This window comes from Protomyctophum parallelum (genome assembly GCF_964188405.1).
Source record: "Protomyctophum parallelum genome assembly, chromosome: 19".
NCBI classification, from domain to species: Eukaryota; Metazoa; Chordata; class Actinopteri; order Myctophiformes; family Myctophidae; genus Protomyctophum; species Protomyctophum parallelum.
Window position 1 is genome coordinate 4,612,765 of NC_139717.1, and position 65,772 is coordinate 4,678,536.

The 65,772-nt window shown below is 43.9% G+C and overlaps 2 protein-coding genes across 2 annotated transcripts; one reads left to right on the forward strand and one right to left on the reverse strand.

Moving 5' to 3' along the window:
- Positions 1-34,792: 34,792 nt before the first annotated feature.
- LOC310877306 (transmembrane emp24 domain-containing protein 10) lies at positions 34,793-46,975 on the forward strand. Its single transcript, XM_083791121.1, has 5 exons — positions 34,793-35,037; positions 36,937-37,057; positions 37,425-37,498; positions 44,219-44,345; positions 45,422-46,975. Exons 1-5 carry the CDS (start codon positions 34,861-34,863, stop codon positions 45,541-45,543), a joined length of 621 nt encoding a protein of 206 aa, XP_083647247.1. The 5' UTR covers positions 34,793-34,860; the 3' UTR covers positions 45,544-46,975.
- Positions 46,976-50,683: 3,708 nt separating this feature from the next.
- On the reverse strand, positions 50,684-56,571 carry dnajc15 (DnaJ (Hsp40) homolog, subfamily C, member 15). The gene is made up of 6 exons (XM_083790431.1): positions 56,434-56,571; positions 55,389-55,440; positions 53,171-53,244; positions 52,643-52,719; positions 52,153-52,223; positions 50,684-51,415 (listed from the first exon to the last, which is right to left on the reverse strand). Exons 1-6 carry the CDS (start codon positions 56,536-56,538, stop codon positions 51,345-51,347), a joined length of 450 nt encoding a protein of 149 aa, XP_083646557.1. The 5' UTR covers positions 56,539-56,571; the 3' UTR covers positions 50,684-51,344.
- Positions 56,572-65,772: the final 9,201 nt, after the last annotated feature.

Genomic DNA, 65,772 nt, shown 5'->3' on the forward strand with positions numbered 1-65,772 from the left:
TTAGTATGGGGGTCTAGGATTAGGGTTAGGGGATAGGGTTAGTATGGGGGACTAGGATTAGGGTTAGGGAATAGGGTTAGTATGGGGGTCTAGGATTAGGGTTAGGGGATAGGGTTAGTATGGGGGTCTAGGATTAGGGTTAGGGGATAGGGTTAGTATGGGGGTCTAGGATTAGGGTTAGGGGATAGGGTTAGTATGGGGGTCTAGGATTAGGGTTAGGGGATAGGGTTGGTATGGGGCTCTAGCATAGAGTTATATATCTATAGAGAAGACACCCGAGTTCTCCTTCCATCCACTTGCATTGAGTTGCTCAAAAGCGCATGAGGCGGATTCACTCCTCCTTCCTGGTAGGAACAGAGTGCATTCTGGGATGGATTGGCCCCAAACACATGAACGCGCTGCCGTTGACTATCATTGTGCCGTTTGTGCGCGTTCACGTATGAAACATTCGTTCACGTGTCATGGCCCCAATCACATGAACGTGCGCAATGATAGTCAACGGAGCAGCGCTGGGCTCGAGCTGCAATACCAAATCCGGCCACTATGTCCATTTCGCCTCAGGGTTTCCTCTGGGTGCCTTCTCTAGAAATATATACTCTAAGGGCTCTAGGATTAGGGTTAGGGGATAGGGTTAGTATGGGGGTCTAGGATTAGGGTTAGGGAATAGGGTTAGTATGGGGGTCTAGGATTAGGGTTAGGGGATAGGGTTAGTATGGGGGTCTAGGATTAGGGTTAGGGAATAGGGTTAGTATGGGGGACTAGGATTAGGGTTAGGGGATAGGGTTAGTATGGGGCTCTAGGATTAGGATTAGGGGATAGGGTAAGCACGGGGCTCTATGGTTATAGGGTTAGGGGATAGGGTTAGTATGGGGCTCCAGTGTCGGGTTAGGGTTTGGGGATAGGGTTAGTATGGGGGTCTAGGATTAGGGTTAGTATAGGGCTCCAGTGTCGGTTTAGGATTAGGGTTTGGGGATAGGGTTAGCACGGGGCTCTATGGTTATAGGGTTAGGGGATAGGGTTAGTATGGGGCTCCAGTGTCGGGTTAGGGTTAGGGTTTGGGGATAGGGTTAGCACGGGGCTCTATGGTTATAGGGTTAGGGGATAGGGTTAGTATGGGGCTCCAGTGTCGGGTTAGGGTTAGGGGATAGGGTAAGCACGGGGCTCTATGGTTATAGGGTTAGGGGATAGGGTTAGCACGGGGCTCTATGGTTGGAATATTGGGTTATAGCCAGATTTATGAGTGTCAGGTTATTGCAGGGACGTGCACACATAGACATCAAAGGGGGCTTCATTCAGCCTCTGCCCTTTTACCCGCCTGTAAAACAACTGCCCTTTTTCCAGACCACGAATGAACGCAGCATTTATACTACGACGGTGGAAGAAATGCAAAATGCCACTCCTTTCCTTTCCATGCCATGCCCGGATAAGGCAGCGTTCAGGAGAAAGAACTTGGAGCGCAGCATTTTGAGTTGAACAAATTTGTTTAGAAATCCATGTTGTAGCCAGGCCTACGCCACATCTCTTCTCCACTAACTGAAGAGAGCTGGTTCGCGCCCCGAAAATAGCTGATCTACAAGCTCTCCACGCGTCGCAGCGCGGCGCGTTGTGAGCTTGTAGATCCGCTATTTTCGCTATTTTCATACAAAAGTGCCCTCTTATGGGATTTCAGCCCCCATGCCTCTCTAACACTCTCCGCACGTCCCTGGGTTTGTCACGGTCCGTGACATGTTATGTTTTCTTGTGTACCTTTTATTTTGTAGTATTGTTTTGTGCCACCCTGTCTTCACCTGTAGTTCTGTACCTGCCTTGTCTAACCTGTGTTGTGATCAGTCTTTGTTTTCCACCTGTGTCCTCTTAGTCCCCCAGCCAATCCCTGTCTTGATTTTGAGTTTTGTTCACCTGTGTCTAGTTATCCCATGTCTATAAGTATGCCCCAGTTCTTTGTTGGTTCGTAAATTGTTGTCAGTGTATTCTAGCTCCTCGTGGTTCCTTGTATATTTCCTAGTCCCAGTGTTTTTCCTTGCTCCTAGTTAGTGTGGTTGCCCGAATGGGCAACCAGACTCTTGTAACTGTGACACTTTATTATTTCACTGGAGTAGTCTTTATTTTGACGCTTTATACCTCCCACACTGTACGCTGTACGCACTTGAGCCATATGTCAAATTGACCGGAAAAATCGGGAATCGTGTGCTTGTATTTTGTTAAGAGAAATGTTGTATAGTTTAATTGATATGAATTTATTAGTGAATTAAATTTCCCCATTGACATGAATGGGAAAAGGCAAAAATTCACATTCAAGTATTTGTTCCTCGGAGACTGTAATCACTATAGTTACAAAACTTTTAGGGATAATTCCACATTATCCCTAAAATTATTTAACCTTAAAATTTTATCGGTCGGCCTCATGGTGGCGCTATAACAGCCCACTTTACCTTTTGGCTTATAACTCTTGAACCATAGGTCGTAAAATAAAAAATATTTTTTCCCTGGATTCCTTGGGTCATGACGCATCTCCCCATATAGGCCACGCCCATTTCCGCCATGATAGATTTTCCGCCATTTTGAATTTTGTCCAAAACACACTTTTTGCTTTTCCTCCTACAGATTTTGTCCAAATCTCACAGAAATCGGCACACGTGATCTCTGCACCCATCCAATTAAAACTGAACTGCAGAATTTTGAAAGTGCGTATCGTTCGGCCGTAATCGTCTTCCGAAGTTAGTAGGAGGGGCCTATATCACAAAAAATGCCATAAATCACGAACGGAATGTCCAATCCATCCCACATTTCAATCACATGTCAAAGCAATTCCATTTTCATCCATAGGGGGCGCCGCAAATGCGAGAAATGTAACCGTTTGTCGCAAAAACATGAATTTCGGGGGTTAAATCCCCTCCGAATTACTTACGCATGATCTAAGGCGTGACTTGAAATTGTAATTGGCTGGCAATACTAGTGGGAGGGGCATATGTAAGCCACTGCGGCAACCACACTCTGCAATTTTTTTAAATTTGTGATGCCTTTGACAGATGTTTGTAGAAGTCGTTCAGTTATTGTTACATCATTTTGTAATTAACCTCTTAAGTCCTACATAATATATACACTTAGTCGCACAACAATGTTCAATTGTAAAAATGGCTGATCTACAAACTCACACCACAGCATTGTGAGGCTGTTTTTTAACATTTGTAAAGGATAATTTCACATGTTTCAAGTGATTAAAGGATGGATGGCTTTGCTGGCATTTAATGTGAATCACCACCAGCCCAGGTGAAATGTATATATGCATAGTTCTTGTGAGGCTGGAATCTATTTTACAGTATGGCTCTAGATGCGGAACATAGAAATGTTATGTCAGATTTTCACATTCAGAACCGTGTTAATCAGACCAGTGTGTGTCCATGTGGAAACCTCGTATGAATCTGATCTCAGGTCAGAATGGGTTAATCAGACCAGTGTGTGTCCATGTGGAAACCTCGTATGAATCTGATCTCAGGTCAGAATGGGTTAAATACTACTGAAGTTTCACTTGTAAGTTTGGGTAAGAAACTGTTTTTTTTTTTGCAGAGACTTTTTGTCTAATCACGTGGTCTGGTTCTTTATTTTCTTTACTTTATACGATAAAGCGTCCAGTACAGGAGTTATGTACAATTTGTCAATTTGCAGGTATTTAGAACAAAATTATAGACTCAAAATCTATACATGCTGCAAGTGCTCCGTCTTCCAATAAATAAGGTTTATCAAGTAGAAATACATGTTTGGTTATGGTGACATACATTTTGTGCGTTGTACATTTACATGACATTGGCAGTTATAAATAAAATTGATATAAATTAACATGTTTTGAGTACTGAGTTATTTCACCGAGCTGGTCAGTTCAGGTGAAGAAGTTTAAATGGTTTAATGTTTGAAATTATGTTAATTAATTTATTATTAGCCAAATTTGTTTGATACATATCAAGTAGTGTCTAATGGGGGTCTAATGGGGGCTCAACAAATGTGGATTTGGGAACAACTGCAGACTGCAGTACAGTATTACGTTATTAACAGATCCCTGATTGATCTAAAACGAATCCACAAATCACCAACAACACAGCAATAAGGCATTAAAACGTTTCCTTTGGAAAGTCAGAAAGTGACGTGCAAAATAAAAAATAAAATCTGCCAATTTATACACACTATGTTACACGTATACCGACGGTAGGATACCGTGTCTTTTAGGGGCGTTTCTGTGGTCAAGATAGGGCTTTTTTTTGGTAGGCCTACTGTAGCCTACCTGTCAGTTCTGCTGCTGGATTCGGGTCTTCATGTAGGCTATAGCCTATGTGGTCTTCAATGTATAGCCTATGTGGCGTGAACACTAAATCCAGGCTAAAATCGCGAGATAGTCAGCAAGTCATTAATTACAGAAGTATTTCACACACCTTTGATTCGCTGTAATAAAGGAACTAAAAGGTGATCATGAAGCAGAGGGAAACACAAAAGTCAGTTGGCAGCGCCACAGCCCAGCGACACCCACGTTGTGGCCAGAAATGTCACTCCGTTTGTAAGCTAAAGGATCCCACATAATGTAGGTTTGTAATAATGTTGTTTTTTGATGAATTGAACAATGTGGACTTTTGATGAATTGAACAATGTGGACCCTCTAAAACAAGTGTAATGCTTAATTGGGTCGTCCACTCACAGTTAACAGTCTTTGTATTGAGTTTGTGCTTGAAATGTACTGTAATTCTACAAACTATTAATAAAATATTTAAATCAATCAATCAAACCAGAGCTAGACTACACCATGATATATTATTAGGAGTACAATAACTTTGCATTGTGAATAAAAAGGTATAGCCACAGTGGGGTTGCAGTGTAATGTAATGCTGAAGGTTTAATCACAGGGCTGTCTGCTTTATGTACTATGATTAAACGTGCATTCTGGTATTGTGAATCAATGATTGAGAAAAACATCAGAGGGGTTTGAACCCGTGAAGTTATATAAAGTTTAATTCAAAGTCGGGTGTCTAAACCGCTAGACCACTGAGGATGCTGCCAGGAAGGGGACTCATGTCTGTATTGACTATTTATAAGCCGTGACGTAACCCGCTTCCGGTCTTACTCAAGAAAGCTCCACGTCCTCGCGGGCGTGGCCTCACGTCATACCCGGAAAGAAGTGCCGCCCCCCCTCAAATCAAGAAAGCTCCACGTCCTCGCGGGCGTGGCCTCACGTCATACCCGGAAGGAAGTGCCGCCCCCCCTCAAATCAAGAAAGCTCCACGTCCTCGCGGGCGTGGCCTCACGTCATACCCGGAAGGAAGTGCCGCCCCCCCTCAAATCAAGAAAGCTCCACGTCCTCGCGGGCGTGGCCTCACGTCATACCCGGAAGGAAGTGCCGCCCCCCCTCAAATACGGAAGAGACGCGTGGAGGGGGTTTTGCTCAGTGTTGTTTTGCCACGTCACCATGTCGGTCGTCGTCGTGTCCGCAGCAAGCAGGTACGTTCAATGTTATTTAATACTTAACGTTGTTGTTGTTCAAACATCTGTGATCACTTTATATGTTAACTTGTTGTGATGTTTATATATTATGTTCGTGCCACTCTGTAAAACCGTGTTCCAGTAGCCCAATGGTTACTCTCGGCGCCTAGTAGACAACAGGGCCCGGGTTCGAGTCCCCATCGAGGACTGAGAGTTGGCTTCATTCTTACCAAACTAGCACAATTGTTTTAGCTTTTCTCGTCGAGGTCCATTATTCATTCAGTATTTGAGCCTAAAAATGGTGGTCCCGTGGCTCAGATACGGAATGAATAAAGGACCTCGACTTGATGCAAACAAACAGTGTTGTGTTTGTTAAGAAGAAAATAAACTCGGTCATCGACTGGGAAGTGAACCCGGGCCCGGATGTTCACATACCATCGGCTTAACCATTCGGCTACTGGATCATGGCTTTATAAAGTAGTAGTAGTAACATATATGAACACAACACAGTAGGAACAAAGCATTCTGGGATGCACGCTAGTTCGTTAGCTAGCTAGCGTGCTGCCGTCGTGAACGTGCACAATGATAGTCAACGGACCAGCGCGTTCATGTGTTTGGGGCCAGGCTGCAATACCTTCATTCGGCCACTATGTCCATTTCGCCTCAGGGTTTCCTCTGGGTGCCTTCTCTATTCATAATATACTCTATGCTCACAATGGTGGTCCGTGGCTGAATAAATAATCGACTAGAGGTGAACAGAGTAGTGTTTAGATGGTTCTGTTATGACTGCATGCTGTAGTGTTTAGATGGTTCTGTTATGACTGAATGTTGTAGTATTTAGATGGTTCTGTTATGACTTCCCCTCTGCATGTTGTAGTGTTTAGATGGTTCTGTTATGACTTCTCCTCTGCATGCTGTAGTGTTTAGATGGTTCTGTTATGACTGCATGTCGTAGTATTACTATTTAGATGGTTCTGTTATGACTTCCCCTCTGCATGTTGTAGTATTTAGATGGTTCTGTTATGACTTCTCCTCTGCATGCTGTAGTATTTAGATGGTTCTGTTATGACTTCTCCTCTGCATGCTGTAGTATTTAGATGGTTCTGTTATGACTGCATGCTGTAGTGTTTAGATGGTTCTGTTATGACTGAATGTTGTAGTATTTAGATGGTTCTGTTATGACTTCCCCTCTGCATGTTGTAGTGTTTAGATGGTTCTGTTATGACTTCTCCTCTGCATGCTGTAGTGTTTAGATGGTTCTGTTATGACTGCATGTCGTAGTATTTAGATGGTTCTGTTATGACTTCCCCTCTGCATGTTGTAGTGTTTAGATGGTTCTGTTATGACTTCTCCTCTGCATGCTGTAGTATTTAGATGGTTCTGTTATGACTTCTCCTCTGCATGCTGTAGTATTTAGATGGTTCTGTTATGACTTCCCCTCTGCATGCTGTAGTGTTTAGATGGTTCTGTTATGACTTCTCCTCTGCATGCTGTAGTATTTAGATGGTTCTGTTATGACTTCTCTGCATGTTGTAGTATTTAGATGGTTCTGTTATGACTTCTCCTCTGCATGCTGTAGTGTTTAGATGGTTCTGTTATGACTTCTCCTCTGCATGCTGTAGTGTTTAGATGGTTCTGCTATGACTTCTCCTCTGCATGTTGTAGTGTTTAGATGGTTCTGTTATGACTTCTCCTCTGCATGCTGTAGTGTTTAGATGGTTCTGTTATGACTTCTCCTCTGCATGCTGTAGTGTTTAGATGGTTCTGTTATGACTTCTCCTCTGCATGTTGTAGTGTTTAGATGGTTCTGTTATGACTTCTCCTCTGCATGTTGTAGTGTTTAGATGGTTCTGTTATGACTTCTCCTCTGCATGCTGTAGTGTTTAGATGGTTCTGTTATGACTTCTCCTCTGCATGTTGTAGTGTTTAGAATGGGGGTGGGCAACTTTGACGATAGAGACTATATTTCCACAGTCCACTATATTTCCACTCTCACTCCAGAGGGCCACGTTGCATATTACTGTTGTAGCAAAAATAGCCGATGTACAAGCTCAAAACGCGTCGCAGTGCAACGCGTTTGGGGCTTATTGATCAGCTATTTTTTCCCCAAGACGGTGGATTGTGGCCCATGCCTTCCTGCTGTTATTTGTCATGTTGGTGTTCTCTATATCTTTTCGTCCTGGGCATGACGTTAAACTGTTCCGTTCGAGAGGACCGGCGACCCTCGAATGTAAACAGCCACGAAAGGAAACTATGTGTGTGTGAGGTGTTCTCTATCATTTCATTCCAGTACTACTACTTTGGGTAGTGGCTGGACGTTTGTGTAGATATTGAAAAGGAGGGGGCGAGCAGGCTACCTTGTGGTAGGCCGTTCTTTTGGGCTTTCCATTTACTCCTCTGGTCATTTAACTGGACATAGAAGCGCCTGTTGTTGAGGAGGCTTTTCCTGACCATTGTGCGGTGTTGGACAGTGTCGTAGGCAGCAGAGAGATCTCTGAATGCTGCTCCAGTTATTTGTTTTCCCTCAAACCCATCCTCAATGTGTTGGTTGAGGTTGAGCTCTGTCCAGCACAGGAGCGGCCAGGACGGAAACCACCTTGGTCTTTAGTCAGCTTGGTGTCTATGAGTGGCAAGAGGCGTTGGAGTAGCAGCCTCTCTTCTAGGTGATGCAGAGGAGGGAAATGGGTCGGTAGCTCTTTGTGGATAATGGGTCTTTGCCAGGTTTAAGGATTGCAACCACTTTGGCCTTTTCCCAGACAGAAGGGATGGTTTTCTGTGCTATGCATGTGTTCAGCATCCCCACAAGCCAGGTCTTTGCGTTGGGTCCCAGGTGCTGTAACATTTCTGCCAGTAGGTCATCAATCCCTGCTGCTTTTCCGGGTTTGAACTTTCCCATTGCAGTTTCAAGTTCTTCTAGGTCGAAGGGTTTGGTTTGAGGGCTGGCTGATTGTGCTTGGTCTGATACCACTGCGCAATGGTATTCTCCTGTGGGTCGGTGGCGGTCTTGGTCACAACTGGTGGCCAACAGTTGTAACCAACACCGCCACCGACTCACATAGAATACCATCGCACAGTGGTATCAGACCAACCACAATCAGCCAGCCCTCAAACCAAACCCTTCGACTTAGAAGAACGTGAAACTGCAATGGGAAAGTTGAAACCCGGAAAAGCAGCAGGGATTGATGGCATACTGGCAGAAATGATACAGCACCTGGGACCTAACGCAAGGACCTGGCTTGTGGGGATGCTGAACACATGCATAGCACAGAAAACCATCCCTTCTGTTTGGAAAAAGGCCGAAGTGGTTGCAATCCCTAAACCTGGCAAAGACCCATTATCCCCGAAGAGCTACCGACCCATTTCCCTCCTGCATCACCTACAAGCTCTATGAGAGGCACTAACATTTCTGAACAGACTATATTTACATCAATATGTCTGGGTCCCCACCTACTCACTCAGGGTTGACGTGTCACACCTGCAGTGATGGGAGGGGCACCAAAATGTGGTGTTTTGATTGGTTGATGGGGGCACTCCCTTAGTATAAAAGTGTATGTTTTGTGTACACATGACCTGATGAAGATCAAATAGATCGAAACGTTGTCAGTATTTCAATACAGAACGTTTTTTTTATACCTGTGAAGTGCGGGCTCCATCCAATACCTACACCAGTTGTGATGCAACAGAGTTTGCTGTGACCGTTGTGAATTATGGGTGGTGTGGTTTTTGCCAAGACGGTGGATTGGGGCTCATGCCTTCCTGCTGTTATTTGTCATGTTGGTGTTCTCTATATCTTTTCGTCCTGGGCATGACGTTAAACTGTTCCGTTCGAGAGTACCAGCGACCCTCGAATGTAAACAGCCACGAAAGGAAATTATGTGTGTGTGAGGTGTTCTCTATGGGTTGGGTTTCAGGTGGTTGTATTGTAGTAGCTTGACATTTCTTGGAGGGCACTTTCAAGGACAGACTCAATCTTCTGGAAGTCTGCTTGTTGGGTCGTAATGCAGAGGTTGTCGGCGTAGATGAAATGCTGGCATTAGGCATTGGGTAGTGGCTGGTCGTTTGTGTAGATATTGGAAAGGAGGGGGGCGAGCACGCTACCTTGTGGGAGGCCGTTCTTTTGGGCTTTCCATTTACTCCTCTGGTCATTTAACTGGACATAGAAGCGCCTGTTGTTGAGGAGGCTTTTCCTGACCATTGTGCGGTGTTGGACAGTGTCGTAGGCAGCAGAGAGATCTCTGAATGCTGCTCCAGTTATTTGTTTCCCCTCAAACCCATCCTCAATGTGTTGGGTGAGGTTGAGCTCTGTCCAGCACAGGAGCGGCTGGGACGGAAACCAGCTTGGTCTTTAGTCAGCTTGGTATCTATGAGTGGCAACGAGGCGTTGGAGTAGCAGCTTCTCATATAGCCTTGTAGGTGATGCAGAGGGAAATGGGTCGGTAGCTCTTTGTGGATAATGGGTCTTTGCCAGGTTTAAGGATTGCAACCACTTTGGCCTTTTCCCAGACAGAAGGGATGGTTTTCTGTGCTATGCATGTGTTCAGCATCCCCACAAGCCAGGTCTTTGTGTTGGGTCCCAGGTGCTGTAACATTTCTGCCAGTAGGTCATCAATCTCTGCTGCTTTTCCGGGTTTCAACTTTCCCATTGCAGTTTCAAGTTCTTCTAGGTCGAAGGGTTTGGTTTGAGGGCTGGCTGATTGTGCTTGGTCTGATACCACTGTGCAATGGTATTCTCCTGTGGGTCGGTGGCGGTCTTGGTCACAACTGGTGGCCAACAGTTGTAACCAACACCGCCACCGACTCACATAGAATACCATCGCACAGTGGTATCAGACCAACCACAATCAGCCAGCCCTCAAACCAAACCCTTCGACTTAGAAGAACGTGAAACTGCAATGGGAAAGTTGAAACCCGGAAAAGCAGCAGGGATTGATGGCATACTGGCAGAAATGATACAGCACCTGGGACCTAACGCAAGGACCTGGCTTGTGGGGATGCTGAACACATGCATAGCACAGAAAACCATCCCTTCTGTTTGGAAAAAGGCCGAAGTGGTTGCAATCCCTAAACCTGGCAAAGACCCATTATCCCCGAAGAGCTACCGACCCATTTCCCTCCTGCATCACCTACAAGCTCTATGAGAGGCACTAACATTTCTGAACAGACTATATTTACATCAATATGTCTGGGTCCCCACCTACTCACTCAGGGTTGACGTGTCACACCTGCAGTGATGGGAGGGGCACCAAAATGTGGTGTTTTGATTGGTTGATGGGGGCACTCCCTTAGTATAAAAGTGTATGTTTTGTGTACACATGACCTGATGAAGATCAAATAGATCGAAACGTTGTCAGTATTTCAATACAGAACGTTTTTTTTATACCTGTGATGTGCGGGCTCCATCCAATACCTACACCAGTTGTGATGCAACAGAGTTTGCTGTGACCGTTGTGAATTATGGGTGGTGTGGTCTTTGCCAAGACGGTGGATTGTGGCTCATGCCTTCCTGCTGTTATTTGTCATGTTGGTGTTCTCTATATCTTTTCGTCCTGGACATGACGTTAAACTGTTCCGTTCGAGAGGACCGGCGACCCTCGAATGTAAACAGGAGTAGCAGCCTCTCTTGTAGGTGATGCAGAGGAGGGAAATGGGTCGGTAGCTCTTTGAGGATGATGGGTCTTTGCCAGGTTTGGGGATTGCAACCACTTTGGCCTTTCTCCAGACAGAAGGGATGGTTTTCTGTGCCATGCATGTATTCAGCATCCTCACGAGCCAGGTCTTTGCGTTAGGTTCCAGGTGCTGTATAATTTCTGCCAGTATGTCATCAATCTCTGCTGCTTTTCCGGGTTTCAACTTTCCCATTGCAGTTTCGAGTTCTTCTAGGTCGAAGGGTTTTGTTTGAGGGCTGGCTGATTGTGGTTGGTCTGATACCACTGTGCGATGGTATTCTCCTGTGGGTCGGCGGCGGTGTTGGTTACGACTGTTGGCCACCAGTTGTGATGCAACAGAGTTCGCTGTGACCGTTGTGAATTATGGGTGGCTCCCTGAGGTCCTTGATCGCCATTGGGTCCAACAGTGGTCATTGAAGCGTGCGCACACATGCACCTACACACGCACAGGCACACATGCGTATGCACACCTGGACCTTTAAATGAACAACAACACAAAAACTAAGGCACTGGTGTCGGACTTCTGGTTTACCGGAACGGGGTTCAACTCCCTGCAGTGCCCTGCTCAATGTGTTGTATTTCATTCATTGGTCCATGGTCTCAGAGGTCATTGAGCGGCGCGCTATAGTGCGCGATTCTTCATCATTGTTGAGGATTTAAAAAAAAGGTGAAAATCAAGGAAAAGCAAAAGGCTATAGTCCATGGTCACGGACCACATACTGGTCAAGGTCATTTATACTGGTGAAGATCATTTACTAGTCTTATGAAGGTCATTTATACTGGTCAAGGTCATTTACTAGTCTCATGAAGGTAATTTATAATGCCTTCCTGCTGTTATTTGTCAAGTTGGTGTTCTCTATATCTTTTCGTCCTGGGCATGACGTTAAACTGTTCCGTTCGAGAGGACCGGCGACCCTCGAATGTAAACAGCCACGAAAGGAAACTATGTGTGTGTGAGGTGTTCTCTATCATTTCATTCCAGTACTACTACTTTGGGTAGTGGCTGGACGTTTGTGTAGATATTGAAAAGGAGGGGGCGAGCAGGCTACCTTGTGGTAGGCCGTTCTTTTGGGCTTTCCATTTACTCCTCTGGTCATTTAACTGGACATAGAAGCGCCTGTTGTTGAGGAGGCTTTTCCTGACCATTGTGCGGTGTTGGACAGTGTCGTAGGCAGCAGAGAGATCTCTGAATGCTGCTCCAGTTATTTGTTTTCCCTCAAACCCATCCTCAATGTGTTGGGTGAGGTTGAGCTCTGTCCAGCACAGGAGCGGCCAGGACGGAAATCAGCTTGGTCTTTAGTCAGCTTGGTGTCTATGAGTGGCAACGAGGCGTTGGAGTAGCAGCTTCTCATATAGCCTTGTAGGTGATGCAGAGGGAAATGAGTTGGTAGCTCTTTGTGGATAATGGGTCTTTGCCAGGTTTAAGGATTGCAACCACTTTGGCCTTTTCCCAGACAGAAGGGATGGTTTTCTGTGCTATGCATGTGTTCAGCATCCCCACAAGCCAGGTCTTTGTGTTGGGTCCCAGGTGCTGTAACATTTCTGCCAGTAGGTCATCAATCTCTGCTGCTTTTCCGGGTTTCAACTTTCCCATTGCAGTTTCAAGTTCTTCTAGGTCGAAGGGTTTGGTTTGAGGGCTGGCTGATTGTGCTTGGTCTGATACCACTGTGCAATGGTATTCTCCTGTGGGTCGGTGGCGGTCTTGGTCACAACTGGTGGCCAACAGTTGTAACCAACACCGCCACCGACTCACATAGAATACCATCGCACAGTGGTATCAGACCAACCACAATCAGCCAGCCCTCAAACCAAACCCTTCGACTTAGAAGAACGTGAAACTGCAATGGGAAAGTTGAAACCCGGAAAAGCAGCAGGGATTGATGGCATACTGGCAGAAATGATACAGCACCTGGGACCTAACGCAAGGACCTGGCTTGTGGGGATGCTGAACACATGCATAGCACAGAAAACCATCCCTTCTGTTTGGAAAAAGGCCGAAGTGGTTGCAATCCCTAAACCTGGCAAAGACCCATTATCCCCGAAGAGCTACCGACCCATTTCCCTCCTGCATCACCTACAAGCTCTATGAGAGGCACTAACATTTCTGAACAGACTATATTTACATCAATATGTCTGGGTCCCCACCTACTCACTCAGGGTTGACGTGTCACACCTGCAGTGATGGGAGGGGCACCAAAATGTGGTGTTTTGATTGGTTGATGGGGGCACTCCCTTAGTATAAAAGTGTATGTTTTGTGTACACATGACCTGATGAAGATCAAATAGATCGAAACGTTGTCAGTATTTCAATACAGAACGTTTTTTTTATACCTGTGATGTGCGGGCTCCATCCAATACCTACACCAGTTGTGATGCAACAGAGTTTGCTGTGACCGTTGTGAATTATGGGTGGTGTGGTCTTTGCCAAGACGGTGGATTGTGGCTCATGCCTTCCTGCTGTTATTTGTCATGTTGGTGTTCTCTATATCTTTTCGTCCTGGACATGACGTTAAACTGTTCCGTTCGAGAGGACCGGCGACCCTCGAATGTAAACAGGAGTAGCAGCCTCTCTTGTAGGTGATGCAGAGGAGGGAAATGGGTCGGTAGCTCTTTGAGGATGATGGGTCTTTGCCAGGTTTGGGGATTGCAACCACTTTGGCCTTTCTCCAGACAGAAGGGATGGTTTTCTGTGCCATGCATGTATTCAGCATCCTCACGAGCCAGGTCTTTGCGTTAGGTTCCAGGTGCTGTATAATTTCTGCCAGTATGTCATCAATCTCTGCTGCTTTTCCGGGTTTCAACTTTCCCATTGCAGTTTCGAGTTCTTCTAGGTCGAAGGGTTTTGTTTGAGGGCTGGCTGATTGTGGTTGGTCTGATACCACTGTGCGATGGTATTCTCCTGTGGGTCGGCGGCGGTGTTGGTTACGACTGTTGGCCACCAGTTGTGATGCAACAGAGTTCGCTGTGACCGTTGTGAATTATGGGTGGCTCCCTGAGGTCCTTGATCGCCATTGGGTCCAACAGTGGTCATTGAAGCGTGCGCACACATGCACCTACACACGCACAGGCACACATGCGTATGCACACCTGGACCTTTAAATGAACAACAACACAAAAACTAAGGCACTGGTGTCGGACTTCTGGTTTACCGGAACGGGGTTCAACTCCCTGCAGTGCCCTGCTCAATGTGTTGTATTTCATTCATTGGTCCATGGTCTCAGAGGTCATTGAGCGGCGCGCTATAGTGCGCGATTCTTCATCATTGTTGAGGATTTAAAAAAAAGGTGAAAATCAAGGAAAAGCAAAAGGCTATAGTCCATGGTCACGGACCACATACTGGTCAAGTCATTTATACTGGTGAAGATCATTTACTAGTCTTATGAAGGTCATTTATACTGGTCAAGGTCATTTACTAGTCTCATGAAGGTAATTTATAATGCCTTCCTGCTGTTATTTGTCAAGTTGGTGTTCTCTATATCTTTTCGTCCTGGGCATGACGTTAAACTGTTCCGTTCGAGAGGACCGGCGACCCTCGAATGTAAACAGCCACGAAAGGAAACTATGTGTGTGTGAGGTGTTCTCTATCATTTCATTCCAGTACTACTACTTTGGGTAGTGGCTGGACGTTTGTGTAGATATTGAAAAGGAGGGGGCGAGCAGGCTACCTTGTGGTAGGCCGTTCTTTTGGGCTTTCCATTTACTCCTCTGGTCATTTAACTGGACATAGAAGCGCCTGTTGTTGAGGAGGCTTTTCCTGACCATTGTGCGGTGTTGGACAGTGTCGTAGGCAGCAGAGAGATCTCTGAATGCTGCTCCAGTTATTTGTTTTCCCTCAAACCCATCCTCAATGTGTTGGGTGAGGTTGAGCTCTGTCCAGCACAGGAGCGGCCAGGACGGAAACCAGCTTGGTCTTTAGTCAGCTTGGTGTCTATGAGTGGCAACGAGGCGTTGGAGTAGCAGCTTCTCATATAGCCTTGTAGGTGATGCAGAGGGAAATGAGTTGGTAGCTCTTTGTGGATAATGGGTCTTTGCCAGGTTTAAGGATTGCAACCACTTTGGCCTTTTCCCAGACAGAAGGGATGGTTTTCTGTGCTATGCATGTGTTCAGCATCCCCACAAGCCAGGTCTTTGCGTTGGGTCCCAGGTGCTGTAACATTTCTGCCAGTAGGTCATCAATCCCTGCTGCTTTTCCGGGTTTCAACTTTCCCATTGCAGTTTCAAGTTCTTCTAGGTCAAAGGGTTTGGTTTGAGGGCTGGCTGATTGTGGTTGGTCTGATACCACTGTGCGATGGTATTCTCCTGTGGGTCGGTGGCGGTCTTGGTCACAACTGGTGGCCAACAGTTGTAACCAACACCGCCACCGACTCACATAGAATACCATCGCACAGTGGTATCAGACCAACCACAATCAGCCAGCCCTCAAACCAAACCCTTCGACTTAGAAGAACGTGAAACTGCAATGGGAAAGTTGAAACCCGGAAAAGCAGCAGGGATTGATGGCATACTGGCAGAAATGATACAGCACCTGGGACCTAACGCAAGGACCTGGCTTGTGGGGATGCTGAACACATGCATAGCACAGAAAACCATCCCTTCTGTTTGGAAAAAGGCCGAAGTGGTTGCAATCCCTAAACCTGGCAAAGACCCATTATCCCCGAAGAGCTACCGACCCATTTCCCTCCTGCATCACCTACAAGCTCTATGAGAGGCACTAACATTTCTGAACAGACTATATTTACATCAATATGTCTGGGTCCCCACCTACTCACTCAGGGTTGACGTGTCACACCTGCAGTGATGGGAGGGGCACCAAAATGTGGTGTTTTGATTGGTTGATGGGGGCACTCCCTTAGTATAAAAGTGTATGTTTTGTGTACACATGACATGATGAAGATCAAATAGATCGAAACGTTGTCAGTATTTCAATACAGAACTTTTTTTTTTATACCTGTGATGTGCGGGCTCCATCCAATACCTACACCAGTTGTGATGCAACAGAGTTTGCTGTGACTGTTGTGAATTATGGGTGGTGTGGTCTTTGCCAAGACGGTGGATTGTGGCTCATGCCTTCCTGCTGTTATTTATCATGTTGGTGTTCTCTATATCTTTTCGTCCTGGGCATGACGTTAAACTGTTCCGTTCGAGAGGACCGGCGACCCTCGAATGTAAACAGCCACGAAAGGAAACTATGTGTGTGTGTGAGGTGTTCTCTATCATTTCATTCCAGTACTACTACTTTGGGTAGTGGCTGGACATTTGTGTAGATATTGAAAAGGAGGGGGCGAGCAGGCTACCTTGTGGTAGGCCGTTCTTTTGGGCTTTCCATTTACTCCTCTGGTCATTTAACTGGACATAGAAGCGCCTGTTGTTGAGGAGGCTTTTCCTGACCATTGTGCGGTGTTGGACAGTGTCGTAGGCAGCAGAGAGATCTCTGAATGCTGCTCCAGTTATTTGTTTTCCCTCAAACCCATCCTCAATGTGTTGGGTGAGGTTGAGCTCTGTCCAGCACAGGAGCGGCCTGGACGGAAACCAGCTTGGTCTTTAGTCAGCTTGGTGTCTATGAGTGGTATGAGGCGTTGGAGTAGCAGCCTCTCTTGTAGGTGATGCAGAGGAGGGAAATGTGTCGGTAGCTCTTTGAGGATGATGGGTCTTTGCCAGGTTTGGGGATTGCAACCACTTTGGCCTTTCTCCAGACAGAAGGGATGGTTTTCTGTGCCATGCATTTATTCAGTATCCCCACGAGCCAGGTCTTTGTGCTAGGTCTCAGGTGCTGTATCATTTCTGCCAGTATGTCATCAATCCCTGCTGCTTTTCCGGGTTTCAACTTTCCCATTGCAGTTTCGAGTTCTTCTAGGTCGAAGGGTTTGGTTTGAGGGCTGGCTGATTGAGGTTGGTCTGATACCACTGTGTGATGGTATTCTCCTGTTGATCGTTGGCGGTCTTGGTCACAACTGGTGGCCAACAGTCGTAACCAACACCGCCACCGACCCACATAGAATACCATCGCACAGTGGTATCAGACCAACCACAATCAGCCAGTCCTCAAACCAAACCCTTCGACCTAGAAGAACTTGAAACTGCAATGGGAAAGTTGAAACCCGGAAAAGCAGCAGGGATTGATGACATGCTGGAAGAAATGATACAGCACCTGGGACCTAGCGCAAAGACCTGGCTTGTGGGGATGCTGAACAAGTGCATGGCACAGAAAACCATCCCTTCTGTCTGGAGAAAGGCCAAAGTGGTTGCAATCCATAAACCTGGCAAAGACCCATTATCCCCGAAGAGCTACCGACCCATTTCCTTCCTCTGCATCACCTACAAGCTCTATGAGAGGCACTAACATTTCTGAACAGACTATATTTACATCAATATGTCTGGGTCCCCACCTACTCACTCAGGGTTGACGTGTCACACCTGCAGTGATGGGAGGGGCACCAAAATGTGGTGTTTTGATTGGTTGATGGGGGCACTCCCTTAGTATAAAAGTGTATGTTTTGTGTACACATGACCTGATGAAGATCAAATAGATCGAAACGTTGTCAGTATTTCAATACAGAACGTTTTTTTTATACCTGTGATGTGCGGGCTCCATCCAATACCTACACCAGTTGTGTTGCAACATAGTTTGCTGTGACTGTTGTGAATTATGGGTGGTGTGGTCTTTGCCAAGACGGTGGATTGTGGCTCATGCCTTCCTGCTGTTATTTGTCATGTTGGTGTTCTCTATATCTTTTCGTCCTGGGCATGACGTTAAACTGTTCCGTTCGAGAGGACCGGCGACCCTCAAATGTAAACAGGAGTAGCAGCCTCTCTTGTAGGTGATGCAGAGGAGGGAAATGGGTCGGTAGCTCTTTGGGGATGATGGGTCTTTGCCAGGTTTGGGGATTGCAACCACTTTGGCCTTTCTCCAGACAGAAGGGATGGTTTTCTGTGCCATGCATGTATTCAGCATCCCTACGAGCCAGGTGTTTGCGTTAGGTTCCAGGTGCTGTATAATTTCTGCCAGTATGTCATCAATCCCTGCTGCTTTTCCGGGTTTCAACTTTCCCATTGCGGTTTCGAGTTCTTCTAGGTCGAAGGGTTTGGTTTGAGGGCTGGCTGATTGTGGTTGGTCTGATGCCACTGTGCAATGGTAATCTCCTGTGTGTCGGCGGCGGTGTTGGTTACGACTGTTGGCCACCAGTTGTGATGCAACAGAGTTCGCTGTGACCGTTGTGAATTATGGGTGGCTCCCTGAGGTCCTTGATCCCCATGGGGTCCAACAGTGGCCATTGAAGCGTGCACACACACATGCACACATGGACCTTTAAATGAACAACAACACAAAAACTAAGGCGCTGGTGTCGGACTTCTGGTTTACCGGAACGGGGTTCAACTCCCTGCAGTGCCCTGCTCAATGTGTTGTATTTCATTCATTGGTCCATGGTCTCAGGTCATTGAGCGGCGCGCTATAGTGCGCGATTCTTCATCTCCATCCAATAACTACACCAGTTGTGACGCAATAGAGTTTGCTGTGACCGTTGTGAATTATGGGTGGTGTGGTCTTTGCCAAGACGGTGGATTGTGGCCCATGCCTTCCTGCTGTTATTTGTCATGTTGGTGTTCTCTATATCTTTTCGTCCTGGGCATGACGTTAAACTGTTCCGTTCGAGAGGACCGGCGACCCTCGAATGTAAACAGCCACAAAAGGAAACTATGTGTGTGTGAGGTGTTCTCTATCATTTAATTCCAGACTTTCCTTCGTTCATTCCCAACTTCACTGTCTATCTCCTGTGTTCTCCATTCATCTTGAGCGATACACAGTCGTCTGATGTGCGGAGGGAGGTGCCGGCTAGCGCATAAAGGCACGGGACAGGTGTTGTCTTGACGCATCCCGTGTTGATGCGACAGGTGTCATTTAGGGCTGTGTCGACCAATTTGGTTTGACGTGATCGGCTCCAGCTTGAGCAGGCATACTCTGCTGTAGAGAAAGACAGGGCCATGGCAGTTGCACAGATTGTTTGTGGGTCTGCGCCCCTCTTGGATTTCACTAGTTTTCACAGGATGTTATTGTGGGTGTTGACCGTGGCTTTTGTGTTCTCCAGGTGTTTTTTGAAGAAGAGTGTCCTGTCCAGTGTAACTCCAAGATACATGGGGTGGGTATGGTTGGAGAGTTTGTGACCATCCCAAGTGACGCTCAGTTCTTTTTTCGCGTCTCGGTTCCTCAGGTGGAAGCTGCATAGTTGGGTTTGTGTGTCTTTCTTTTTCTGTCTTTCTTTCTTAGGACGGAGATCAAGGTAGACGCCGTTGGAAGGCTCAACACAAGCCGGTGCCCCTAGAGATCCATCCCAAAGCTTCCCTCAGGGAGCCCAGCATGCCAGCTAGCCAGCAAGCCTGCCCAGTCAGCGAACGCAGCCAGTCAGCTCCGCCAGTCAGCCAGTGTAGATAGTCAGGCTGCCAAGCCAGAGCATATCAGCCCTTGCAGTCAGCCACTGCAGCCATGCCAGCCTTGCTCAGTCAGCTCAGCCAGGCCTCTCTCGAGGCCTGGCTCTCTGTCTGCCTGGCCCGGTCTGCCCCGCCCTGCCTTGCAGCAACAGAACCAGCCTTTCTGGCAAGCCAGCCAGCTCAGAATGCGAGCTGAGCAAGCCAGTGCAGCAACAAGCCCAGACTAGGTTACCGCAGCCTTACTGTGCAGCCACAGCCACTCAGCGGAGATCAGCAGGAGCTGGCCAGGCTCCAACCCTTGCAGCGCAGCCTTAGGCCGGATAGTCCCCCTGCCTGCACTTTGTTGCCTTCCTGGCCTGTCTGCCTGCCTAGGCGCCTCGGTCTTCCTGTCTGTCTGCCTTGGCCTGCCTGTCTGAAACTGGTTAAGACTAACTGCGTGCTTGCCAGCTGCGCTGGCTTGCTGAGCTCGTATTCTGAGCTGGCTGGCTTGCTAGCAAGGCTGGTTCTGTTGCTGCAAGGCAGGGCAGGGCAGACCGGGCCAGGCAGACAGAGAGCCAGGCCTCGAGAGAGGCCTGGCTGAGCTGACTGAGCAAGGCTGGTATGGCTGCAATGGCGGACTGCAAGGGCTGATATGCTCTGGCTTGTCAGCCTGACTTTCTACACTGGCTGACTGGCGGAGCTGGCTGGCTGCGTTGGCTGACTGGGCGGGCTTGCTGGCTAGCTGGCTTGCTGGACTCCCTGAGGGAAGCTTTGGGATGGATCTCTAGGGGCATCGGCTTGTGTTGAGCCTTCCAACAGCGTCTACCTTGATCTTCATCCTAAGAAAGACAGACAGAAAAAGAAAGACACACACAAAGTCAACTATGCAGCTTCCACATGAGGAAGGCAGGCAGGAAGGCAGGCACGCAGGCACAAGCTGCCTGCGTGCTTGCTTCGCCCTCCAGTTGCTGCTCCAGTTATTTGTTTTCTCTCAAACCCATCCTCAATGTGTTGGGTGAGGTTGAGCTCTGTCCAGCACAGGACGGGACGGAAACCACCTTGGTCTTTAGTCAGCTTGGTGTCTATGAGTGGTATGAGGCGTTGGAGTAGCAGCCTCTCTTGTAGGTGATGCAGAGGAGGGAAATGGGTCGGTAGCTCTTTGAGGATGATGGGTCTTTGCCAGGTTTGGGGATTGCAACCACTTTGGCCTTTCTCCAGACAGAAGGGATGGTTTTCTGTGCCATGCATGTGTTCAGCATCCCCACGAGCCAGGTCTTTGCGTTAGGTTCCAGGTGATGTATCATTTCTGCCAGTATGTCATCAATCCCTGCTGCTTTTCCGGGTTTCAACTTTCCCATTGCAGTTTCGAGTTCTTCTAGGTCGAAGGGTTTGGTTTGAGAGCTGGCTGATTGTGGTTGGTCTGATACCACTGTGCGATTGTATTCTCCTTTGGGTCGGCGGCGGTGTTGGTTACGACTGTTGGCCACCAGTTGTGATGCAACAGAGTTCGCTGTGACCGTTGTGAATTATGGGTGGCTCCCTGAGGTCCTTGATCCCCATGGGGTCCAACAGTGGTGAAGCGTGCACACACACATGCACACATGCACCTACACACGCACAGGCGCACATGCGTATGCACACCTGGACCTTTAAATGAACAACAACACAAAAACTAAGGCACTGGTGTCGGACTTCTGGTTTACCGGAACGGGGTTCAACACCCTGCAGTGCCCTGCTCAAATGTGTTGTATTTCATTCATTGGTCCATGGTCTCAGGTCATTGAGCGGCGCGCTATTGTGCGCGATTCTTCATCATTGTTGAGGATTTTTTAAAGGTGAAAATCAAGGAAAAGCAAAAGGCTATAGTCCATGGTCACGGACCGCATACTGGTCAAGGTCATTTATACTGGGGAAGATCATTTACTAGTCTTGTAAAGGTCATTTACACTGGTCAAGGTCATTTACTAGTCTCATGAAGGTAATTTATACTGGTCACAGTCATATACTGGTCACGGTCATTTCTACTGGTGAAGGTCATTTATACTGGTCAAGGTCATTTGTACTTGTCAAGGTCATTTATACTGGTCAAGGTCATTTACTAGCCTTATTGAAGGTAATTTATACTGCTCAAGGTCATTGATATTGGTCAAGGTCATTAAGTGGCACGCTATAGAGCGCGATTCTTCATCATTGTTGAGGATTTGAAAAAAGGTTAAATCGCAGAAAAGCGAAAGGCTAAAGTCCATGGTCACGGAGGGCATACTATAGTATGTTGTTTTTCATTTTTTGGTGGTGTGCGGGCTCCATCCAATAACTACACCAGTTGTGATGCAATAGAGTTTGCTGTGACCGTTGTGAATTATGGGTGGTGTGGTCTTTGCCAAGACGGTGGATTGTGGCCCATGCCTTCCTGCTGTTATTTGTCATGTTGGTGTTCTCTATATCTTTTCGTCCTGGGCATGACGTTAAACTGTTCCGTTCGAGAGGACCGGCGACCCTCGAATGTAAACAGCCACAAAAGGAAACTATGTGTGTGTGAGGTGTTCTCTATCATTTCATTCCAGACTTTCCTTCGTTCATTCCCAACTTCACTGTCTATCTCCTGTGTTCTCCATTCATCTTGAGCGATACACAGTCGTCTGATGTGCGGGGGGAGGTGCCGGCTAGCGCATAAAGGCACGGGACAGGTGTTGTCTTGACGCATCCCGTGTTGATGCGACAGGTGTCATTTAGGGCTGTGTCGACCAATTTGGTGTGACGTGATCGGCTCCAGCTTGAGCAGGCATACTCTGCTGTAGAGAAAGACAGGGCCATGGCAGTTGCACAGATTGTTTGTGGGTCTGCGCCCCTCTTGGAGTTCACTAGTTTTCACAGGATGTTATTGTGGGTGTTGACCGTGGCTTTTGTGTTCTCCAGGTGTTTTTTGAAGAAGAGTGTCCTGTCCAGTGTAACTCCAAGATACATGGGGTGGGTATGGTTGGAGAGTTTGTGACCATCCCAAGTGACGCTCAGTTCTTTTTTCGCGTCTCGGTTCCTCAGGTGGAAGCTGCATAGTTGGGTTTGTGTGTGTCTTTCTTTTTCTGTCTTTCTTTCTTAGGACGGAGATCAAGGTAGACGCCGTTGGAAGGCTCAACACAAGCCGATGCCCCTAGAGATCCATCCCAAAGCTTCCCTCAGGGAGCCCAGCAAGCCAGCTAGCCAGCAAGCCTGCCCAGTCAGCGAACGCAGCCAGTCAGCTCCGCCAGTCAGCCAGTGTAGAAAGTCAGGCTGCCAAGCCAGAGCATATCAGCCCTTGCAGTCAGCCACTGCAGCCATGCCAGCCTTGCTCAGTCAGCTCAGCCAGGCCTCTCTCGAGGCCTGGCTCTCTGTCTGCCTGGCCCGGTCTGCCCCGCCCTGCCTTGCAGCAACAGAACCAGCCTTTCTGGCAAGCCAGCCAGCTCAGAATGCGAGCTGAGCAAGCCAGTGCAGCAACAAGCCCAGACTAGGTTACTGCAGCCTTACTGTGCAGCCACAGCCACTCAGCGGAGATCAGCAGGAGCTGGCCAGGCTCCAACCCTTGCAGCGCAGCCTTAGGCCGGATAGTCCCCCTGCCTGCACTTTGTTGCCTTCCTGGCCTGTCTGCCTGCCTAGGCGCCTCGGTCTTCCTGTCTGTCTGCCTTGGCCTGCCTGTCTGAAACTGGTTAAGACTAACTGCGTGCTTGCCAGCTGCGCTGGCTTGCTGAGCTCGTATTCTGAGCTGGCTGGCTTGCTAGCAAGGCTGGTTCTGTTGCTGCAAGGCAGGGCAGGGCAGACCGGGCCAGGCAGACAGAGAGCCAGGCCTCGAGAGAGGCCTGGCTGAGCTGACTGAGCAAGGCTGGTATGGCTGCAATGGCGGACTGCAAGGGCTGATATGCTCTGGCTTGTCAGCCTGACTTTCTACACTGGCTGACTGGCGGAGCTGGCTGGCTGCGTTGGCTGACTGGGCGGGCTTGCTGGCTAGCTGGCTTGCTGGACTCCCTGAGGGAAGCTTTGGGATGGATCTCTAGGGGCATCGGCTTGTGTTGAGCCTTCCAACGGCGTCTACCTTGATCTTCATCCTAAGAAAGACAGACAGAAAAAGAAAGACACACACAAAGTCAACTATGCAGCTTCCACATGAGGAAGGCAGGCAGGAAGGCAGGCAGGCACGCAGGCAGGCACAAGCTGCCTGCGTGCTTGCTTCGCCCTCCAGTTGCTGCTCCAGTTATTTGTTTTCCCTCAAACCCATCCTCAATGTGTTGGGTGAGGTTGAGCTCTGTCCAGCACAGGACGGGACGGAAACCACCTTGGTCTTTAGTCAGCTTGGTGTCTATGAGTGGTATGAGGCGTTGGAGTAGCAGCCTCTCTTGTAGGTGATGCAGAGGAGGGAAATGGGTCGGTAGCTCTTTGAGGATGATGGGTCTTTGCCAGGTTTGGGGATTGCAACCACTTTGACCTTTCTCCAGACAGAAGGGATGGTTTTCTGTGCCATGCATGTGTTCAGCATCCCCACGAGCCAGGTCTTTGCGTTAGGTTCCAGGTGCTGTATAATTTTTGCCAGTATGTCATCAATCCCTGCTGCTTTTCCGGGTTTCGAGTTCTTCTAGGTCGAATGGTTTGGTTTGAGGGCTGGCTGATTGTGGTTGGTCTGATACCACTGTGCGATGGTATTCTCCTGTGGGTCGGCGGCGGTGTTGGTTACGACTGTTGGCCACCAGTTGTGATGCAACAGAGTTTGCTGTGACCGTTGTGAATTATGGGTGGCTCCCTGAGGTCCTTGATCGCCATTGGGTCCAACAGTGGTCATTGAAGCGTGCACACACACATGCACACATGCACCTACACACGCACAGGCGCACATGCGTATGCACACCTGGACCTTTAAATGAACAACAACACAAAAACTAAGGCACTGGTGTCGGACTTCTGGTTTACCGGAACGGGGTTCAACTCCCTGCAGTGCCCTGCTCAATGTGTTGTATTTCATTCATTGGTCCATGGTCTCAGGTCATTGAGCGGCGCGCTATAGTGCGCGATTCTTCATCATTGTTGAGGATTTTTTAAAGGTGAAAATCAAGGAAAAGCAAAAGGCTATAGTCCATGGTCACGGACCGCATACTGGTCAAGGTCATTTATACTGGTGAAGATCATTTACTAGTCTTATAAAGGTCATTTATACTGGTCAAGGTCATTTACTAGTCTCATGAAGGTCATGTATACTGGTCACAGTCATATACTGGTCACGGTCATTTCTACTGGTGAAGGTCATTTATACTGGTCAAGGTCATTTGTACTTGTCAAGGTCATTTATACTGGTCAAGGTCATTTACTAGTCTTATTGAAGGTAATTTATACTGCTCAAGGTCATTGATATTGGTCAAGGTCATTAAGTGGCACGCTATAGTGCACGATTCTTCATCATTGTTGAGGATTTGAAAAAAGGTTAAATCGCAGAAAAGCGAAAGGCTAAAGTCCATGGTCACGGAGGGCATACTATAGTATGTTGTTTTTCTTTTTTTGGTGGTGTGCGGGCTCCATCCAATAACTACACCAGTTGTGATGCAATAGAGTTTGCTGTGACCGTTGTGAATTATGGGTGGTGTGGTCTTTGCCAAGACGGTGGATTGTGGCCCATGCCTTCCTGCTGTTATTAGTGTGGTTGCCCGAATGGGCAACCAGACTCTAGTAATTGTAACACTTTATTATTAGTGTGGTTGCCTGAAGGCAACCATACTATTGTTTTTGTGACCTTTTATTATTATTAGTGTGGTTGCCTGAAGGCAACCATACTATTGTTTTTGTGACCTTTTATTATTATTATTCTTTTTATTATAGATAAACTTTATTTTGCCGCATTATACCTCCCACAGTTTTTGTCGCATGCACTCGAGCCATATGTCAAAACGACGGGCTAAATCGGGAATCGTGTGCGTGTATTGGGATAAGACATTTGTTGGATAGTTTAATTGATATGAATTAATTAGTGCATTAAATTTCCCCATAGACATGAATGGGAAAATGCAAAAACTCACTTTCAAGTATTTTTTCCTCTGAGACCGTAAGGGCTATACTTACAAGACTTGGAGGAGAGATTCATAATAATTACTAAAATTAATTACCTTAGAAGTATAACGTTCTGCCTCATGGTGGCGCTATAACAGCCAACTTTACCTTTTGGGGTATAACTCTTGAACCGTAGGTCGTAAGATCAAAAATATTTTTTCCCTGGATTCCTTGGGTCATGACGCATCTCCCCATATAGGCCCCGCCCATTTGCGTCTAGATAGATTTCCCGCCATTTTGAATTTTCTTCAAAACACACTTTTTGCTCCTCCTCCTACAGATTTTGTCCAAATCTCACAGAAATCGGTACACATGATCTGGGGACCTATCCGATGAAAACAGCACAGTCAGAAATTCCATATTCCATATCAGTCGTCCGTAATCAGCTTCCAAAGTTAGTGGGAGGGGCCTATTTTACAAAAGATTGCACAAATCACGAACGGAAAGTCCAATCCTCCCCAAATTTGAATCACATGTTGATGATGGCCTAATCAACACAGAGCCAAAAGCAATTCCATTTCCATCCATAGGGGGCGCTACAATTGCAAAAACAATTACCCGTTTGTTGCAAAAACACGATTTTGGGGGGGAAATCCCCTTTGAATGACTTACGCATGATCACAAAGGGTGACTTGACATTGTAATTGGCTGGCAAAATTACTGGGAGGGGCCTATACCCGTTTGTTGCAAAAACATGATTTTGGGGGGGGGAAATCCTCTTTGAATGACTTATGCATGATCACAAAGGATGACTTGACATTGTAATTGGCTGGTATAATTACTGGGAGGGGCCTATATCAGCCAACCTATCCGATTAAAACAGCGATCTTCTGTATAGTTCGGTCGTAATCGTCTTCCCAAGTTAGTGGGAGGGGCCTATTTTACAAAAAACGCCACAATTCACGCACGGAATGTCCGATCCATCCCAAATTTGAATCACATGTCGAGGGTGGTTTCATCAACGCAGAGACAAAAGCGATTCCATTTTCGACGGGTGCGATGTGGGCAACCACACTTTGCAATTTCCCAGAATTGCCTCTTTCTAGTTAGTGTGGTTGCCTGAAGGCAACCATACTATTGTTTTTGTGACCTTTTATTATTCTTCTTTTTATTATAGATAAACTTTATTTTGCCGCATTATACCTCCCACAGTTTTTGTCGCACGCACTTGAGCCATATGTCAAAACGACGGGCTACATCGGGAATCGTGTGCGTGTATTGGGATAAGACATTTGTTGGATAGTTTAATTGATATAAATTAATTAGTGCATTAAATTTCCCCATAGACATGAATGGGAAAATGCAAAAACTCACTTTCAAGTATTCTTTCCTCTGAGACCGTAAGGGCTATACTTACAAGACTTGGAGGAGAGATTCATAATAATTACTAAAATTAATTACCTTAGAAGTATATCGGTCGGCCTCATGGTGGCGCTATAACAGCCAACTTTACATTTTTGGGTATAACTCTTGAACCGTAGGTCGTAAAATCAAAATATTTTTTTCCCTGGATTCCTTGGGTCATGACGCATCTCCCCATATAGGCCACGCCCATTTCCGTCTAGAACGAATTTGCAGCAAATTAGCCTTTTCTTCAAAACACACTTTTTGCTCCTCCTCCTACAGATTTTGTCCAAATCTCACAGAAATCGGTACACATGATCTCGGGATCTATCCGATGAAAACAGCACAGTCAGAATTTCGATATTCCATATCGTTCGTCCGTAATCAGCTTCCAAAGTTAGTGGGAGGGGCCTATTTTACAAAAAAATGCACAAATCACGAACGGAAAGTCCAATCCTCCCCAAATTTGAATCACATGTTTAGGATGGACTAATCAACACAGAGCCAAAAGCAATTCCATTTCCATCCATAGGGGGCGCTACAATTGCAAAAACAATTACCCGTTTGTTGCAAAAACACGATTTGGGGGGGGAAATCCCCTTTGAATGACTTACGCATGATCACAAAGGGTGACTTGACATTGTAATTGGCTGGCAAAATTACTGGGAGGGGCCTATACCCCTTTGTTGCAAAAACATGATTTTGGGGGGGAAATCCTCTTTGAATGACTTATGCATGATCACAAAGGATGACTTGACATTGTAATTGGCTGGTATAATTACTGGGAGGGGCCTATATCAGCCAACCTATCCGATTTCAACAGCACAGTCAGAATTTAGATCTTCTGTATCGTTCGGTCGTAATCGTCTTCCCAAGTTAGTGGGAGGGGCCTATTTTACAAAAAAAGCCACAATTCACGCACGGAATGTCCGATCCATCCCAAATTTGAATCACATGTCGAGGGTGGTTTCATCAACGCAGAGACAAAAGCGATTCCATTTTCGACGGGTGCGATGTGGGCAACCACACTTTGCAATTTCCCAGAATTGCCTCTTTCTAGTTAGTGTGGTTGCCTGAAGGCAACCATACTATTGTTTTTGTGACCTTTTATTATTCTTCTTTTTATTATAGATAAACTTTATTTTGCCGCATTATACCTCCCACAGTTTTTGTCGCACGCACTCGAGCCATATGTCAAAACGACGGGCTACATCGGGAATCGTGTGCGTGTATTGGGATAAGACATTTGTTGGATAGTTTAATTGATATAAATTAATTAGTGCATTAAATTTCCCCATAGACATGAATGGGAAAATGCAAAAACTCACTTTCAAGTATTCTTTCCTCTGAGACCGTAAGGGCTATACTTACAAGACTTGGAGGAGAGATTCATAATAATTACTAAAATTAATTACCTTAGAAGTATATCGGTCGGCCTCATGGTGGCGCTATAACAGCCAACTTTACATTTTTGGGTATAACTCTTGAACCGTAGGTCGTAAAATCAAAATATTTTTTCCCCTGGATTCCTTGGGTCATGACGCATCTCCCCATATAGGCCACGCCCATTTCCGTCTAGAACGAATTTGCAGCAAATTAGCATTTTCTTCAAAACACACTTTTTGCTCCTCCTCCTACAGATTTTGTCCAAATCTCACAGAAATCGGTACACATGATCTCGGGACCTATCCGATGAAAACAGCACAGTCAGAATTTCGATATTCCATATCGTTCGTCCGTAATCAGCTTCCAAAGTTAGTGGGAGGGGCCTATTTTACAAAAAAATTCACAAATCACGAGCGGAAAGTCCAATCCTCCCCAAATTTGAATCACATGTTTAGGATGGCCTAATCAACACAGAGCCAAAAGCAATTCCATTTCAATCCATAGGGGGCGCTACAATTGCAAAAACAATTACCCGTTTGTTGCAAAAACACGATTTTGGGGGGGAAATCCCCTTTGAATGACTTACGCATGATCACAAAGGGTGACTTGACATTGTAATTGGCTGGCAAAATTACTGGGAGGGGCCTATACCCCGTTGTTGCAAAAACATGATTTTGGGGGGGAAATCCTCTTTGAATGACTTATGCATGATCACAAAGTATGACTTGACATTGTAATTGGCTGGTATAATTACTGGGAGGGGCCTATATCAGCCAACCTATCCGATTAAAACAGCACAGTCAGAATTTAGATCTTCTGTATCGTTCGGTCGTAATCGTCTTCCCAAGTTAGTGGGAGGGGCCTATTTTACAAAAAACGCCACAATTCACGCACGGAATGTCCGATCCATCCCAAATCTGAATCACATGTCGAGGGTGGATTCATCAACGCAGAGACAAAAGCGATTCCATTTTCGACGGGTGCGATGTGGGCAACCACACTTTGCAATTTCCCAGAATTGCCTCTTTCTAGTTTATGTTTTTATTATAGATAAACTTTATTTTGCCGCATTATACCTCCCACAGTTTTTGTCGCACGCACTCGAGCCATATGTCAAAACGACGGGCTACATCGGGAATCGTGTGCGTGTATTGGGATAAGACATTTGTTGGATAGTTTAATTGATATGAATTAATTAGTGCATTAAATTTCCCCATAGACATGAATGGGAAAATGCAAAAACTCACTTTCAAGTATTTTTTCCTCTGAGACCGTAAGGGCTATACTTACAAGACTTGGAGGAGAGATTCATAATAATTACTAAAATTAATTACCTTAGAAGTATAACGTTCTGCCTCATGGTGGCGCTATAACAGCCAACTTTACCTTTTGGGGTATAACTCTTGAACCGTAGGTCGTAAAATCAAAAATATTTTTTCCCTGGATTCCTTGGGTCATGACGCATCTCCCCATATAGGCCCCGCCCATTTGCGTCTAGATAGATTTCCCGCCATTTTGAATTTTGTTCAAAACACACTTTTTGCTCCTCCTACAGATTCTGTCCAAATCTCACAAAGATCGGTACACATGATCTCCGGACCTATCCGATTAAAACAGCACAGTCAGAATTTAGATCTTCTGTATCGTTCGGCCGTAATCGTCTTCCGAAGTTAGTGGGAGGGGCCTATTTTACAAAACACGCCACAATTCACGCACGGAATGTCCGATCCATCCCAAATCTGAATCACATGTCGAGGGTGGCTTAATCAACGCAGAGCCAAAAGCGATTCCATTTTCGACGGGTGCGATGTAGGCAACCACACTTTGCAATTTCCCAGAATTGCCTCTTTCTAGTTATCCCTAGTTTCCTCGTGTTTCCTGTGTTTTGTTCCTGTACCTGGTTTTTGGTTAATAAACCACCGTGCACTCGACCTGCCTTGTGTTTGCCTCATCCTCTGCCATTGTCCTGCGCTTGGGTCCTACACACCTCTGACTCTGATCGTGACAGGGTTATTTATTGGGACATCGGACTAATGCTAAATGCATAAAAAATAAAAGTGCCAGCACAATATCAGTTGGAGGAGTGTATATAAGGGAAGGGGAAGAATATTTCTTGATTTGAAAACAGAGACCATTTCATGAACATTAAATAATGGCATGATAATCTTGAAAGAAAAGAACAACATCAACATTAGTGTGGGTGTCGGGTGACAGGCTATTCTTAGAGGTGATTTGAAGCAATGAGAGACAACACAAGAGGGATTTCTCTGTGTGGTTTAATGGCCACTTGGCAGCAGCAGGCATCCTCTTCTTTTCTCTCTCCTGGGATCTGAGCAATGTTTCCCTGAAAACTGCCTGGACAGCAGAGCACTGTCACATGTTGGTGGGTAATCCCTTCACTGCTGACAGGAAAAATATATAGCTTTGGGCTTTAAAATATACACTGTACTCCTCACTAACAGACATTGTAACACAAAACATTGTAATCTAGATTTACACCACACATGTTGTGTCATTTAATATTGCATTGCTATATAACATATAGGGTTCTGCATTTATGGGATTGGGATTATAATACTGTAACTGAGTCAAATTCTAGTGTTTGGGAATGGCAAAGAATATTTAGCTCATAATAAATATGTACATATATATTATACTGCATATTGATGCTTATCAGCCCAAGCCATATATAGGCAAGGGTTGATGTAAGTGCAATGATAAATGTGCACTTAAATTTAGTTTATCACATTACATTATACCATATACATAACTCATTCACATAGAAAAAAAAGAAAATTGCAGTTTATCAACACATTAAGTTCATATTATAACATTGATGTTTTCGCCCTGCATGACAAATTAAATGGTATAGAATAGAGTAGACCTACATCACAGTGTGATGTGGGAGAAGAGCTCTCAACGTGTCGCCCTGCGACACGTTGAGAGCTTGTAGATCAGCTATATTTTCAGGGTGTAACCCTGCACTCTTTATCTACTGGAGATGCGACAGGGATTTGCAAAACCAATTAGTTCAATGTTCAAAATGTTTCCCTTCCTGTATATGGCATGGAAAAGAGAGGATCAGGGTTATTTTTTTGTCCTTGTCTTTTTCTTTTTATGCCCACTCTTTCTTCTTTTCATCCCTCTGAAATGTACAATCTGAAGCCATACTGCCCTGTTGCCCCTGTTTAAGTGTGGACTTGATGTCATTATGTAGTCCATCTGAAGAAAGAGAGGCTTATACAGAGACATTGGAGATGGAGCCACTTGGAGGGGGGATGAGGGGGGGAGAGAGGGAAGAGGGGTGAAAGAAAAAATAATCTTTGGAATTGCACTTGTGTCCTATGTGTATATATTTAAATGCTGTCTAGTATACTGTACTGCTTTTTCCAAATAAAACTAATATTATAAAAAAAAAGGAAAAGGAAAAGAGAGGAGGGCGTATTTTCAGGGGCTGAAGCCCCCTTTGATATCTATGTGTGCACGTCCGTCCCTGCATGGGCCAGGGGGGGTCAGACTTCTAGGCGTTCCCCTGGTAAAATACAAATATACCACACTTTCAGGTCATGATACTATATTTGATCCCGTTCAGGAGGAGAGAGAACTCATATACAGGATAAACAAGTGAAATTGGAAGTGATGAAAGGAAACAAAATAATTAAACATAATTGGAAGTGGAACCATATCAAATTGAAGCCGATAAATGGGCTCTGTCTTTCCTGAACCCATCTCAAAATGTACAGTATTGATTGATTGATTGATTGATTGAAATATTTATTAACAGTTTGTAGAATTACAGTACATTTCAAGCACAAACTCAATACAAAGACTGTTAACTGTGAGTGGACGACCCAATTAAGCATTACACTTGTTTACAACAGGGTCAACATTGTTCAATTCATCAAAACATTTAGAGACATACAAATAGACACTTCTATGTAGTTAAAGAACAGAACAGGATTCAGATTTTACAGAGGCCAGTTTCGAATTGCAGCCATCCGTAGGTGCCCTTTGAGAGCGGTTTTGAAGGAGTCAAGGGATTCACATGTCTTAATGACTGTTGGTAGGGCGTTCCACATTTCCATGTATCAATGTACGTCCCTGTAATAAACAAACTCTAGTATATAGAAATGATTACTATCAGAATCATTGTACTGTATATGAAAATGAGAAGAAAAAAACTAAACAAAAAAAAACATTGAGATAATGGTACACAAACTCTCCCAAGGGTTTTCAACTTTTCATCAATCATCACAGCTGCATGTTGTACTGAAACAAAGTAGCCTACTGTAGAAATGACCTGGCCGCAACTTCCCGCAAGTACTTTGTATACGAATTCCGATATTATTAAGTTAACCCAGAAAGAAATCATGAGTTTGGCCTTGTTTGTCTAGGAGTAGGAGTAGGAGTAGGAGTAGGAGTAGGACCTGCTCATTTGTGGTGTCGGTAGCAAGAGAGCATGAGAAAACTCAAGGTGGCGTATAATGTTAGTATGAGGCTGCTGCTAGGAGCTCCAGTGGTAAATGGTAAATGGTGCATTTATATAGCGCCTTTATCCAAGGCGCTTTACAGAGATTGTGCATTACATTCACCCATTCACACACACATTCATACACCGATGGCAGCGGAAACCATGCAAGGCACCAACTAGCACATCGGGAGCAATTATAGGGGTTCAGTGTCTTGCTCAAGGACACTTCGACAGTAACTCTGGGGGAGCCCGGGTTCGAACTGGCAACCTTGCGGTTGCCATCCAGGCACTCTACCCCTGAGCCACCGCCAGTGCTAGCCATAGCCTATGTTTGTAAGTGTCGGGGTTCCAACTTGCCCTGAAGTTTTAAGAAAGTTGATGTATACATTTATGTGCAGTCAGATAATGACATTAATTACTGCTGTGACTAACCCTGTATACAGATTCTCTTCCAAATTGTGGAAGCACTATGCAATCTTCGTTCCTATACTCTCACCTATGGTCTCATGAAGTGTGTGAGTTTTCTTCGACAGGTGGGTGGCATCTCCCTTAGAGATAGGGTGAGAAGTTCAGTCACACGAGAGAGAGACTCGGAGTAGAGTGGTTCGGGTATCTGGTTAGGATGCCTCACGGGCGTCTCCCTAGGGAGGTCCTCGATGCACGTCCCACTGGGAGGAGACCCCCGGGGCAGACCAAGGCGCAGTTGGAGGAAACACATCGACTCACTGGCCTTGGAACGTCTCGGGATCCCCCAGGAGGAAGTCACTATAATGTTGCTCTGGAGAACACTATCTGGAACACTCTGGGGGAGCTGTTGCCCCCGCGACTACGGATAAGCGGTTGAAGATGGATGGAAGCACTGGCGGACTTGTCTGCATGTTAGACATTGAAAAACTGTATTTTTATTTTATTGTACTGTACTTCGTGTGATTTGTACTGTTTTATATGTATCTCCCTGGGTCTGAAATAAAGCACTGATTGATATAGGACCAGTTACAAATTGCAGGTGCTCTTTTAAGGTGGTCTTGAAGGAGGGTATTAAAGGACTTTAAAGGAGCTACACTTTTTTATGTCTGTTGGAAGGGCATCGTTATTTTACATGGCAAAAAAAAACACATCAAACAAGTTTTTTGTGAGCTTTTTTGTGAGCTTTTTGTGAGCTCAGGCTGTACTTTTTGTACCTTTCCAAATTCCAAATAAAGTGCACTGAAACAGCACTGCGTGTGATAATGAATGATAATGAATTTATTTATATAGCACATTTCTAGACAAAGTCTCAAAGTGCTTTACATCGTCGAGCAAAAGAAAACAAAAGGTCAATCCATGCAATAGAAGGCATAACAATACAAAGCATACATGATAAATAATACAAAAATGACAACTTAAGAAAGGCTTTGACATAAAGGTGGGTTTACAGCAGTGGTTCCCAAAGTGGGGTCTTTGGGACCCCCAGGGGTACCTGAGGGAGTTCCAGGGGGTCCCCAGCTAAATCATAGTTTGGAACCAAATGGGGACCCTTATGGGTCTGTAACTCTGAGAGTGTACACATTTGTACACTCTGAGAGTTAGATTAGCATTGATTTTACAATATAATTTGGGGGTCTCAGAGATAGAAATGTCATTGAATGGGGATCCGTAGCCTATTGCATGTCAAACTGGGGGTCCTTGAAATTAAACGGGTTGAGAATCACAGCTGCTAGAGACTAAACTTCTTCTCTCATGGGGGTCCTTGGCATATATGTTCTTCAAATGGGGGTCCGCGGGCTAATTAGTGCCAATTTGGGGGTCCTTGACATGAAAAAGTTTGGGAACCACACTGGTTTACAGGAGAGATTTAAACGTGGATGCTGATTTTGCACATCTTGTGTGATGCATCCTCCGTGCCAGCGTTGGCGCTAGACTACACACGACCACACACACGGCAGCCTCTCTCCGGAGGTAGGACTGTTGCTTTGCTGGCTAGCCCGGGTTGGCTGCTTGCCTGCTTCCTTGCTCGGTTGGTTGGTTGGTTCGGTTGGTTGGTTGGTTGGGGAAGGCAGCAGCTAGCTAGCAGCAGCAGCAGCAGCCATGGCTCGACTCGCCGCACTACTGCTGTTACCGGTTCTGATCGAATCGGTGTTCTCCATCTCCTTCTTTCTGCCGGTCAACTCGAGGAAGTGCTTACGGGAAGAGATCCACAAGGACGTGCTGGTCACGGGGGAGTACGAGATCAGCGAGCAGTCCAACACCAAGACCAACCTGAAGGTGAGCAACCAACCACAGAGAAAAAGCTCAGGTATAGCCTCTATCTCTCTCTCTCTCTCTCTGACTATGCCCCGTCGTACGACCGGGCGGCGCGCGCCGGGAAATAGCAGATCTACAAGCTCACAACGCGTCGCGACCGCGACGCGTTGTGAGCTTGTAGATCTGCTATTTCCCGGCCGCCGTACGAGGAAGCACAAACCCGGGAGCTGCTTTACTGAGAGAGAGAGAGAGAGACAAGGCCCCGCAGCTAGCTAGGGGGGAAATGATAGCTCCAGGTCTCAATGTGGTGTCTCTCTGTTTACAAAATATTGGTTTTTTTTTGGGTAACGGTAACGGTGGAAAGTCAAACAACGCATTGATTTCAAGGATTTGTGACGTTAATTCGGCCTTAAATCTCGAGCCCCGCCGGGCATAAAACAATGGAAGCACTTGACAGCTGTTGTGTTGTCCTGTTAGCCTGCATGCTAAGCTAAGCTAACTATAGGAAACTGAACCGGTGCAGGGCCCATGATGATGAATGATGATGAATGGCATCTTCCCTGTGCCGGCTATAGTGTAGCATCTGCTGCTACGCCGGAGGTTGATTTCTCCGATATTTTAGATTATTTTATAATATATATATATATATATATATATACCTTAGTAACATTGACACACGTGCTTTATCTGTGCGTGTGTGATGTTTCCAACACAGACCATCCTATTCAAGGCACTATAGTAGTCTTTTTTGATTGATTGATTGAAATATTTATTAACAGTTTGCAGAACTTACAGTACATTTCAAGCACAAACTCAATACAAAGACTGTTAACTGTGAGTGGACGACCCAATTAAGCATTACACTTGTTTACAAGAGGGTCCACATTGTTCAATTCATCAAAAGTCCATGCTGATCCCTCCTAGATGTTGTTACACGTCAGTCTTAACAAGTGCAGCCAGAAGTTAGCACAATTAGCACATTAGCATGAGCCACCACCACTGATGAATCGATGCCTGGTGCTCGCTGCCCATCATCACCCTATATAATAAATATATTAAGTCCACGTTGCATTTTTGTGCGTTGCTTTTTGATGAATTGAACAAGGTGGACCCTATTGTAAACAAGTGTAATAAATGCTTTTATGGAGTCGTCCACCACTCACAGTTAATTTTTTGTATTGTATTGAGTAAGTTGTGCTTGAAATCTACTGTTAATGTTAATACATACTTCAATCAAGCAAGCATTTTAATAGGCAAATGCACGTGAGTACCGGTACTTGTGTTTCACTTTTTTTTATTTGTTTTATTTATTTTTTATTACTTTATTAACGGCTTTCAGAAAAAGGCAACGGAAAGTAGCCTACAGTTCAATTAATCCAAGGTCTGCTAAGAGGATTTAGAAACGTAAGAAAAGGGTCCTTCATGTTCAATTCATAGGAGAAGGCATGGTCAGTAGCAGATGTTTGTAGAGCTGATGATACACACAGGGTGGTTGTTCTCATTTATGTATCTGGAAATCAGCTCACTGTAGCCTACATGCTTGATTCAACAAATAAATTAACCTGAACCTGAAACTGATTTTCATTCCATTTCGACCTGAGGACGATTCTACAAATGTCTTCTAAATCCTGGCGGTTTTCTGAAAAACCCTCTGTTTCTATGTCAGTGGTTCTCAAATTATTTCATGTCAAGGACCCCAGAAACGTTATGAAATTGGCTGCCGACCCCCCATCTGAAAATGTTGTTCCAGGGACTCTCCAGAAGCAAAGTTTCGAATTAAAAAGTTTGCTCTGAAGTCTGAAAGAATATATATTCAAAGATTTGCACCGGTTAAAACACCAAAAGGGCCTAATGATGTTTAGAATACACGTTTTAATATGATGCCTCCTGACATTATCGTCGATGTCCTCTACGTTACAGATCACAGATTCCTCGAGCCACACGCTTTACTCAAAGGAAGATGCAACAAAAGGGAAGTTTGCTTTCACCACAGAGGACTACGACATGTTCGAGGTGTGCTTTGAGAGCAAATCGCCTATGGGTAAGTAGTACAAAGAACACTGCCTGAATCAGGAAGCTCGCGATAAGAAAACTGTCAATTCTTTGTTTTGAGTCACTATTTTAAAACGTATCCTCATCATCATGCACCTTTATGCGCCTATCTGATTATCAAAAGGTGAGCAGGCTTGTTGTCACATGGTGTCCACAGTGTCCAGACACAATCCAGACAGTTTTAACTCCATTTAAAAAATGGTTGCAAAATGTACAAACGCGTTCACTTATCGTGAAGTGAATGATAATTTAAGTGGGATGAATTTGAGGTATACATATTATTATGTTCTATGATTCTCGGTTTCTGTTAACATTGCCTCTCATAACGGTGAGTGAATGTGTTTGTTGTCGACCAGGAACCGGGAGGGTCCCCGACCAGCTGGTCAACCTGGACATGAAGCATGGCGTGGAGGCCAAAAACTATGAAGAAGTGAGTAGAACTTGTAGAGGGAGACCATTTACGACTTTCCCATCACCTCTGTTGAGTGTTTGCTTTAATTTGTGCATTATTAGGTAGGTGTCTGAGCGAGTAGCGGAACAAGATAATACCGGGGGGGGGGGGGCACGATCAGGCACCCCGCCCGAACCTAGCCCGAACCCTCCCATCTACCCCCCCCCCCCCCCCAAAAAAAACCTCCCCGAAGCCCCTGCAAGCCAGTGATAGGCCGATTTCCGGTTACGTCATCCCAAAGGCGTCGTCCTCGTCGCTCTGTCCGAGGGAAACAAACTTGTCTTAAAAGTGATCAAAATACATCGATTTAAACATGTAAAACAAAAGGTGCGTTTAGCGGGTTTAGCAGGGAAAGACAATGGGGGGGGGGGGAGACTTGTTTGGCGTGTTCCGCAGAGAAACTGTTTTAAGAGTTCAGCACCATGTAGGCTACAGTGCACAGTGGACCCACTTCAACTAATGAACAGTCTTAGCAGGCAGTGATAGTACTCTACTGTAGCCTACCTGTTTTTGTTGGGCAGCTGTTGTGTTGATGATGATTTTAACAGCGTGAGACTTACACAATTAACTACTCACCTAATGCAGCCACCACAGAGGTTCTGTGTCTAACGTTCTTCCAGTGTGTAATAGTTGAGGTCAAAGATTCATGGTTTTCATATTGTAAATATATGAATTTTGGCTAAAATCCACCACCACTTCTTGTTTACTAATCTTTAGACTACAGCCGGCATCATGACCACTGTCATGGCAGTTGGCTACAACTGAAACAGACTTCCTCTTCAAAATAAGAGCCACTTGTAATGTCAAGCCACTTGTCAACCCTATTTCTTAACTTACAGGATGTAGATCAGGGGTGCCCACACTTTTTTGACTTGAGAGCTACTTTCACAATGACCAGCTCAACAAGATCTGCTCACCCAAAAAAGTATTATCCCATTGCTGAAAACAGCAGCACTGGCGTTACATACTATAAGACAAACACAGTTGGAATGGGAAACAGAGAGAGGAAAATGGAATTCGTAGTTATTTGTATATGACTTTGCATTTGTATTGCATTTGTATTGTGTGTTTGAGCTGAAAGGCTCTTTTAATCAATCAGTCACCTTAATTCAAGTAGTTTTTTTAATGATCTATATTTTGGGCCATGTCATGTGGTCTATACCTGCAAAGCCTTTGTGATCTACTGGTATGTCGCGATCTTCCTTCTGGGCATGCACCCCTGATGTAGATAGACATTTGTAGAACCCTGTATAGATCCGCTAGTGTCTCGTACGACGGGGCATAAATGCGTCGTAGAGGCTATACCACCTGAGCTTGCCTCGCAAAGTGTGACCAAGTAAAGGTCTGTGTCGTGACTGTGCAACGCTGTGTGATGGTGATCATCTGACAGGCTCCTGGACCCCTGGAGTCACTGGCTGGGGAGCAGCCAGATGAACTGCCCAGCACGTTTAACAACATAGAGCGATGTGCATCTGTGTAACGTTACTGTTTATTTACTGACATCAAACATCTTAAGAAGAGAGAGAACATATGTTTCTTTACCCCCTCTCTCTCTCTCGGGGTCCAAAGGGATACTTCCACATGTCCTCTAATCAAGTTCTTGTAAACATTTGACGACTACTTTGACATGAGGGCAAGGTGGGGCCTTTGTGTTATTTGTGGAGTCCTCTGAATACTTGGGGAAAAAAGGAAAAGGCCGCACAGCTTGTAGTCGCGATGCAAGAAACTTGCTTCTTGCATCGTGACTACGAGCTGTGCGGCCTCTTTTCCTTTTTTTTTAAAAGTTTTTATCTCCTGCGGTCAGCAGCACCTCCCCACTACTGGTGTTCGCTTCTACCTCTTTGTTTGTTCTGTGGTCCTCTAAAGTACAACATAATGCTTAAAACACAAAATGGGGTTCCCGCCCAGAATGGGGTAAATTAATAATTGCCTAAAATAAAAAAACATATTGTATTGTATGTGCATTTGTGGTGACGGAGCACCTTCTAGATTTGCAGGAGCACAGCAGGCAGGTACCAAGAAGGTAGCTTGCATTCGTTTTTATAAAGTATAATTTAATTATTAGAATGTTGATCTGTGTAGAGAGAAATCGCAACCGTCTGAATTACCCCTCGCTGTGTTACCCTTGGTGGCCTTGACATGGTTCTTGTTCACCATGTTTACAGCAAAATACTTTACATTGCTTTACAACACATATTGATGTAGTTGCAGTCATAGATCACATGGGCATGCCAGGCGCTTGCCCACATCGTGGAATTTGTAGGAACTAGGACAGGGGTCGGCAAACCCAAGATATTGAAAGATCCATTTTCGACCAAAAATAAATTCAAAATCTATCTGGAGCCGCAAAGAAAATGTATGCATTATAATGCTTTATTGTCTCCCGGGTTGCAACGAAACGATAGCAGCAGTGGTGGAGATCCACTTTTTAACCCATTCTGAACGGGGAACCCATTTTGGTGTTAGCATCATGTTATGCTTTAGCTATTGAAAAATAGCAGATCTACAAGCTCATAGCGCGCCACCGAGTGGCGCGCTACGAGCTTGTAGGTCTGCTATTTTTTGAAAAATCGAAGAGCGACTGACATTTTTCTGATCTGATCTCAGGTCAGAATGGGTTAAAAGATTGTTTGCTCTCTTACTCTCTCATTCCCAGCTGGGTGGTCAGCTTGCAAACTTAGCATGCTGTCCCTCGAAATGTCTTTCAACGTTACTTTTTTGTTTTGTTTGATGGCTTCTCACTGCAGATTAAACATACAGGCAGTCCATCTGCATTGGCTGTGAAGGCAAAAAGCCTCTGTCCACGAACTGTTAAATCCTCTGTTTTTCGTCGGCTATCTTTATTTGTCTCCCTGTAGAAGCCGTAGTAGCGTACAATTTACAATTTAGGCATTTAGCAGACGCTCTTAATCCAGAGCGACTTACATTAAGCAAGAACAAAAAGCATGGGAATACATCACATAAAAACATTTATCAAGAAACATGCGTAAGCTAAGAAAGTAACAGTGGAATATCTATATAATGAAGCTATACATATAAACTATACATCTATACTACTATGCTATACATATGTAGCAGGCAGCATCCTCACACACGCCCACCGGTTTGTTTATAATAGACACCTGGCTGGCACGGCGCCAAGTGTGTCGCATTATGCTATGACGCAGATTTTAGTTGACATATGTGTTGAAAAAACTAAATATTTAACACATTTCTACAAAATTGGAAAACTTAAGAATGTTTGTCACGTTTGGCCTCCTACAGAAACCATAAATGTGACCCCTGAACAGCCTAAACGGACAGAGGGGGAAGTTTCTATGTCTTATTGAGCGATTAGATTTATTCTATAGAGATGGATGCATTTTGAGAAATAATTTAAATAAAGCAGAGTAGGCAACCTTTAGGTCTGTGTGTCGTAAATGTGGTGATACTGCATTTCTTATCGATTCCTCCTGACTCTTTTATAGATTGCATTTAGGCCTGACGTCAAAATAACAAAAAAGATTTGTGCCGCATTTTCAAGATTTTTCAAAAATAGCAGACCTACAAGCTCCACATAGCACTCGGTGGTGCGCTATGAGCTTGTAGATCTGCTATTTTTGAAAGTATAACATAATGCTTAGTTAAAACACCAAAAGGGGTTCTCGTCCAGAATGGGTTTTAACAGAGTGACCCTGACTACCGGTGCATGAAAGGGTATACAACCATAACTTAGAAGGTTTTTAAATTGACGTTAAGTACCAGTAAAAACGCCTGAGGGCGAGATGCGACCTCGCCCCAAAGGCAGAGGTCGCATGCTCTCATCCGCCTCGTTGACACTGACGGCAGACTGCTGGGCTAGCGCGTGGTGGGGGTCAGATCAACATGGAATTAATTCTGTACTAGTGGCCATATAAGGAGCATGTCTTGAGTGTACAGGGTTTGATGATGAGGTCAGATCAATATAGAGTATAATATGGAGATCTAAGGGTGGTAGCGGCCAGCGGGGACATTCTCTTGAGTGTACAGGGTTTGATGAGGGCCCAGGTAGGGCCGGGCCTGTTGAGAACTCTAGGTTCTGACATACAGTTTATCCATATATGGAGATCTAAGGGTTTGAGGTCAGATGTAGAGTTGCTGGCCAATATAGATGACATCAGCCTACAGATGACATCATTATGATATTAATGATAAGGAGGATGATGTTAAACGGAGTATGGTGCATGTGATTTGACACACTAAGCTCATTCATATACTTTTAAAAAAGGGCAACCGTTGTTTGAATAGAGGAGACATTGATCGTATTTTGGCAACCCATGAATTATATTCCTAAATACTAGAGATTATGCTTTTATTGGACACTTGGTGGCACTGATTTTATATTAGTAGTAGCAGTTCTCGGTAGTAGCAGTAGTAGAGTTTACTTCATTTATCTATGCTTTGTAATATGAAATTGAATATGTAGTTTTTGTACACCTGTAACTCAAATAATGGTTTAATAAGACTATTATTAAAGTCTCTCAATAACAGGTCTGCTCATAATATGTGCTTAAAATAGAAGCTAGTTTAGTTTTTCCACCTACCCAGTATTTACAAGTTGTGCTGAAAGCACAAGGATATCATTAGTAACCAGTATTATATCCAGTATTTAAGTTATTTACTTTTCTCATAACCTTTTCTCTTGTCCGCCTGTACTAGTGATGAAACAGTTGCAGATCTGTTATGTTATGGTATTCTAAATTTGAATTGGAGAAAATAATGACTAGATCACTCAAATCTAACAACAACAAAACAAAACCTATTGGAACCTGTAAAGATATTCAATTGTGTTTTTTCATTTATGTGATTTTTAAACGGTTTCCTACTGTCTGTCAATGTTATTTACAGTATTACAGTTTTAATACTAAAAGCATAGATGCTAGTATTATCGATACATTTTCAGTGCTCAAGGTTACAGAGTCCATTTTGAGAACATACTTCTTATGACTACTTGAAACATTAGATATATATTAGAGATAGAATACATTTTATAATGAGTATACAGTAAGATCCTCTGTGTTAATTAATTAATCCATTTATAACTCCGAGCATGTACAATTGTAGCCATTCCGTACGTACACTCTTGAGTCAAATGAACACTGGGGGATTTTACCGTGTAGAAAAAAAGACAAAAAATAAAAAGCTATCAGCTGAGAATCACCCTCCACCCACCCACGCACCTGCACGCACGTATTGCACGCACACTGCAGTGCACAGAAAAATGCTCCCCCGTGCTGCTGTGTATATCTGTCTGTGTGGGCAGAGAGACTTCGGAGGACAATCGAGTGGTGGGCATGACTCGCCTGTCTATTGGTGGCAAATAAATACGTCTGTGAATGAGCGTCTTCGTACGTGTCGGCATACGCAATCGTGCTGTAAACGACGTAGCAGGATATGAGAGAGAAAACCACTTCCAACCTGGAGGTGTCTCTATTTTGAGCCTGTAGATAGATGGCCAATCTACAGTACAGTCAGCCTGTAGATGTCCAATCTACAGTACAGTCAGCCTGTAGATGGCCAATCTACAGTACAGTCAGCCTGTAGATGTCCAATCTACAGTACAGTCAGCCTGTAGATGGCCAATCTATCATCTGTATAGCCAATGCTATGTATACAGATGCTCTGCATATAGGTGGGTCATTGTTACTGTTTGAACAGAACAATTCATTTTACCAAGACAAACACAAACTACTGTTTATTGATTCTGGCCGTGTTTGTTGGGCCTCATGCATGGAGGATGTGATATTATTATGTGTGATATAATGAAGGTGAATTCTCTGGTGTAGATTAGTTAAAAAAAAGTTGATATAGCATCAAGCTTGTCCATGTGTAATGCTGCTGCCCAGTGCAAGAGAGACACCTACTGGACAAAGAGAGTCATGGCAGCCAACAAGGGAGTTTCCTTGTTGCAATGTTTCCTTGCAATGTTCCCTCAAATGACATTCTATAGAACAGGGAGGAGGATACATTAGAAGTGATACAAATAGCTAAAAGAAGGTACATTAAAAGTGTGACAAACACTTATACATATACATATTATAATTACCACACAATTACCGGTATGTGCTTTATAGGGATGCACAAACCTGACTTGAATTTTCAACGACTCTTTATTAGATTATTATCTTTAGCAGCCGACACTGCTACAAATTAGGAATTAAGAGTTGTTTGTTTTGTGTCCGTACAGATTGTTTTGTATGTTTGTGTCCGTACAGATTGCCACGGTGTTTGTTTTGTGTCCGTACAGATTGCCAAGGTGTGTGTTTGTGTCCGTACAGATTGCCAAGGTGTGTGTTTGTGTCCGTACAGATTGCCAAGGTGTGTGTTTGTGTCCGTACAGATTGCCACGGTGTGTGTTTGTGTCTGTACAGATTGCCAAGGTGTGTGTTTGTGTCCGTACAGATTGCCAAGGTGTGTGTTTGTGTCCGTACAGATTGCTAAGGTGTGTGTTTGTGTCTGTACAGATTGCCAAGGTGTGTGTTTGTGTCTGTACAGATTGCCAAGGTGTGCGTTTGTGTCTGTACAGATTGCCAAGGTGTGTGTTTGTGTCTGTACAGATTGCCAAGGTGTGTGTTTGTGTCCGTACAGATTGCCAAGGTGTGTGTTTGTGTCCGTACAGATTGCCAAGGTGTGTGTTTGTGTCCGTACAGATTGCCAAGTTGTGCGTTTGTGTCCGTACAGATTGCCAAGGTGGAAAAGCTGAAGCCTCTGGAGGTGGAGCTGAGGCGGTTGGAGGACTTATCGGAGTCCATCGTCAATGACTTTGCTTACATGAAGAAGAGGGAAGAAGAGATGCGAGATACCAATGGTATGAAAACAATGCAATACAATGAGCTAACATTTTTAACTCAACTCTTTGAATATATTCATTCAGAGCGAACGTCTTTAACTCAACTCTTTGAATATATTCATTCTGAGCGAACGTTTTTAACTCAACTCTTTGAATATATTCATTCTGAGCAAACGTTTTTAACTCAAATCTTTGAATATATATTCTTTCAGAGCGAACGTTTTTAACTCAAATCTTTGAATATATATTCTTTCAGAGCGAACGTTTTTAACTCAAATCTTTGAATATATTCTTTCAGAGCGAAAGTTTTTAACTCAAATCTTTGAATATATTATTTCAGAGCGAATGTTTTTAACTAAAATCTTTGAATATATTCTTTCAAAGCGAACGTTTTTAACTAAAATCTTTGCTTCTGAGGGGTTCCTGGAACAACATATTTTCAGATGGGGGGGGGGGGGGGGGGGTTGGTGGCCAAATACATGGGTTCCTTTGACATGAAATACTTTGAGAACCACTGAGATAGAAAAACTTTTCAGAAGATGTTTTGCCTCAGGTCTAAATGGGTTAATCTGCTGCCTGTAATAAGGCTCTAATAAGGCTTAACCCATTTTTGGGGCATTATGATATGCTTTAGCTATTGAGAAATAGCAGACCTACAAGCTCGTGGCGCGCCACTCGGTGGTGCGCTATGAGCTTGTAGATCTGCTATTTTTGAAAAATCGAAGAACGACTGACACAGAAACATAGATTTTTCAGAAAACTGTCAGGATGTAGAAGACAATTTTAGAATCTGATCTCAGGTCAAAATGGGTTAACCCATTCTGGGCGGGAACCCATTTTGGCGTTAGCACTATGTTATGCTTTAGCTATTGAAAAATAGCAGATCTACAAGCTCGTAGCGCGCCACCGAGTGGCGCGCTACGAGCTTGTAGGTCTGCTATTTTTTTTAAATCGAAGAGCGACTGACATTTCTAGAATCTGATCTCAGGTCAGAATGGGTTAATCAGACCAGTGTGTGTCCAGTGGAAACCTCGTATGAATCTGATCTCAGGTCAGAATGGGTTAATAACGTTCTATTCTACTCCCCATCCCAGAGTCCACCAACACGCGTGTGCTGTACTTCAGCATCTTCTCCATGTGTTGTCTCATCGGCCTGGCCACCTGGCAGGTGTTCTATCTGCGGCGCTTCTTCAAGGCCAAGAAGCTGATCGAGTAGAGAGAGCGGGGCCACCAGGCCTCCTACCTCAGGGGCAACAAGGAATGCTGCCTGCCAAGTCAGTCAAAACACATCCCCAAACACATCCACCCTCCTTGGACTAAAGCTTCAGCAGAAAACAACAGCAAAAAGCAGGGCTTTGAGGGGCTCAGACTCTAGTTTTCAGGGCTGTGCAAGAGAGAGAGAGAAAAGAGTATGAAGGTTGTCTTCTGGAACGTGATAACACCTGCTTATTTAGTAGACGGAAACGTGAAAAGCGCTGTAGAAAGAAATGCGAATACATGAGGAACTGTTGAGGCATGGGCATCTTAGCTGCAGAAGTGTGATGTGTCTGTTTGTTTTTACCCCATGTTACCTCACGTTTCTGTCTCACTGAATAAGAACCTGTTGCTTCTATCAATTGAACGGTCGGTTACGTGCGTTTGATTTTTTTTTAGCTCGGTTTGAATGGACGTGCCATGAGAGAATGTATATTGCCCTTCTATTGTTGTACAAAATCTTTTGCCAGGCCAAGCAAACTAGATCCTTTTGGTGCCCTTTTTAATCAAGTGAAGGCTTATTTTGAATAGCGAGGTGGATTGTTACTTTGAAGAGGATATTGGCTCCCACTGACTTTTTTGTTATTGTCACCTAATTTGCATTCTGTTAGCTAAATTTGTCCTTAGTTTTGTTTTCATATTGTAAATGCTACGTATTTGCTTTTCACAGGTATTGGCGGGTTTGTAAGTTATCAGAGATATCCTCTTAGTTTAAAAAAAAAAGTAGGTCAATTCTATTGCAACTAACTATTGCACGGTCAGATTTTATTTTCAAAGATGAAAATAAATAAGTGTCATTTTGCAACACCAATATTAACACAAAACCTCAAATGTTTGGCTAAAAAAAATAAAATGCTCCCTATTTTAGGGAGGGAAAAATAACTTGCTGCACCATCTGTATAGCTATCGGTTATTTCCAAATATACAGTTCAGTTTTATAAGACTTCATTCAGGCTGTTAAATTAATATAATTTTCCCTTGCCAGGTTGGAATAATCTGTGGCTTTTAAGGGATGTGTAAAGTATCCTAATGTTTGGTACAATGTGTTCTGTTAAGTAGAGCACTTTACTGTACATACATTGACGGGTGATGCTTTATCACTTGGTCCTGGTTATCAATTCTAAATTACCATACTTGCTGATCCATCCAGTGTTGTTTTTCTTTTTTTCTTTTCTTTTTTAATTAATTATAAGGCTTGGGTATTGGCGAGCATATGGGTGGTTGCACATATTGCAGATTGTTTTTCACAGGGTTTAATTAAGACATCTGTCATGGGTACATTTTTAACAGTGAACATGCGCGTTGTGCGCAATCAATGATTTTTATGTTGATTGATACATTTTGTAAAGGTTTATGTTGGGCTTTTATTCAATAAAATATTGGATGGATTTACATTGGCGATGTCAAATATTTTCCTTTGTCCCGAACTTGGAGCCACTACTAATGCTGACAATTCTGGTATTGTGTAAGACATTTAAAACATTTTTTTTAAACGTGTTCAATAAATGGTATTCACTGCATTGGGATGGCTGTATCGTATAGGCTTGAAATGGCTAGTGATTGTGACGTCATCGTGGCCTGCATCGGTTTTATTGGAGGAAGGTAAGAACAATTTGGAAAGAAAGATTGCTGCGTCTGAACTCTGAAAATTGATTCGTCACCCTGAAATTGAAGTAAGTTTAAGTTGCTTTGAATTGCACCCGTTTTGATTTGAAAAGTGCACAGCACATTGCAGTGCACTGTAGTACTCCAACCAGACAGTGGCCTTGTGGTTAGAGTGTCCTCCCTGAAACTGGGAGGTTGAGTCATACCAAAGACTGTAAAAATGGGACCCAATAGAGCACCGAAGTCCTGACGTAACTCGCTCATCCCTTCGATTCCCCTGGTTCGCGGAAGTCATTTCTCTATGGAGAATAACATGGGGTGATCTTAATATCGTCTACTATAAGCGTTGTGGTCCAAAAATAAACAAGCTGTCTCTGCGTTATTGTCAGGGAGGTGTCTGTATCGTTTGCAACAGTCAGTCACTCATATATGATACAGTCTGCTTCTAGCGAAAATCTAACTAATTCAGCAGCAGTAACATTAGCGTTTTCTCTCAGTCAGTTGATTCTTCATATCCATATGAGTGAAGCGGCCGGGGTGACATGTTTATTTTTCAAACACAGTTGTTATATGAGGCGATCTCAAATCGCCTCAATGGGGATTTCAATGCAACTAAACAAATACATGAACCTGGGGACTGACGCCCTCTACTGAAAGTGACGTCAGACTTCGGTGCTCTATGCCTCCCTGCTTGGCACTCGGCATCAATGGGTTGGATTGGCGGGGGGTCAAATAAACGAATGATTCCTGAGTGTGTCGCACGCTGCGTCTCACTGCCCCAAGAGAGAGAGATGGGTCAAATGCGGAGAACAAATTTCACTGCGGCGGCAACGTGTGTGACTAATCGTACGACTTTGAATTTTAACCCATTCTGACCGGGCACCCATTTTGGTGTTGGCATCATGTCGTGCTTTAGCTATTGAAAAATATTTGAAAAATCGAAGACACTTTTAGAATCTGATCTCAGGTCAGAATGGGTTAATAATGAAACTGTCAGGATGTAAGTAATAGACATTTTTAGAATCTGATCTCAGGTCAGAATGGGTTAAACACTGTTCAGTTATAGTGTGTCTATCCTGCGGTTGGTTACCCTGAGATGGTTAGCCATATTCCTCTTACTCTTCTCCACATTTACTGTGGCGTTCTGGTAGCTGCAGACAGAGGCCTCCCTCCCACAGCAGATACAGGACATGGTTACTGTGGCGTTCTGGTAGCTGCAGACAGAGGCCTCCCTCCCACAGCGGATACAGGACATGGTTACTGTGGCGTTCTGGTAGCTGCAGACAGAGGCCTCCCTCCCACAGCAGATACAGGACATGGTTACTGTGGCGTTCTGGTAGCTGCAGACAGAGGCCTCCCTCCCACAGCAGATACAGGACATGGTTACTGTGGCGTTCTGGTAGCTGCAGACAGAGGCCTCCCTCCCACAGCGGATACAGGACATGGTTACTGTGGCGTTCTGGTAGCTGCAGACAGAGGCCTCCCTCCCACAGCAGATACAGGACATGGTTACAGTGGCGTTCTGGTAGCTGCAGACAGAGGCCTCCCTCCCACAGCGGATACAGGACATGGTTACTGTGGCGTTCTGGTAGCTGCAGACAGAGGCCTCCCTCCCACAGCAGATACAGGACATGGTTACTGTGGCGTTCTGGTAGCTGCAGACAGAGGCCTCCCTCCCACAGCAGATACAGGACATGGTTACAGTGGCGTTCTGGTAGCTGCAGACAGAGGCCTCCCTCCCACAGCGGATACAGGACATGGTTACTGTGGCGTTCTGGTAGCTGCAGACAGAGGCCTCCCTCCCACAGCAGATACAGGACATGGTTACTGTGGCGTTCTGGTAGCTGCAGACAGAGGCCTCCCTCCCACAGCAGATACAGGACATGGTTACTGTGGCGTTCTGGTAGCTGCAGACAGAGGCCTCCCTCCCACAGCAGATACAGGACATGGTTACAGTGGCGTTCTGGTAGCTGCAGACAGAGGCCTCCCTCCCACAGCGGATACAGGACATGCAGACCTACAAGCTCGTAGCGCGCCACTCGGTGGCGCGCTATGAGCTTGTAGATCTGCTATTTTTCAATAGCTAAATTATAACATGTTTAAAACACCAAAAGGGGTTAAAACCTAGCTGTGAACTTTCAGAGAGATACATGTATACATGTATGTGGACTGTTAGTGTTGAATGGTACTTTTGCTGTACTCACTTCGGACTTCACATAAAAAAGGTGGATATAAAGTTTTCAACTTCTCACTTCTGTGCACAGTATATCAGGAATTGAAATTAACTTTACTTGGTAGAACTGGTTCTCCCATTTAATTAAAAATCCCCCCCCCCCCCCCCCCCCCCCCCCGGTTACGGCGAGCCGCCCCTCGTCCGAAACAGTCGAGAAATGACAGTTACCGTGTGGGGGACCCTCTACTGTACCACCCCAAATCATATATACAGTTAGTGTTTTTTTGGTTGTGAAAACCAACCAAACACTATTTTGTGCTCAGACACAGCCAGCCAGGCAAAGACACACATAGCTGTCTATAGGCGTGGTTGCGCGACTCAAAAAAAAAAATGTAGGAGCACCAAATATGTAAGCAATGTTCTTTTATTAATAAAATAAAAGCAATATACCGTAACACCACAAACTGGCGAAAGTAGCCTTAGGCCACCACCACTGGGGCTCAGGTCCTGGTGAAAGTAGCCTTAGGCCACCACCACTGGGGCTCAGGTCCTGCCTGTCTTCCATTCACCTCTTCCCTGAGACATCTCCAGAAGACATACACTGATTCCAATCACATTCAGCTGTTTCTTTCTTGTTCTATTTGGATAATATTAGTTTATTTTCTAAGTATATTCTAAAATAATTGCAATGTAAATAGAACAATGGTGTGTGTCGTTCAATTGGCCATTGCATATCCTTCTAATGTGCACCTTGATCAGGTTTTGTTCCCGTTGAGTCATACATTTAACAACAGGCTACACATTGATTCTGAATATTTATAAACTAAAGTAATGAAATTCAAAATATACACCTATGTGAAACGGTGAACATAGAATGCCACAAACTGCAAGAGTGCATATTTTCAACACAGATGATTATTTTTAACTGAGGACTGCATTAACATTTACATTACAAGTTTATTCTAAACATGAAACACAATTCATGTACTGTAGACAGATAGTTGTTAGTAAATGCACACTGAAAAAAAAAAAATATAGTCCCAAGTTGTCCACGTCATGTCTTTTCAGAACTTCTATTGCAGTGTATGGTTTATGCTGAAGTATAAAGAGCACACTAATGTTAATCACCATTTTGGTCACCAGACATAATAATCCATCCTCGAGTAGTTAACACCCAACCCCAACTAAAAGGTTTGACCCATTCTGACCTGAGATCAGATTCTAAAAATGTCTTCTACATCCTGACAGTTTTCCATTCTGACCTGAGATCAGATTCTTAAAAATGTCTTCTATGTCAGTCGCTCTTCGATATCCAGCTCTTCGATAAAATAGCAGACCTACAAGCTCGTAGCGCGCCACTAGCTTGTAGATCTGCTATTTTTCAATAGCTAAAGCACGACATGATGCCAACACCAAAATGGGTTCCCGCATAAAATGGGTTAAAGCAAGTTGGATTACAAGAAGCATCTCATTGCTTGCTTGCTTTTTTTTTAATCATAATTTATTTTGAGGGTTTTCTCTTTTCTGACATAGACACAAGGACAACACAACAGACTTACATACAAGACAGTGTACATATAAAATACTAACGTCTATAAAAACAACAACAATGAAAACAAAGAAAATAATAATAATTTTCATTGCTTTTCTCATCTCATTGCCTCGCTTGGATGTCGTGGTGAATAAGGCCTGGATATATGGACAGACGGCCGTGTTGTAAGCTGGGCGCTGGGAGAAGAGGCCAACAGAAAGTGCAGCGGAAAGAAATCTTTGTTGAATTTCATGAGAATGAGCGACCGAGTCGACTCATCTCAATAGAGGGCCGGACATGATCAGTGTCTTGGGCTGGGGAGGTGAGAACATCATCAGTGTCTTGGGCTGGGGAGGTGAGAACATCATCAGTGTCTTGGGCTGAGCGAGGGCGAGGGCTTCTCCGATCACGTCAAAAGACTCGAATGACATTTCTATGGTCCAGTAACTCCAGTTCATTTTCTCATCTCCTTGTCCAAAAGGTCTTTGGCCTCGTTGATCTTGGCCGCAAGGTACGGAGATCCACCTGCGTGCACAAATACAAAGGGTGAGAAACAGCGACTGTTTACTTTCAAGCAGTTTATAGTTCTCAAGACTGTTGAGGGAGGTAGATTCACTGGCAAAGTGAATGTAACTATTCCATGGAAAACAAGAGTGAAACATGAAATGACAGATATTCAACTTAGAAATGTGTTTGAGCCAAAATGGCCTTTAGCTTAAAGTTCTATAATTTGATAGTATTCATTTGCTAGAGTGTTTGTTCAGTAACGGGGGCGTCCTCGTCTCTCCAGCTCTTTAGTAATAGAAAACGTTTTTTTTTCAGGTGGGTTGCCAAATTCAGCCAATCAGGATAAAGTACCCATTTATCAGCTTCAATTTTTATAGTGCTCCAGATCCATCGTTTATCCTGTACTGTATCCTCCTGTGCGAATTTCCTCTCCCGATTGGATAAAATTGGTATCTCAACCTGAAAATACATTTTCTATTTAAAGAGCTGGGGAGACAATCATATGACTAAAGGCTCATACATAGTCTGGATTTATGGTGGTGAGGTGACCACCGAACTACAACATGACATCACTGAGCCGCGGTGAAGAGCAAACCACCGCCACCGCTCCAGCCCTTCTCTCTGTTTTTACTCACCACCGCTCAACGTTATTTCAGCTCCGGTGGTCACCTCACCACCGGAGCGGTGGTCACCTCACCACCGAAACTCCAGACTATGAATAGGCCTTTATTGGTAGTTTAGGACCATTAATTTACCTTTATCTGGGTGGTTTAGCACCATGATCCTTCGATGAGCATCTCGTACCTTGGCCTTAGTACTGACTGGACTGGACACAAGACAACACACACAAGAAATCAATTACAGACAATTGCCAATGAGAAACAAAAATAAGAAAATACAGACAGGTTTGTAAGAGAACCTGAGCTGGCAATCATGCCTAAACGGTTCCAAGTTGAAAGTGAACCTGAGCTGGTAATAATGCATAAACGGTTCCAAGTTGAAAGTGAACCTGAGCTGGTAATAATTCATAAACAAAAACAATCTTTAGATGCAGATCAGAAGTTCAGAGCATTCAGCAGCTGCATTTTACAATCTGGAACAAGGCTATGCACAGTTGCAGTGAAGGACCACAGGAGCCATCTAGTGGATCCAACACAATACTACACCTGGCCTGACTTTGGCCAAATATATAATGTATTTTTTAATTTTTACACAAACATATAATTAACATTCATTGAACCTTACCTGATGCCAAGAACCAGGCTGGCTTCTCTTTTGGTCATCTTTTGTTCAAAGCCACCTTTGTAATATGACGAGAAAGCCTAGGTAGAGAACAGTATTTATTTTAATATATATTAAAAAGGATGCAGGTATACATTCAAGTAACAGTTCTATTTTATTAGGAAGTCAATTAAACAGCTAAATTGACATTTTAAAGTTGTCTCTATAAGCTGAATTATAGCAAGACCTCTGACCGCCATGGTTTTTCAGTCTTGCCTGATGATAATTCAGGGGGGCAGGTTTCACTAAAGGCCATCGTGTTATCAGAAGTAAGTAAGTAAGGGCTCGGTGATGAGAAATAGTTATTTGCTAGAATAGAATCTTGACATAATATGACTTTTGCCTGGTTTAGATCTGGTTGTGCACTGGTGTCACGTACCAAAAGCATTATCTCATCTCATTTCATTTTGTGTGTCCGTGGGAAAAAGAAATACGTTGACAAAAATGTCCACCACAAGCCAACATGGCGATGAAACCCTGTCCAATACTCACTGATGAGGGCATCTTCCTGACGGTCTCAGAGAACACCTGTCCAAGCGGCTTCCACAGCTGGAATGCATAGCGGCCTAAACATCACACGACACAACAGACACCGTTACTGTTACAGTCACAATGATACATAATCCTACTATAAATGAGCCACGTCTGTGTCTGTGTGTAATGCACGATGTAACTTGAGAACCGTTCGACCCACGTGTTCCACACCCCCACAGGGAGTGCAGCAGTGTTGTTTTCGTCGACTAAAACTAAGACGAAAAATGTTCGTCGGCTACCTTTTCCACTGAAGAAAACTAAATGGAAACTAAATGAAAACTAAGCTATGATGACTAAAACTAAGACTAAATATACTGACAATTTCGTCGACAAATAAAAACTAGACTAAAATGTTAGGAAGGGACTAGTGGACAACAGATCGAGTACAAGTCATTTTACACTTGGTTGCATGCTGAAAATAGCCGATCTACAAGCTCACAACGCGACGCGTTGTGAGCTTGTAGATCGGCTATTTTCAGCAAGTGTAAAATAAGTCATTTATGACGGCAACAAGGCCCGCAAAAATACATTTTAGTCGACTAAATCACCTGTAGATTTAGTCGACTAAAATCTTATGACATTTGGTCAACTAAAACTAGACTAACACTAATACATTCCAGGTGACTAAAATGTGACTAAGACTAGTGAAAACTATTCAGGAGACTATGACTAAAACTAAAATAGAAATTTGCTGCCAAAAACAACACTGGAGTGCAGTGCCCGGTATCGAGTCGGTCAGACACACGGTACTATAGAAATAAAAACAGTTTATAAAACTCTGCTTTTAGTGACCTCCTTCAAAAGATAAAAGTAGCATGGAGTCTTTTCTTGTCCTCTTTAATTCAGATGATTTCTATTAGGTTGCTTTGCACTTCCAAAACTGACACCTAGAAAAATGATCACCTGCTCATAACATATCTATGGTGGGTTCTTATTAAACAAACACTACAACAGATACAAACTAAAGAGGATAATCCAAGCTTTCCGTACAGCTTCAGTGCTTAAGTGAGTTTAACGTTGTTTAATACGATCATTCAGATCAGACTTTTCTGTTTGGATGATTGGGCTGTCAATGGTTGGACTGTTGCAACTCTAGATGCCAGATAGCAAAAATAGCATCTAAAGCCCAAACCACACCAAAGGGTCGGGTTGGGACAAAACGTAAAGGTAAACCACACCAATGCAACTCAAACCCGACCATTTGCTGTGGTTTGGACGTAAGAGTTTCTTGTGGCTATGGAACAAGAATCTTCAGATTAAACGTTTTTTTTTATGTATTTCTTTCCCCTAATGTAACCTTTAAGAAAGTACAACAACAACTATTCTATACTATTAGCCATGTCTGCAACTAAACCATAGGTCAGGTCAGGTTAGGTAACAGTAGCTCTAGAATGTCTCTGATGTTACATACATTGCCAAGTATTTCACATACATACAGAGCCATAGATCGATTGCCTCCGCTCCTGGTTTGCAATGAAACATGCGCGGCATAAATGTGATCGGCGCTCCGTTTGTACTCACCCATTCAATAATTCCAAAGACTTGGGAGTCAGATATGGTCCTCTACTTTCATATCCACGTGAATGTTCTGGCACAAAACGTGTATTTAGTCAAATATCTCCACTTTTTTCCCCCGGAATGACAGCTGGACTCATCAAATCATCAATCATCAACAATCATCAAAACTTCTTCTGAATCATCACAACACACGTCATCAGGTAAACACAAAAGTTTGGGGCACACAATTGGCAGGTGGTGTGATTAGTTACCCAGCACCTATCGCAACGCACCTGCCGATTGTGTGACCCACACAATTGCGTTACCCTGGTCAATAAGGTGATGACGTTTGTGGTGATCAGAGGAAGTTTTGATAAGGTCCAGCTGTCAGCCCCTTTTGCCCGGAGAGAAAGCCGTCCGGGTGCAGCTCGTGACAAAGGGGAGATATTTGACTAAACAAACATTTTGTGCCAGAACGTTCACATGGATATGAAAGCAGAGGACCATATCTGACTCCCAAGTCTTTGGAATTATTTATTGAGCAAGTATTTTTATGTCGCCGCTCTGCCGCGGCTAACAGCTGCAAGTCTATGGATTGTGATCTATGGCTATGAATCTGATCACAGACATTCTAGGGCTTAAAGGTAACGGCAACATTTTCTGTCTTCGTGAATCTTACCTGCAAAGCCTGCAGCTGCTACTCCCAGTCCCACTGCTATTAGAGTTTGACCCTGCACCACACAAAAAAAGACCACCATATAGTTAAGACAAGTTAAAATCAATACTTTATAAAGTATCACTGTAGATTATATTGGGCAGTGTAATGCCGTGTAATGCAGTGTAATGCCCAATATAATCTACAGTGATTGTTTTTGGATACATGAGGATTAGCATATAATGAACCCTTTAGAAAGTATTCAAATTACTTCAGATTTGCGACCGATTGTTTGAATACTTTATTAACAGTTTTTTAAATAATACAGTAAAGGATTTAACACAAATAGCCCTAAGGGCTTGTTTCCATTGTGGTCCTATGTATTAAATTACCGGTAATCAAGACATACAATAATATACAATACATCATCAACACTAGTATAGCAATACATGTTGTACAGTAGGGGGGGGGGGTAATTTCTGGTGACCAGTTACAACCATAGAGTTATAATAAGGTTACAACACTGAATGTGCTGACATTAAGACAACAATGTCTGAATGGGTTAGTTGAGTTGCACTTTACTGAGTTTACTCTACTGTCCTCTGTCTGCACACCCTACACAGTAAGATACTGTAATTCCACACAATGCAGGACATTTATGATTGATTTCGCCCTTGATTGATGAATTGAAAATGGAGGACCCTGCTGATGATCACAAGTCTTAGTGTATTGACCTGTACTTTCTTTGAAATATAATAATACCCACTGTTAATAAAATGTTCAATAAATCAATCAATCAAACCCTTTGCTCTTGTAGCCTATCATTGATATATGTCTAGTGATTCTGAAACCTCAAAATTAATTAAGTGTCAATTTGTTTGTAACCTTACCTAACTCTAATGACCTTCCCTGATGAATAAGGTATGTTGTCGATAGTACCATCATGCTATTGTCAACAGCATGGCTAAAGGGGGAGGATTGTCTGGTGGTCTTCTCTAGCCTAGGCCTAAATTAATTGTATTTCAAAATAGTCTTCAACGTAAAAGATTGAATGTATGGATGGACTCACCAGTCTTCTATCTATGTCTGTGTCACTCCTGACGTTAGTCTTGGCCGTGTTGTACTCTGCGTAGCGTAACGAGTCTCCTACATCCATGCTGGAACTGTTCGCCATGCTACCTTCCTTCCTTAGTTCCTTCACCCTTCACCGCTGTCACTCACTACGTCCCCCCGGAACCATTTTACATCCCATCGTCCGGGGGGGACGGCGACGTGGTGGATGATTGGTCAATTGTTGTTACGGACCGGTTGCCTGACGACCAACTGGCCAATTACAGCACCGCCAATAAGAGTATCTGATAATTACAGGTGCAATGTGGTTTTGAACCAGCAGAGGTCAGTCCAGTCACTCAGTAAGAATCAATAACAAAACAAACGCCACAATGATTATATATTATTAAATATAGCTCAAAGCTCTGCTCTGCTCTGGTTACTTATAACAGTGGTGTTCAACTAGAACTTAAACCAGGATGCTTCGACTTCTGCCTTGAGCAGACCTCTATTATATATTATCCGTTTATGCTTGCTTCGTCAGGATGACTGAGCCAATACGATCTATCCATATATGGGTTCTACTACATCGATCTGATATCAGCACTGTCTAGGACGGTCAACCCGGACCAAATATAGGGATTGTCTAGCTCTGTTCCATAGCTCTAATGCAATGCAACGCATTAGAGCAGGGATGGGCAACTTTGACGATGGAGAGGGCCACTACATTTCCACACTCACTCCAGAGGGCCACATTGCATACTGCTGTCGTAGGAAAAAATAGCCGATCTACAAGCTCAAAATTGAGCTTGTAGATCGGCTATTTTTTATATATTTGAATTGAAATCCTGAATAATGTTTTGCTATTTTTTTATTGGAATCCTGAAAAGTAACCTTTTTATTGAATTTCAAATACATTTAGTTAGTTATGTTAACTTTATGAACTGTTAATATAACAACATTGGACACAAAAAGACAATAATATTTTAATACTAGTCATTAAGTACTTAAAGCGGGTCGTGTTTGGAATTGTAAACAGCTGCAATCAATACTATATCAGTGTTCTGATATTAACCTGTGGGCCGCATTAAGTGAAGGTGGGGGCCACATGTGGCCCCCGGGCCGCCAGTTGTCCATAGCTCTAATGATTAGAGATATGGACTAAAGCTAGGGATTGTCTTGCCCAAGATTTAGACTCTCGTAGAGTTTTTTTCGATTCTAACTGGGATTGTCTAGCTCTGGTCAGTAAGGCTATGGACCAGACACCAGAGCTAGGGATTGTCATACTGTCATATCATTGTCATACAATATAACCCAACGTGCTAATCTGATATGTCATATACGCAGCCCGACGTCCTAGTCGAATATCCCCATATATGGAGAGTTTTGGAGACTAAATATCCAATGACCAACTCTCCCAGATAGAAGTCTTCTTACAATGATGACGAAACATACTACTAAAGCAACTGGGTGTAGTAATATTACATACAGTAGTAGGGGGGGGGGTCTGGGTGAACTGGGTGTAGTAATATTATATTACAGTAGTAGAGGGGGGGGGGGGGTATGGCGGGCCGTAGGAACCACGGGGGTCCCGGGGGCCGCGAACCGTTTGTTGGCAACTTGGGCACGGGGAAAAGAAAAGGAATAAAAAAGCCTGAAATAGCGCAGGCACTTGGACCATGCGGCCGATCAGCGGCCGCCGCTGACTCGCTGTCAGTGTTGTGAGTGCTAGTACCCCTGACTGCAGCTTGCAGATCGGGGCGGAGCTGATGGTGGGAGGAGTTAAACCATCAACCCCTCCCATAAGTACGGAGGCGCGCCGTGTCTGGCGGCCCTGAGCCCCGTGAGGCACCGCCGAGCGAGGCGCTAGCCGAGCGAGTCGCCGTGCCGAGCGGTGCGAAGGCCGTCAGACCCGACTCAGCGCCGTCCGAGTTACGAAGCCGATAGGGACAGAATAGTAACTGTAAGTAAGAATAGTAACTGCTGTTTGCTGAAGTTGTTTGACTGCTGCTTCGACTCATGGGGTCAGTGCTAGTAGTACCCGGAAACAGTAGGACGCCCGCGGGGGAACTTTTAAATGGTTCGACCCTGCCCAGAATGGGAGGGGTTGATGGTTTAACTACACCCACAATCACTGTTTAACTCCGTCCACCATCAGCTCCTCCCCGATCTGCAAGCTGCAGTCAGGGGCTTCTCTGTGAGTGTGAGCGACTGAGCGGCGAGCGCCACGCCACATGCACGCCACAGTAAATCAATGGAGAGAGAGAAAGAGAGAGAGAGAGTCAGAGACGAGTGAAATGCCGAATCCGAAACGTAAGGGGGTTGCTGAAAATCAGAGGGCGAAGAAGGCAAAGCAATGAATGCAGGACGCCAACTCCTGTTTGACAATAAACGACATGTTTAAGTTTAATGCTGCTGCTGCTGGAAGCAGGGCTGCTTCTCCTCCGACTCCTGTTGTCCAACTTGTCCCGAAAAATGTACCCCCTCCCCCGGTGTCGGTGTGTGCAATAAACACAGACAAAGTCGTCGACAACAACAACAACAAAACAACAACAGTACTGACGACCATTGTTGTGCAGTAGTTGAACAGGTAAGCAACTATAAGCATAAAGCATCATGCAGTTCACAGTCAGTGGTGGAAAGTAACTAAGTTCCTGTAACAATGGCATTTTTTTTAAAATATACTTTTACTTACTCTGAGAGAGCCTCTATAGTTCCGTTGCAGATTTTGATTAGTAATCTTAATGTATGTACTGGTATTAAAAATGTACATTTTACATTATGTGCCACTTTCACATGTACTTTTACTTTATAAGTACTCTATATTTTGATGGCAGCACTTTTGTACTTTCACTCTAGTTATAGAATTTCTGCACTGTGGTATTGCTACTTTTAGTAAAAGGCAAGCAAATTAAAACATTAAACATGGCAGCCAGGGAGGGTGCATGTTATTTTGTCAGCATTGTGTGTTTGCTATATATAAGCTCAACATTGGTCAGTTTGTCTGTCTGCTAGTAGACTTGGGACTAGTAGTTTTAGTTAACCTATCATTTTAGCCTTAATGTCTAAAGTTTACTTTGTGCTGTGTACATTTCTGCCTTATAAAATAATCAAAGTGTGGGGATTTCAGTGTATTTCTATGGGGGAACTTGGATAGGATTCAGGAATCCTTACTCGCTCTCTCCTTAACCCCTCTCCCCCCTCCCCCCCCCTCTCTCACTCTCAAATCAATTCAATTCAACAGGCTTTATTGGCATGACATTTTACAAGTGTTGCCAAAGCACAATCACAGATATGACAAACAACAACATAACAATATCAATGACATGAATAAATTAATACAAATAAAATAAAATACAGCAGGTGGTGCAGAAAATAAAACACGGCATACTGTATGCCACTACTGGTTGTCCCTTTTCTTGTGACAGGAATTGACATTTTGCAGCCAAAAAGGCACATTTTTTCTGTTCCCCCAGAAGGACTGGTAATTTTTCCCTTTCTGTCATACTTTCTAAATTCTGGGAAATTTGTTTCAAATTTTGGGAAGAACTCCTCTCTAATATTTGTGTAGTTTTTACATTGTGTTAAGAAGTGTAACTCTGTCTCTATAGCTCCGTCATCACAGTGTGTAGTTTTTACATTGTGTTAAGAAGTGTAACTCTGTCTCTATAGCTCCGTCATCACAGTGTGTAGTTTTTACATTGTGTTAAGAAGTGTAACTCTTGTCTCTATAGCTCCGTCATCACAGTGTGTAGTTTTTACATTGTGTTAAGAAGTGTAACTCTGTCTCTATAGCTCCGTCATCACAGTGTGTAGTTTTTACATTGTGTTAAGAAGTGTAACTCTGTCTCTATAGCTCCGTCATCACAGTGTGTAGTTTTTACATAGTGTTAAGAAGTGTAACTCTGTCTCTATAGCTCCGTCATCACAGTGTGTAGTTTTTACATTGTGTTAAAGTGTAACTCTGTCTCTATAGCTCCGTCATCACAGTGTGTAGTTTTTACATTGTGTTAAGAAGTGTAACTCTGTCTCTATAGCTCCGTCATCACAGTGTGTAGTTTTTACATTGTGTTAAGAAGTGTAACTCTGTCTCTATAGCTCCGTCATCACAGTGTGTAGTTTTTACATTGTGTTAAGAAGTGTAACTCTGTCTCTATAGCTCCGTCATCACAGTGTGTAGTTTTTACATTGTGTTAAGAAGTGTAACTCTGTCTCTATAGCTCCGTCATCACAGTGTGTAGTTTTTACATTGTGCTAAGAAGTGTAACTCTGTCTCTATAGCTCCGTCATCACAGTGTGTAGTTTTTACATAGTGTTAAGAAGTGTAACTCTGTCTCTATAGCTCCGTCATCACAGTGTGTAGTTTTTACATTGTGTTAAGAAGTGTAACTCTGTCTCTATAGCTCCGTCATCACAGTGTGTAGTTTTTACATTGTGTTAAGAAGTGTAACTCTGTCTCTATAGCTCCGTCATCACAGTGTGTAGTTTTTACATTGTGTTAAGAAGTGTAACTCTGTCTCTATAGCTCCGTCATCACAGTGTGTAGTTTTTACATTGTGTTAAGAAGTGTAACTCTGTCTCTATAGCTCCGTCATCACAGTGTGTAGTTTTTACATTGTGTTAAGAAGTGTAACTCTGTCTCTATAGCTCCGTCATCACAGTGTGTAGTTTTTACATTGTGTTAAGAAGTGTAACTCTGTCTCTATAGCTCCGTCATCACAGTGTGTAGTTTTTACATTGTGCTAAGAAGTGTAACTCTGTCTCTATAGCTCCGTCATCACAGTGTGTAGTTTTTACATAGTGTTAAGAAGTGTAACTCTGTCTCTATAGCTCCGTCATCACAGTGTGTAGTTTTTACATTGTGTTAAGAAGTGTAACTCTGTCTCTATAGCTCCGTCATCACAGTGTGTAGTTTTTACATTGTGTTAAGAAGTGTAACTCTGTCTCTATAGCTCCGTCATCACAGTGTGTAGTTTTTACATTGTGTTAAGAAGTGTAACTCTGTCTCTATAGCTCCGTCATCACAGTGTGTAGTTTTTACATTGTGTTAAGAAGTGTAACTCTGTCTCTACAGCTCCGTCATCACAGTGTGTAGTTTTTACATAGTGTTAAGAAGTGTAACTCTGTCTCTATAGCTCCGTCATCACAGTGTGTAGTTTTTACATTGTGTTAAGAAGTGTAACTCTGTCTCTATAGCTCCGTCATCACAGTGACAGCACAGCCTCTCCTCTCTGGGCAGCCAGGTCTGTCTGTGTCTGCCCTTCTCTATTGCCAGACTATATGATCACTCAGTCTGTACATTGTCAAAGTCTTTCTATCTCAGGTTTTTATCAGTTTGTGGCCCAATCCCAATTGCCTCCCTCAAGCCCTGAGCCCTGAACCCTCATTGACTTTACTAACGTCAGCTGTAAGTGATTGAGGGTGAGAGGCTGCAAGGGCTCCAAATTGTTGTGAAAGAAATGGGACAGCACTTTGAAGATGAGTCCGCCATTCATGACACTTTGCATCACTTCATAAAAACTGTCCTTATTCACAGCCAGTGCCTACCTAGATGCTTGGCCTATTTATACATGTCTATCACGTCTATTTTAGTATTTAAGATGATCGTTTTATTATTAGTTTAATAAATACACTTTCCTGTGTGATAGGGGTTGTAATATCATTTCCATATTATTTTACTTTGCTCATTAGTCATTTCTCATCATGTTCCCTCAATATTATTATTGTTATTAAATATATAGCCTATCCTTCCATTCCGTCTCCCTTTGAGACTTCTAAATAATGTGTTAGTGATTATCGTGCATTAATCTAATTATAGTAAACTAATACTATAAAGGATAATATAGTATTATTCTTTTATAGTACATAGAACATAGAGTTCTCATCGGGCCCGAAAATGAAGGCCCGGCCCTAACTGGGCCCTAACTGATCAGGCCCGAGGCCCGGCCCTACTGATTAGCATACATTTTAGGCCCGGCCCGAATTTGAGAACTCTAATAGAACAAAAGACCTTTTTACAGTACAATGTTTCATGTTTACTTACACATACAAATAAATTACACAATCAACACAAACACTTTATTTAGAACACACCCAAATCAAATCATAATTATTACGGTGTACATGACATGTTCAATCCATTATTCCATCAAAGCAAACGGTGTGCCTCTTATACAAAAATAAAACGTACAAGTTAGTTACAAGGCTGCATTCTCGCATTCTGTTGCGCGTGCCAAGCTGTCATTCTCTTGTATTATTTCCGGAACCGGAAGTTCCATGAATACAAAGCAGTGAATGGAGCAAGCTGGACCAGCTCATAACAACCATTATTTATGAAACATTGAGACCTGTGTCATATAATCAGTTCAGGCATATAAAAGAAGACATATTACAGTTTGTTTTCTAATCACTTGCTTTTCGATGTGCACAGTACATCATTTTATTTCAGGATTTAAAGGAGAATTCCATACTAGAAGGCTTTTCTTACCTTTATTTGTAGTTGTTAACTCAGGGGGATGGGTTTCTGTGCTAATTCGCTAATTTCCATCAAAATAAGTAGTAAAGTGTGCCACTTGGGATACTATTTACATTATGAAGAGATGATATATTCAAAATATATATTTTTTGAGCAATGGAAATAAGCGAATTAGCACAACACCCAAATGCCCCATTCAATTCAATGCAATTCAATGCAATACATTGAGGGCTTAAAGTGAGAGGTAAGAAAGCCTTCTAGTATGGAATCCCCCCCCCCCCCCCCCCGTGCGTGTGCGTGTGTCGACATGTTCTGTCAATAGCATGGAGCAGAGGAATGGGTCAGACTAGATTATAGGCTTGAAGAATGTACCCCCAGGTCTCACATGAGTACATCACAGTCTAGGTAAACACAACTGTCTGCAGTAACCTTTACACGCTCAACACTCATTGCATGCATGCAAGTTTTATTTTAAATGTTTGTTTATGACTTTCGTCTTTATTTTTTAGATGTCATAGCTGGGGGGGGGGGGGACAGTAGGTTAAAACAAGGAAGTGAGTTGATCAAATAGAATCCATTTTCGGGTTTTACGGCTTCGTCTATTTCTCGCTCAAATGTTTTCAAAAACATGTTTGAGAGCAATGTTTAGCTGTAAATGACATTGTGTGTCACTAGTGTGTGTGTTTACATCAATTTACAATTTACAATTTACAATTTAGGCATTTAGCAGACGCTCTTAATCCAGAGCGACTTACATTAAGCAAGAACAAAAAGCATGGGAATACATCACATAAAAGCATTTATCATGAAACATGCGTAAGCTAAGAAAGTAACAGTGGAATATCTATATAATGAAACTATACATACACTATACATATAAACTATACATATTTACTACTATGCTATACATATGTACTATGGCGTGCAATGACTATATACAATGCAATTATAGTGCTGTCTACATAACATGCTATAAGTCTGTGTCAAATGCTATCTAAGTCAACAGAAATGCTATCTAAGGGGGTAGGGTAAGTGCTATGGGCCATGATGGAGTCTGAAAAGGTGGGTTTTCAGGCTACGGCGGAAGATTGGGAGTGATGCTGCAGTTCTGACTGCAATGGGAAGTGCATTCCACAGTTTTGGAGCCAGAAGGGAAAAGAGTTTGGGACGTGTGGAGCGTTGTCCCGGCGTTTTTAGTGAGGGTACTTCCAGCTTCCCTGCGTTGGCTGATCTGAGTGAGCGGGAGGGTTTGTAGGGTTCAATCATACTTGCAAGATATGGGGGAGCCATACCTTTGGTTGCTTTGAATGCCAGCATCAGAGTTTTGTATTCTGTGCCGGCTGTCATGTTGGAAACAGCAGTAGGCTAAATCAAGCGGGGCGCAGCTGGTGCTCAGAGAGGGTTTGATTAGGCAGAGGTCTGTTATAGAGCGGAGCGGTCATTATGATGAGAAGCCTGAATTAGCTGAATTAAGCCATTGACCAATCAGAATCAAGCATTCAACCAAGCCATGTAATAAGTATAGTTTATAGTATAGTATATGTATAGTTTATATGTATAGTTTCACTATATAGATATTCCACTGTTACGTTCTTATAGCTTACGCATGTTTCATGATAACTACTTTTTATGTATGTGATGTATTGACATGCTTTTGTTCTTGCTTAATGTAAATCGCTCTGGATTAAGAGCGTCTGATAAATGCCTAAATTGTTATTGTAAATTGTCTCAATATGTCCCTACTGTATGTGTCCGTGGCAAAGACTAGGCCTTGTCTGTGGCACATTATAGACTTTATGTTTTACAGTTATTATGTTGACCCATAAGACCCAAGTACTGAATGTCAGGTCTCCAGGGTCCAATCAAATCATCACTATGGGGTGATCAGCCATTCAAATCATCACTTTGGGGTGATCAGCCAATCAAATCATCACTGGGGTGATCAGCCATTCAAATCATCACTTTGGGGTGATCAGCCAATCAAATCATCACTATGGGGTGATCAGCCATTCACAAGACAATGTTTGGGCGGCAGTGGCTCAGCGGTAGAGTGACCGGATGTTCCCGGTTCGATCCGAGTTAGTGAGTTAGTGTCAAAGTGTCCTTGAGCAAGAACCCTTAATTGCTCCTGATGTGCAGGTTGGTGCCTTGCATGGTTTCCGCCTGCGTGCGTGCGTGCGTGCGCGCGCGCGCGTGCGTGCGTGTGTGTGTGTGTAAGTGTAATATATATGTAAAGCACCCGGAAAGCTGGGCATAGGAGGTGCTAACGCCCCTCAAAAAGCTGATCTACAAGCTCACAGCGTGTCGCATTGCAATGCACTCTGAGCTTGTAGATGTGCTATTTCCAAATAGAGCTCTCTCTCTCTCTTGCTACCCCCTTAATTTTGGGAAGAACTCCTCTAATATTTGTGTAGTTTTTACATAGTGTTAAGAAGTGTAACTCTGTCTCTATAGCTCCGTCATCACAGTGACAGCACAGCCTCTCCTCTCTGGGCAGCCAGGTCTGTCTGTGTCTGCCCTATTGCCAGACTATGATCACTCAGTCTGTACATTGTCAAAGTCTTTCTCAGGTTTTTATCAGTTACTGTGGTTAGGTAGTCTGCTACAGTATACTGTCTGTTTAGAGCCAAATATGTTTCTAGTTTGTGTTGTGATTGTGTGAGTTCGTTCCAATATGTGATGTATTTCTCTTTTTCTTTAGTTATAATTTGGTTAGGTCTAATCTTCTGAGTGATAGTGTAGCTGCACTGAGGCTGTCTGGGGTTTGTGATGTCAGAAGGTGAGAGGTCAGCTAGCTTCAGAACCAGCTGACTGAGGGGGCTCCTTTGGATGTTCAACTCTTGGCAGGCAAGGGCTTTATAATGGTAACACTCTTTTTAATAT

What these genes read in the sequence shown, in the direction of transcription:
- LOC310877306 (XM_083791121.1), top strand. Translation starts at nt 34,861, where the DNA reads ATGGCTCGACTCGCCGCACTACTGCTGTTACCGGTTCTGATCGAATCG. An exon ending in TGAGAGCAAATCGCCTATGG is followed by an intron (nt 37,058 to 37,424) that starts GTAAGTAGTACA and finishes GTTGTCGACCAG; the next exon opens with GAACCGGGAGGGTCCCCGAC. An exon ending in AGGCCAAAAACTATGAAGAA is followed by an intron (nt 37,499 to 44,218) that starts GTGAGTAGAACT and finishes GTGTCCGTACAG; the next exon opens with ATTGCCAAGGTGGAAAAGCT.
- dnajc15 (XM_083790431.1), bottom strand. Translation starts at nt 56,538, where the DNA reads ATGGCGAACAGTTCCAGCATGGATGTAGGAGACTCGTTACGCTACGCA. An exon ending in CAGACATAGATAGAAGACTG is followed by an intron (nt 55,441 to 56,433) that starts GTGAGTCCATCC and finishes TGTGTGGTGCAG; the next exon opens with GGTCAAACTCTAATAGCAGT. An exon ending in GCTAAACCACCCAGATAAAG is followed by an intron (nt 51,416 to 52,152) that starts GTAAATTAATGG and finishes TTGTGCACGCAG; the next exon opens with GTGGATCTCCGTACCTTGCG.